The sequence below is a fragment of the Diabrotica undecimpunctata genome, unplaced genomic scaffold (assembly GCF_040954645.1).
Source record: "Diabrotica undecimpunctata isolate CICGRU unplaced genomic scaffold, icDiaUnde3 ctg00000694.1, whole genome shotgun sequence".
Classification (NCBI taxonomy): Eukaryota; Metazoa; Arthropoda; class Insecta; order Coleoptera; family Chrysomelidae; genus Diabrotica; species Diabrotica undecimpunctata.
In genome coordinates this window covers 2,345-74,433 of record NW_027311984.1, presented here as the reverse complement: position 1 = coordinate 74,433, position 72,089 = coordinate 2,345, and positions in this window count along the sequence as shown.

Below are 72,089 nucleotides of genomic sequence, written 5' to 3'. Positions count from 1 at the left end.
ATTAGTCGCCACTTACAACTGGCAGGGTCTTCTTGCCTTGGCCGTATTCTTACCTCTGCAAGCCAGACGGACACACACACATACACACACACTCACACACGCACACACACACGCACACACGCACACTCACACGCACACACTCTTCACCTCTCGACTCCTACCCATTATTCTCCTCTTACGACAGGCAGGGACTTCTTGCCACGGCCGTGTTCTTATCTCTGCAAGCCGAACGGACACACACATACACACACACTCACACACACAAACACGCACATACGCACACACACATACACTCTTCACCTCTCGACTCCTACCCATTATTCTCCTCTTACGACAGGCAGGGACGTCTTGCCACGGCCGTGTTCTTATATCTGCAAGCCGAACGGACACACACACACACGCACACACACACGAACACGCACACTCACACGCACACACTCTTCACCTCTCGACTCCTACCCATTATTCTCCTCTTACGACAGGCAGGGACTTCTTGCCACGGCCGTGTTCTTATCTCTGCAAGCCGAACGGACACACACATACACACACACTCACACACACACGCACACACACACGCACACACGCACACACACATACACTCACACACACAAACACGCACATACGCACACACACATACATTCTTCACCTCTCGACTCCTACCTATTAGTCGTCTCTCACGACAGGCAGGGTCTTCTTGCCTCGGCCGTGTTCTTATCTCTGCAAGCCGAACGGACACACACACACACACACACACACACACACACATACACTCTTAACCTCTCGACTCCTACCCATAAGTCGCCTCTTACGACATTCAGGGCCTTCTTGCCTCGGCCGTATTCTTATCTCTGCAAGCCAAACTGACACACACACACAAATACACACACATACTCACACACGCAAAAACACACGCACACACACAAAGACACATACGCTCTTCACCTCTCGACTCCTATTCATTAGTCGCCTCTTACGACAGGCAGGGACTTCTTGCCACGGCCGTGTTCTTATCTCTGCAAGCCAAACGGACACACAGACACGCACACACACACGCACACGCACACGCACACACTCTTCACCTCTCGACTCCTACCCATTATTCTCCTCTTACGACAGGCAGGGACTTCTTGCCACGGCCGTGTTCTTATCTCTGCAAGCCGAACGGACACACACATACACACACACACTCACACACACACGCACACACACACACTCACACACACACACATACACTCTTAACCTCTCGACTCCTTCCCATTAGTCGCCTCTTACGACATTCAGGGACTTCTTGCCACAAACGTATTCTTATCTCTGCAAGCCGAACGGACACACACACATACTCACACACGCACACACACACGCACACACGTACACACACACATACACTCTTCACCTCTCGACTCCTACCCATTAGTCGCCCTTTACGACAGGCAGGGCCTTCTTGCCACGGCCATGTTCTTATCTCTGAGAGCCGAACGGACATACACACACACTCACACACACACGCACGCTCACACGCACACACACATGCACACACGCACACGCACACGCACACACTCTCCACCTCTCGACTCCTATCCATTAGTCACCTCTTAAGACAGGCAGGGCCTTCTTGCCTCGGCCGTATTCTTATCTCTGCAAGCCGAACGGACACACATACATACACACACGCTCACATACGTACACACACACGCACACACGCACACACACATACACTCTTTACCTCTCGACTCCTACCCATTAGTCGCCTCTTACGACAGGCAGGGCCTTCTTGCTACGGCCATGTTCTTATCTCTGCGAGCCGAACGGACATACACACACACTCAAACACACACGCACGCTCACACGCACACACACACACGCACACACGCACACGCACACGCACACGCACACACTCTCAACCTCTCGACTCCTATCCATTAGTCACCTCTTAAGACAGGCAGGGCCTTCTTGACTCGGCCGTATTCTTATCTCTGCAAGCCGAACGGACACACACACACTCACACACACAAGCACGCACACATGCACACACACGCACACACACAAATACACTTTTCACCTCTCGACTCCTACCCATTAGTCGCCTCTTACTACAGGCATAGCCTTCTTGCCTCGGCCGTATTCTAATCTCTGCGAACCGAATGGACACACACATACATACACACACACATTTACACACGTACAAACACACACACACCCACACACGCACACACACATACACATACACTATTCACCTCTCGACTCCTACCTATTAGCCGCCCCTTACAAGAGGCAGGGCCTTCTTGCCTCGGACGTATTCTTATCTCTGCAAGCCGAACGGACACACACACACTCACACACACACGCACACACACACACACACACACACACACAAATACACTCTTCACCTCTCGACTCCTACCCATTAGTCGCCTCTTACGACAGGCATGGCCTTCTTGCCTTGGCCGTATTCTAATCTCTGCGAGCCGAATGGACACACACATACATACACACACACACTTACACACGCACAAACACACACACACCCACACACGCACACACTCACATACCCTCTTCACCTCTCGACTCCTACCCATTAGTCGCCTCTTACGACAGGCAGGGCCTTCTTGCCACGGCCGTGTTCTCATTTCAGCGAGCCGACCGGACACACACATACACGCACACACAAACACACGCACACAGGCACACACGCACACACGCACACGTACACGCACACGCACACACTCTCCACCTCTCGACTCCTATCCATTAGTCGCCTCTTACGACAGGCAGGGACTTCTTGCCACGGCCGTGTTCTTATCTCTGCAAGCCGAACGGACACACACACACTCACACACACACACACATACACTCACACACGTACGCACACACGCACACACACATACACACTTCACCTCTCGACTCCTACCCATTATTCTCCTCTTACGACAGGCAGGGACTTCTTGCCACGGCCGTGTTCTTATATCTGCAAGCCGAACGGACACACACACACACGCACACACACACGAACACGCACACTCACACGCACACACTCTTCACCTCTCGACTCCTACCCATTATTCTCCTCTTACGACAGGCAGGGACTTCTTGCCACGGCCGTGTTCTTATCTCTGCAAGCCGAACGGACACACACACACACGCACAGACAAACACACGCACACAGGCACACACGCACACACGCACACGTACACGCACACGCACACACTCTCCACCTCTCGACTCCTATCCATTAGTCGCCTCTTACGACAGGCAGGGACTTCTTGCCACGGCCGTGTTCTTATCTCTGCAAGCCGAACGGACACACACACACTCACACACACACACACATACACTCACACACGTACGCACACACGCACACACACATACACACTTCACCTCTCGACTCCTACCCATTATTCTCCTCTTACGACAGGCAGGGACTTCTTGCCACGGCCGTGTTCTTATATCTGCAAGCCGAACGGACACACACACACACGCACACACACACGAACACGCACACTCACACGCACACACTCTTCACCTCTCGACTCCTACCCATTATTCTCCTCTTACGACAGGCAGGGACTTCTTGCCACGGCCGTGTTCTTATCTCTGCAAGCCGAACGGACACACACATACACACACACTCACACACACACGCACACACGCACGCACACACGCACACACACATACACTCACACACACAAACACGCACATACGCACACACACATACATTCTTCACCTCTCGACTCCTACCTATTAGTCGTCTCTCACGACAGGCAGGGTCTTCTTGCCTCGGCCGTGTTCTTATCTCTGCAAGCCGAACGGACACACACACACTCACACACACACACATACACTCTTAACCTCTCGACTCCTACCCATAAGTTGCCTCTTACGACATTCAGGGCCTTCTTGCCTCGGCCGTATTCTTATCTCTGCAAGCCAAACTGACACACACACACAAATACACACACATACTCACACACGCAAAAACACACGCACACACACAAAGACACATACGCTCTTCACCTCTCGACTCCTATTCATTAGTCGCCTCTTACGACAGGCAGGGACTTCTTGCCACGGCCGTGTTCTTATCTCTGCAAGCCAAACGGACACACACACACGCACACACACACACGCACACGCACACGCACACGCACACACTCTTCACCTCTCGACTCCTACCCATTATTCTCCTCTTACGACAGGCAGGGACTTCTTGCCACGGCCGTGTTCTTATCTCTGCAAGCCGAACGGACACACACATACACACACACTCACACACACACGCACACACGCACGCACACACGCACACACACATACACTCACACACACAAACACGCACATACGCACACACACATACATTCTTCACCTCTCGACTCCTACCTATTAGTCGTCTCTCACGACAGGCAGGGTCTTCTTGCCTCGGCCGTATTCTTATCTCTGCAAGCCAAACTGACACACACACACAAATACACACACATACTCACACACGCAAAAACACACGCACACACACAAAGACACATACGCTCTTCACCTCTCGACTCCTATTCATTAGTCGCCTCTTACGACAGGCAGGGACTTCTTGCCACGGCCGTGTTCTTATCTCTGCAAGCCAAACGGACACACACACACGCACACACACACACGCACACGCACACGCACACACTCTTCACCTCTCGACTCCTACCCATTATTCTCCTCTTACGACAGGCAGGGACTTCTTGCCACGGCCGTGTTCTTATCTCTGCAAGCCGAACGGACACACACATACACACACACACACTCACACACACACGCACACACACACACTCACACACACACACATACACTCTTAACCTCTCGACTCCTACCCATTAGTCGCCTCTTACGACATTCAGGGACTTCTTGCCACAAACGTATTCTTATCTCTGCAAGCCGAACGGACACACACACACATACTCACACACGCACACACACACGCACACACGTACACACACACATACACTCTTCACCTCTCGACTCCTACCCATTAGTCGCCCTTTACGACAGGCAGGGCCTTCTTGCCACGGCCATGTTCTTATCTCTGAGAGCCAAACGGACATACACACACACTCACACACACACGCACGCTCACACGCACACACACATGCACACACGCACACGCACACGCACACGCACACGCACACACTCTCCACCTCTCGACTCCTATCCATTAGTCACCTCTTAAGACAGGCAGGGCCTTCTTGCCTCGGCCGTATTCTTATCTCTGCAAGCCGAACGGACACACATACATACACACACGCTCACACACGTACACACACACGCACACACGCACACACACATACACTCTTTACCTCTCGACTCCTACCCATTAGTCGCCTCTTACGACAGGCAGGGCCTTCTTGCTACGGCCATGTTCTTATCTCTGCGAGCCGAACGGACATACACACACACTCAAACACACACGCACGCTCACACGCACACACACACACGCACACACGCACACGCACACGCACACGCACACACTCTCAACCTCTCGACTCCTATCCATTAGTCACCTCTTAAGACAGGCAGGGCCTTTTTGCCTCGGCCGTATTCTTATCTCTGCAAGCCGAACGGACACACACACACTCACACACACAAGCACGCACACATGCACACACACGCACACACACAAATACACTTTTCACCTCTCGACTCCTACCCATTAGTCGCCTCTTACTACAGGCATAGCCTTCTTGCCTCGGCCGTATTCTAATCTCTGCGAACCGAATGGACACACACATACATACACACACACATTTACACACGTACAAACACACACACACCCACACACGCACACACACATACACATACACTATTCACCTCTCGACTCCTACCTATTAGTCGCCCCTTACAAGAGGCAGGGCCTTCTTGCCTCGGACGTATTCTTATCTCTGCAAGCCGAACGGACACACACACACTCACACACACACGCACGCACACACGCACACACACGCACACACACACACAAATACACTCTTCACCTCTCGACTCCTACCCATTAGTCGCCTCTTACGACAGGCATGGCCTTCTTGCCTTGGCCGTATTCTAATCTCTGCGAGCCGAATGGACACACACATACATACACACACACACTTACACACGCACAAACACACACACACTCACACACGCACACACTCACATACCCTCTTCACCTCTCGACTCCTACCCATTAGTCGCCTCTTACGACAGGCAGGGCCTTCTTGCCACGGCCGTGTTCTCATTTCAGCGAGCCGACCGGACACACACATACACGCACACACAAACACACGCACACAGGCACAAACGCACACACGCAAACGCTCACGCACACGCACACACTCTACACCTCTCGACTCCCATCCATTAGTCGCCTCTCAAGACAGGCAGGGCCTTCTTGCCACGAACGCATTCTTATCTCTGCGAGCCGAACGGACACACACACACACTCACACACAAACACACACACGCAAGCACACATACACTATTCACCTCTAGACTTCTACCCATTATTCTCCTCTTACGACAGGCAGGGACTTCTTGCCACGGCCGTGTTCTTATCTCTGCAAGCGAACGGACACACACACACACGCACACACAAAAACACGCACACAGGCACACACGCACACACGCATACACGCACACACGCACACACTCTCCACCTCTCGATTCCTATCCATTAGTCGCCTCTTAAGACAGGCAGGGCCTTCTTGCCACGGACGTATTCTTATCTCTGCGAGTCGAACGGACACACACACACACGCACAGACAAACACACGCACACAGGCACACACGCACACACGCACACGCACACGCACACGCACACACTCTCCACCTCTCGACTCCTATCCATTAGTCGCCTCTTACGACAGGCGTGGCCTTCTTGCCACCGCTTTTTTCTTATCTCTGCGAGCGAAGGGTCACACACACACAAACACACACACACTCACACACACACACGCACACGCACGCACACACGCACACACACATACTCTCACACACACACAAACACGCACCCACGCACACACACATACATTCTTCACCTCTCGACTCCTACCTATTAGTCGTCTCTCACGACAGACAGGGCCTTCTTGATTCGGCCGTGTTCTTATCTCTGCAAGCCGAACTAACACACACACATACTCACACACGCACACACACTCACACACACACACACACGCACACACGCACGCACACACGCACACACACATACTCTCACACACACACAAATACGCACACACGCACACACACATACATTCTTCACCTCTCGACTCCTACCTATTAGTCGTCTCTCACGACAGACAGGACCTTCTTGCCACGGCCGTGTTCTCATCTCTGCGAGCCGACCGGACACACACACACTGACACACACACACATTCACACACACACTCAAAGACGCACGCACACACGCACACACGCACACACACACATACACTCTTCACCTCTCGACTCCTACCCATTATTCTCCTCTTACGACAGGCAGGTACTTCTTGCCACGGCCGTGTTCTTGTCTCTGCAAGCCGAACGGACACACACACACACGCACACACACACGCACACGCACACGCACACGCACACACTCTCCACCTCTCGACTCCTATCCATTAGTCGCCTCTTACGACAGGCATGGCCTTCTTGCCACCGCTTTTTTCTTATCTCTGCGAGCGAAGGGTCACACACACACATACACACACACACTCACACACACACACGCACACACGCACGCACACACGCACACACACATACTCTCACACACACACAAACACGCACACACGCACACACACATACATTCTTCACCTCTCGACTCCTACCTATTAGTCGTCTCTCACGACAGGCAGGGCCTTCTTGCCTCGGCCGTCTTCTTATCTCTGCAAGCCGAACTAACACACACACATACTCACACACACACAAACACGCACACACGCACACACACATACACTTTTCACCTCTCGACTCCTACTTATTAGTCGCCCACTCTTCAACTCTCGACTCCTACCCATTAGTCGCCCCGTACGATTTGCATCGCCTTCTTGCCACGGCTGTTTTCTTATCTCTGCGAGCCGAAGGGACACACACTCATACACACACACACACACACTCACAAACACACACACATACACACACGCACGCACCCACGCACACACACATACATTCTTCACCTCTCGACTCCTACCTATTAGTCGTCTCTCACGACAGACAGGGCCTTCTTGATTCGGCCGTGTTCTTATCTCTGCAAGCCGAACTAACACACACACACATACTCACACACGCACACACACTCACACACACACACACGCACACACGCACGCACACACGCACACACACATACTCTCACACACACACAAATACGCACACACGCACACACACATACATTCTTCACCTCTCGACTCCTACCTATTAGTCGTCTCTCACGACAGACAGGACCTTCTTGCCACGGCCGTGTTCTCATCTCTGCGAGCCGACCGGACACACACACACTGACACACACACACATTCACACACACACTCAAAGACGCACGCACACACGCACACACGCACACACACACATACACTCTTCACCTCTCAACTCCTACCCATTATTCTCCTCTTACGACAGGCAGGTACTTCTTGCCACGGCCGTGTTCTTGTCTCTGCAAGCCGAACGGACACACACACACACGCACACACACACGCACACGCACACGCACACGCACACACTCTCCACCTCTCGACTCCTATCCATTAGTCGCCTCTTACGACAGGCATGGCCTTCTTGCCACCGCTTTTTTCTTATCTCTGCGAGCGAAGGGTCACACACACACATACACACACACACTCACACACACACACGCACACACGCACGCACACACGCACACACACATACTCTCACACACACACAAACACGCACACACGCACACACACATACATTCTTCACCTCTCGACTCCTACCTATTAGTCGTCTCTCACGACAGGCAGGGCCTTCTTGCCTCGGCCGTCTTCTTATCTCTGCAAGCCGAACTAACACACACACATACTCACACACACACAAACACGCACACACGCACACACACATACACTCTTCACCTCTCGACCCCTACTTATTACTTGCCTCTTACGACAGGCATGGCCTTTTTGCCACAGCTGTTTTCTTATCTCTGCGAGCCGACCGCACACACACACACTTACACACACTCACATACACACACACTTAAACACGCACGCACACACGCACACACACACACACATACACTCTTCACCTCTCGACTACTACCCATTATTCTTCTCTTTCGACAGGCAGGGACTTCTTGCCACGGCCGTGTTCTTATCTCTGCAAGCCGAACGGACACACACACACACGCACACACAAACACACGCACACAGGCACACACGCACACACGCACACGCACACGTACACGCACACACTCTCCACCTTTCGACTCCTATCCATTAGTCGTCTCTTACGACAGGCAGGGCTTTCTTGCTACGGACGTGTTCTTATCTCTGAGAGCCAAACGGACACACACACACACTCGCACACACACATACACATACATACACGCTTCACCTCTCGACTCCTACCCATTAGTCGCCTCTTACGACATTCAGCGACTTCTTGCCACGGCCGTGTTCTTATCTCTGCGAGCCGAACGGACACACACACACTCACACACACACGCACGCACACACGCACACACACACGCACCCACGCACACGCACACGCACACGCACACACTCACAAACACACACACACACGCACGCACACACGCACACACACATACATTCTTCACCTCTCGACTCCTACCCATTAGTCGCTCATTACAGCAGGCATGGCCTTCTTGCCACGGCCGTATTCTTATCTCTGCGAGCCGAAGGGACACACACACACACTCATACACACACACACGCACACTCTTTACCTCTCGACTTCTACCCATTAGTCGCCTCTTACGACTGGCATGGCCTTCTTGCCACGGCTGTATTCTTATCTCTGCAAGCCGAACGGACACACATACATACACACACACTCACACACGCACACACACATAAACTCTTCATCTCTCGACTCCTACCTATTAGTCGCCTCTTACGATAAGCATGGCCTTCTTGCCACGGCTGTAATCTTATCTCTGCGAGCCGAAGGACACACACACATACACACATACACGCACACACACACGCACATACATACACTCTCCATCTCGCGACTCCTACTCATTAGTCGCCTCTTACGACAGGCAGGGCCTTCTTGCCACGGCCGTGTTCTTATCTCTGCGAGCCGAAGGGACATACACACACACATACACATACACACACACATACTCTCACACACACACACGCACGCACACACGAACACACACACATACACACACACGCACGCACACACGCACACACACATACACTCACACACACACAAACACGCACACACGCACACACACATACACTCTTCACCTCTCGACCCCTACTTATTACTTGCCTCTTACGACAGGCATGGCCTTTTTGCCACGGCTGTTTTCTTATCTCTGCGAGCCGACCGCACACACACACACTTACACACACTCACATACACACACACTTAAACACGCACGCACACACGCACACACACACACATACACTCTTCACCTCTTGACTCCTACCCATTATTCTCCTCTTTCGACAGGCAGGGACTTCTTGCCACGGCCGTGTTCTTATCTCTGCAAGCCGAACGGACACACACACACACACGCACACACAAACACACGCACACAGGCACACACGCACACACGCACACGCACACGTACACGCACACACTCTCCACCTCTCGACTCCTATCCATTAGTCGTCTCTTACGACAGGCAGGGCTTTCTTGCTACGGACGTGTTCTTATCTCTGAGAGCCAAACGGACACACACACACACGCACACACGCACATACATACACTCTCCATCTCGCGACTCCTACTCATTAGTCGCCTCTTACGACAGGCAGGGCCTTCTTGCCACGGCCGTGTTCTTATCTCTGCGAGCCGAAGGGACATACACACACACATACACATACACACACACATACTCTCACACACACATACACGCACGCACACACGAACACACACACATACACACACACACTCACGCACACACACACGCACACACACACATATAAACTCTTCACCTCTCGACTCCTAATCATTAGTCGCCTCTTACGACAGGCAGGGCCTTCTTACCACGGCCGTATTCTTTTCTCTGCGAGCCGAAGGACACACACACACACACAGTCACACATGCACATACACACACGCACACACACACACATACACTACTTACCTCTTGACTCCTACTCATTAGTCGCCTCTTACGACAGGCAAGGCCTTCTTGCCACGGCCGTGTTCTTATCTCTGCGAGCCGAAGGGACATACACACACACACATACACATACACACACACACACTCACAAACACACACACACACGCACACACGCACGCACACAGGCACACGCACACGCACACACGCACGCACACACGCACACACACATACACACACACACACACACGCACACACGCACACACACATATATTTTTAACCTCTCGACTCCTACCTATTAGTCGCCTCTTACGACAGGCAGGGCCTTTTTGCCTCAACCGTGTTCTTATCTCTGCAAGCCGAACGGACACACACACACACGCACACACACACACGCACACACACACACGCACACACAAATACACGCACACAGGCACACACACATACACTCTTCACCTCTCGACTCCTACCCATTAGTCGCCTCTTACGACAGGCAGGGCCTTCTTGCCACGGCCGTGTTCTCATCTCTGCGAGCCGACCGGACACACACACATACTCACACACGCACACACACACGCACACACGCACACACACACATACACTCTTCACCTCTCGACTCCTACCCATTAGTCGCCTCTTACGACAGGCAGGGCCTTCCTGCCACGGCCATGTTCTTATCTCTGCGAGCCGACCGGACACACACACACTCACATACACAAATACAAGAACCCACGCACGCACACACGCGCACACACACATATACACTCTTAACCTCTCGACTCCTACCCATTATTCGTCTCTTTCGAAAGGCAGGGACTTCTTGCCACGGTCGTGTTCTTATCTCAGCAAGCCGAACGCACACACGCACACGCACACGCACAAGCACACACTCTCCACCTTTCGACTCCTATCCATTAGTCGCCTCTTAAGACAGGCAAGGCCTTCTTGTCACGGACGTATTCTGATCTCTGCGAGCCGAACGGACACACACACACACTCACACACACACACACACACTTACACACGCACACACACACACACACATACACTATTCACCTCTCGACTCCTACCCATTATTCTCCTCTTTAGACAGGTAGGGGCTTCTTGCCACGGCCGTGTTCTTATCTCTGAAAGCCGAACAGACACACACACACGCACACACAAACACACGCACACAGGCACACACGCACACACGCACACGCACACGCACAGGCACACGCACACACTTTCCACCTCTCGACTCCTATCCATTAGTCGCCTCTTAAGACAGGCAGGGCCTTCTTGCCACGGACGTATTCTTATCTCTGCAAGCCGAACGGACACACACATACTCACACACGCACAAACACACGCACACACGCAGACACACACATACACTCTTCACCTCTCGACTCCTACCTATTAGTCGCCACTTACAACTGGCAGGGTCTTCTTGCCTTGGCCGTATTCTTACCTCTGCAAGCCAGACGGACACACACACATACACACACACTCACACACGCACACACACACGCACACACGCACACTCACACGCACACACTCTTCACCTCTCGACTCCTACCCATTATTCTCCTCTTACGACAGGCAGGGACTTCTTGCCACGGCCGTGTTCTTATCTCTGCAAGCCGAACGGACACACACATACACACACACTCACACACACAAACACGCACATACGCACACACACATACACTCTTCACCTCTCGACTCCTACCCATTATTCTCCTCTTACGACAGGCAGGGACGTCTTGCCACGGCCGTGTTCTTATATCTGCAAGCCGAACGGACACACACACACACGCACACACACACGAACACGCACACTCACACGCACACACTCTTCACCTCTCGACTCCTACCCATTATTCTCCTCTTACGACAGGCAGGGACTTCTTGCCACGGCCGTGTTCTTATCTCTGCAAGCCGAACGGACACACACATACACACACACTCACACACACACGCACACACACACGCACACACGCACACACACATACACTCACACACACAAACACGCACATACGCACACACACATACATTCTTCACCTCTCGACTCCTACCTATTAGTCGTCTCTCACGACAGGCAGGGTCTTCTTGCCTCGGCCGTGTTCTTATCTCTGCAAGCCGAACGGACACACACACACACACACACACACACACACACATACACTCTTAACCTCTCGACTCCTACCCATAAGTCGCCTCTTACGACATTCAGGGCCTTCTTGCCTCGGCCGTATTCTTATCTCTGCAAGCCAAACTGACACACACACACAAATACACACACATACTCACACACGCAAAAACACACGCACACACACAAAGACACATACGCTCTTCACCTCTCGACTCCTATTCATTAGTCGCCTCTTACGACAGGCAGGGACTTCTTGCCACGGCCGTGTTCTTATCTCTGCAAGCCAAACGGACACACAGACACGCACACACACACGCACACGCACACGCACACACTCTTCACCTCTCGACTCCTACCCATTATTCTCCTCTTACGACAGGCAGGGACTTCTTGCCACGGCCGTGTTCTTATCTCTGCAAGCCGAACGGACACACACATACACACACACACTCACACACACACGCACACACACACACTCACACACACACACATACACTCTTAACCTCTCGACTCCTACCCATTAGTCGCCTCTTACGACATTCAGGGACTTCTTGCCACAAACGTATTCTTATCTCTGCAAGCCGAACGGACACACACACATACTCACACACGCACACACACACGCACACACGTACACACACACATACACTCTTCACCTCTCGACTCCTACCCATTAGTCGCCCTTTACGACAGGCAGGGCCTTCTTGCCACGGCCATGTTCTTATCTCTGAGAGCCGAACGGACATACACACACACTCACACACACACGCACGCTCACACGCACACACACATGCACACACGCACACGCACACGCACACACTCTCCACCTCTCGACTCCTATCCATTAGTCACCTCTTAAGACAGGCAGGGCCTTCTTGCCTCGGCCGTATTCTTATCTCTGCAAGCCGAACGGACACACATACATACACACACGCTCACATACGTACACACACACGCACACACGCACACACACATACACTCTTTACCTCTCGACTCCTACCCATTAGTCGCCTCTTACGACAGGCAGGGCCTTCTTGCTACGGCCATGTTCTTATCTCTGCGAGCCGAACGGACATACACACACACTCAAACACACACGCACGCTCACACGCACACACACACACGCACACACGCACACGCACACGCACACGCACACACTCTCAACCTCTCGACTCCTATCCATTAGTCACCTCTTAAGACAGGCAGGGCCTTCTTGACTCGGCCGTATTCTTATCTCTGCAAGCCGAACGGACACACACACACTCACACACACAAGCACGCACACATGCACACACACGCACACACACAAATACACTTTTCACCTCTCGACTCCTACCCATTAGTCGCCTCTTACTACAGGCATAGCCTTCTTGCCTCGGCCGTATTCTAATCTCTGCGAACCGAATGGACACACACATACATACACACACACATTTACACACGTACAAACACACACACACCCACACACGCACACACACATACACATACACTATTCACCTCTCGACTCCTACCTATTAGCCGCCCCTTACAAGAGGCAGGGCCTTCTTGCCTCGGACGTATTCTTATCTCTGCAAGCCGAACGGACACACACACACTCACACACACACGCACACACACACACACACACACACACAAATACACTCTTCACCTCTCGACTCCTACCCATTAGTCGCCTCTTACGACAGGCATGGCCTTCTTGCCTTGGCCGTATTCTAATCTCTGCGAGCCGAATGGACACACACATACATACACACACACACTTACACACGCACAAACACACACACACCCACACACGCACACACTCACATACCCTCTTCACCTCTCGACTCCTACCCATTAGTCGCCTCTTACGACAGGCAGGGCCTTCTTGCCACGGCCGTGTTCTCATTTCAGCGAGCCGACCGGACACACACATACACGCACACACAAACACACGCACACAGGCACACACGCACACACGCACACGTACACGCACACGCACACACTCTCCACCTCTCGACTCCTATCCATTAGTCGCCTCTTACGACAGGCAGGGACTTCTTGCCACGGCCGTGTTCTTATCTCTGCAAGCCGAACGGACACACACACACTCACACACACACACACATACACTCACACACGTACGCACACACGCACACACACATACACACTTCACCTCTCGACTCCTACCCATTATTCTCCTCTTACGACAGGCAGGGACTTCTTGCCACGGCCGTGTTCTTATATCTGCAAGCCGAACGGACACACACACACACGCACACACACACGAACACGCACACTCACACGCACACACTCTTCACCTCTCGACTCCTACCCATTATTCTCCTCTTACGACAGGCAGGGACTTCTTGCCACGGCCGTGTTCTTATCTCTGCAAGCCGAACGGACACACACACACACGCACAGACAAACACACGCACACAGGCACACACGCACACACGCACACGTACACGCACACGCACACACTCTCCACCTCTCGACTCCTATCCATTAGTCGCCTCTTACGACAGGCAGGGACTTCTTGCCACGGCCGTGTTCTTATCTCTGCAAGCCGAACGGACACACACACACTCACACACACACACACATACACTCACACACGTACGCACACACGCACACACACATACACACTTCACCTCTCGACTCCTACCCATTATTCTCCTCTTACGACAGGCAGGGACTTCTTGCCACGGCCGTGTTCTTATATCTGCAAGCCGAACGGACACACACACACACGCACACACACACGAACACGCACACTCACACGCACACACTCTTCACCTCTCGACTCCTACCCATTATTCTCCTCTTACGACAGGCAGGGACTTCTTGCCACGGCCGTGTTCTTATCTCTGCAAGCCGAACGGACACACACATACACACACACTCACACACACACGCACACACGCACGCACACACGCACACACACATACACTCACACACACAAACACGCACATACGCACACACACATACATTCTTCACCTCTCGACTCCTACCTATTAGTCGTCTCTCACGACAGGCAGGGTCTTCTTGCCTCGGCCGTGTTCTTATCTCTGCAAGCCGAACGGACACACACACACTCACACACACACACATACACTCTTAACCTCTCGACTCCTACCCATAAGTTGCCTCTTACGACATTCAGGGCCTTCTTGCCTCGGCCGTATTCTTATCTCTGCAAGCCAAACTGACACACACACACAAATACACACACATACTCACACACGCAAAAACACACGCACACACACAAAGACACATACGCTCTTCACCTCTCGACTCCTATTCATTAGTCGCCTCTTACGACAGGCAGGGACTTCTTGCCACGGCCGTGTTCTTATCTCTGCAAGCCAAACGGACACACACACACGCACACACACACACGCACACGCACACGCACACGCACACACTCTTCACCTCTCGACTCCTACCCATTATTCTCCTCTTACGACAGGCAGGGACTTCTTGCCACGGCCGTGTTCTTATCTCTGCAAGCCGAACGGACACACACATACACACACACTCACACACACACGCACACACGCACGCACACACGCACACACACATACACTCACACACACAAACACGCACATACGCACACACACATACATTCTTCACCTCTCGACTCCTACCTATTAGTCGTCTCTCACGACAGGCAGGGTCTTCTTGCCTCGGCCGTATTCTTATCTCTGCAAGCCAAACTGACACACACACACAAATACACACACATACTCACACACGCAAAAACACACGCACACACACAAAGACACATACGCTCTTCACCTCTCGACTCCTATTCATTAGTCGCCTCTTACGACAGGCAGGGACTTCTTGCCACGGCCGTGTTCTTATCTCTGCAAGCCAAACGGACACACACACACGCACACACACACACGCACACGCACACGCACACACTCTTCACCTCTCGACTCCTACCCATTATTCTCCTCTTACGACAGGCAGGGACTTCTTGCCACGGCCGTGTTCTTATCTCTGCAAGCCGAACGGACACACACATACACACACACACACTCACACACACACGCACACACACACACTCACACACACACACATACACTCTTAACCTCTCGACTCCTACCCATTAGTCGCCTCTTACGACATTCAGGGACTTCTTGCCACAAACGTATTCTTATCTCTGCAAGCCGAACGGACACACACACACATACTCACACACGCACACACACACGCACACACGTACACACACACATACACTCTTCACCTCTCGACTCCTACCCATTAGTCGCCCTTTACGACAGGCAGGGCCTTCTTGCCACGGCCATGTTCTTATCTCTGAGAGCCAAACGGACATACACACACACTCACACACACACGCACGCTCACACGCACACACACATGCACACACGCACACGCACACGCACACGCACACGCACACACTCTCCACCTCTCGACTCCTATCCATTAGTCACCTCTTAAGACAGGCAGGGCCTTCTTGCCTCGGCCGTATTCTTATCTCTGCAAGCCGAACGGACACACATACATACACACACGCTCACACACGTACACACACACGCACACACGCACACACACATACACTCTTTACCTCTCGACTCCTACCCATTAGTCGCCTCTTACGACAGGCAGGGCCTTCTTGCTACGGCCATGTTCTTATCTCTGCGAGCCGAACGGACATACACACACACTCAAACACACACGCACGCTCACACGCACACACACACACGCACACACGCACACGCACACGCACACGCACACACTCTCAACCTCTCGACTCCTATCCATTAGTCACCTCTTAAGACAGGCAGGGCCTTTTTGCCTCGGCCGTATTCTTATCTCTGCAAGCCGAACGGACACACACACACTCACACACACAAGCACGCACACATGCACACACACGCACACACACAAATACACTTTTCACCTCTCGACTCCTACCCATTAGTCGCCTCTTACTACAGGCATAGCCTTCTTGCCTCGGCCGTATTCTAATCTCTGCGAACCGAATGGACACACACATACATACACACACACATTTACACACGTACAAACACACACACACCCACACACGCACACACACATACACATACACTATTCACCTCTCGACTCCTACCTATTAGTCGCCCCTTACAAGAGGCAGGGCCTTCTTGCCTCGGACGTATTCTTATCTCTGCAAGCCGAACGGACACACACACACTCACACACACACGCACGCACACACGCACACACACGCACACACACACACAAATACACTCTTCACCTCTCGACTCCTACCCATTAGTCGCCTCTTACGACAGGCATGGCCTTCTTGCCTTGGCCGTATTCTAATCTCTGCGAGCCGAATGGACACACACATACATACACACACACACTTACACACGCACAAACACACACACACTCACACACGCACACACTCACATACCCTCTTCACCTCTCGACTCCTACCCATTAGTCGCCTCTTACGACAGGCAGGGCCTTCTTGCCACGGCCGTGTTCTCATTTCAGCGAGCCGACCGGACACACACATACACGCACACACAAACACACGCACACAGGCACAAACGCACACACGCAAACGCTCACGCACACGCACACACTCTACACCTCTCGACTCCCATCCATTAGTCGCCTCTCAAGACAGGCAGGGCCTTCTTGCCACGAACGCATTCTTATCTCTGCGAGCCGAACGGACACACACACACACTCACACACAAACACACACACGCAAGCACACATACACTATTCACCTCTAGACTTCTACCCATTATTCTCCTCTTACGACAGGCAGGGACTTCTTGCCACGGCCGTGTTCTTATCTCTGCAAGCGAACGGACACACACACACACGCACACACAAAAACACGCACACAGGCACACACGCACACACGCATACACGCACACACGCACACACTCTCCACCTCTCGATTCCTATCCATTAGTCGCCTCTTAAGACAGGCAGGGCCTTCTTGCCACGGACGTATTCTTATCTCTGCGAGTCGAACGGACACACACACACACGCACAGACAAACACACGCACACAGGCACACACGCACACACGCACACGTACACGCACACGCACACACTCTCCACCTCTCGACTCCTATCCATTAGTCGCCTCTTACGACAGGCAGGGACTTCTTGCCACGGCCGTGTTCTTATCTCTGCAAGCCGAACGGACACACACACACTCACACACACACACATACACTCACACACGTACGCACACACGCACACACACACATACACACTTCACCTCTCGACTCCTACCCATTATTCTCCTCTTACGACAGGCAGGGACTTCTTGCCACGGCCGTGTTCTTATATCTGCAAGCCGAACGGACACACACACACACGCACACACACACGAACACGCACACTCACACGCACACACTCTTCACCTCTCGACTCCTACCCATTATTCTCCTCTTACGACAGGCAGGGTCTTCTTGCCTCGGCCGTGTTCTTATCTCTGCAAGCCGAACGGACACACACACACTCACACACACACACACATACACTCTTAACCTCTCGACTCCTACCCATAAGTTGCCTCTTACGACATTCAGGGCCTTCTTGCCTCGGCCGTATTCTTATCTCTGCAAGCCAAACTGACACACACACACAAATACACACACATACTCACACACGCAAAAACACACGCACACACACAAAGACACATACGCTCTTCACCTCTCGACTCCTATTCATTAGTCGCCTCTTACGACAGGCAGGGACTTCTTGCCACGGCCGTGTTCTTATCTCTGCAAGCCAAACGGACACACACACACGCACACACACACAAGCACACGCACACGCACACACTCTTCACCTCTCGAATCCTACCCATTATTCTCCTCTTACGACAGGCAGGAACTTCTTGCCACGGCCGTGTTCTTATCTCTGCAAGCCCAACGGACACACACATACACACACACACTCACACACACACGCACACACGCACGCACACACGCACACACACATACACTCACACACACAAACACGCACATACGCACACACACATACATTCTTCACCTCTCGACTCCTACCTATTAGTCGTCTCTCACGACAAGCAGGGTCTTCTTGCCTCGGCCGTGTTCTTATCTCTGCAAGCCGAACGAACACACACACACTCACACACACACACACATACACTCTTAACCTCTCGACTCCTACCCATTAGTCGCCTCTTACGACATTCAGGGACTTCTTGCCACAAACGTATTCTTATCTCTGCAAGCCGAACGGACACACACACATACTCACACACGCACACACACACACGCACACACGTACACACACACATACACTCTTCACCTCTCGACTCCTACCCATTAGTCGCCCTTTACGACAGGCAGGGCCTTCTTGCCACGGCCATGTTCTTATCTCTGAGAGCCGAACGGACATACACACACACTCATACACACACGCACGCTCACACGCACACACACATGCACACTCGCACACGCACACGCACACACTCTCCACCTCTCGACTCCTATCCATTAGTCACCTCTTAAGACAGGCAGGGCCTTCTTGCCTCGGCCGTATTCTTATCTCTGCAAGCCGAACGGACACACATACATACACACACGCTCACACACGCACACACACACGCACACACGCACACACACATACACTCTTTACCTCTCGACTCCTACCCATTAGTCGCCTCTTACGACAGGCAGGGCCTTCTTGCTACGGCCATGTTCTTATCTCTGCGAGCCGAACAGACATACACACACACTCAAACACACACGCACGCTCACACGCACACACACACGTACACACGCACACGCACACGCACACGCACACACTCTCAACCTCTCGACTCCTATCCATTAGTCACCTCTTAAGACAGGCAGGGCCTTCTTGCCTCGGCCGTATTCTTATCTCTGCAAGCCGAACGGACACACACACACTCACACACACAAGCACGCACACATGCACACACACGCACACACACAAATACACTTTTCACCTCTCGACTCCTACCCATTAGTCGCCTCTTACGACAGGCATAGCCTTCTTGCCTCGGCCGTATTCTAATCTCTGCGAACCGAATGGACACATACATACACACACACATTTACACACGTACAAACACACACACCCACACACGCACACACACATACACATACACTATTCACCTCTCGACTCCTACCTATTAGTCGCCCCTTACAAGAGGCAGGGCCTTCTTGCCTTGGACGTATTCTTATCTCTGCAAGCCGAACGGACACACACACACTCACACACACACGCACGCACACACGCACACACACGCACACACACACACACACACACAAATACACTCTTCACCTCTCGACTCCTACCCATTAGTCGCCTCTTACGACAGGCATGGCCTTCTTGCCTTGGCCGTATTCTAATCTATGCGAGCCGAATGGACACACACATACATACACACACACTTACACACGCACAAACACACACACACCCACACACGCACACACTCACATACCCTCTTCACCTCTCGACTCCTACCCATTAGTCGCCTCTTACGACAGGCAGGGCCTTCTTGCCACGGCCGTGTTCTCATTTCAGCGAGCCGATCGGACACACACATACACGCACACACAAACACACGCACACAGGCACAAACGCACACACGCAAACGCTCACGCACACGCACACACTCTACACCTCTCGACTCCCATCCATTAGTCGCCTCTTAAGACAGGCAGGGCCTTCTTGCCACGAACGCATTCATATCTCTGCGAGCCGAACGGACACACACACACACTCACACACAAACACACACACGCAAGCACACATACACTATTCACCTCTCGACTTCTACCCATTATTCTCCTCTTACGACAGGCAGGGACTTCTTGCCACGGCCGTGTTCTTATCTTTGCAAGCCGAACGGACACACACACACACGCACACACAAAAACACGCACACAGGCACACACGCACACACGCACACACGCACACACTCTCCACCTCTCGATTCCTATCCATTAGTCGCCTCTTAAGACAGGCAGGGCCTTCTTGCCACGGACGTATTCTTATCTCTGCGAGTCGAACGGACACACACACACACACGCACAGACAAACACACGCACACAGGCACACACGCACACACGCACACGTACACGCACACGCACACACTCTCCACCTCTCGACTCCTATCCATTAGTCGCCTCTTAAGACAGGCAGGGCCTTCTTGCCTCGGCCGTATTCTTATCTCTGCAAGCCAAACGGACACACACACACACACATACAGACACACACTCACACACGCACAAACACACGCACACACACAGACACATACACTCTTCACCTCTCGACTCCTATTCATTAGTCGCCTCTTACGACAGGCAGGGACTTCTTGCCACAGCCGTGTTCTTATCTCTGCGAGCCGAACGGACACACACACACTGACACACACACGCACACACACGCACACACGCACACACACACAAATACACTCTTCACCTCTCGACTCCTACCCATTAGTCGCCTCTTACGACAGGCAGTGCCTTCTTGCCACGGCCGTGTTCTCATTTCAGCGAGCCGACCGGACACACACACACACTCACACAGACACGCACGCACACACGCCACACACACGCACACACACATACACTCACACACACACAAACACGCACACACGCACACACACATACATTCTTTACCTCTCGACTCCTACCTATTAGTCGCCTCTTACGATAGGCAGGGCCTTCTTGCCTCAGTCGTGTTCTTATCTCTGCAAGCCGAACTAACACACACACATACTTACACACGCACACACACACGCACATACACTTTTCACCACTCGCCTCCTACTTATTAGTCGCCCACTCTTCACCTCTCGACTCCTACCCATTAGTCGCCCCGTACGATTTGCATCGCCTTCTTGCCACGGCTGTTTACTTATCTCTGCGAGCCGAAGGGACACACACATACACACACACACACTCACAAACACACACACACACACGCACGCACACACGCACACACACATACACTCACACACACACAAACACGCACACACGCACACACACATACATTCTTCACCTCTCGACTCCTACCTATTAGTCGCCTCTTACGACAGGCAGGGCCTTCTTGCCTTGGCCGTGTTCTTATCACTGCTAGCCGAACGGACACACACACCTACTCACACACGCACACACACGCACACACGCGCACACACATACACTCTTCACCTCTCGACTCCTACCTATTAGGCGCCTCTTACGATAGGCAGGGCCTTCTTGCCTCGGTCGTGTTTTTATTTCTGCAAGCCGAACTAACACACACACATACTCACACACGCACACACACACGCACACACGCACACACACACATACACTCTTCACCTCTCGAATCCTACTTATTACTCGCCTCTTACGCCAGGCAGGGCCTTCTTGCCACGGCTGTGTTCTTATCTCTGCGAGCCGACTGCACACACACACACTCACACACAATCACACACTCACATACACACACACTTAAACACGCACGCACACACGCACACACATACACTCTTCACCTCTCGACTCCTACCCATTATTCTCCTCTTTCGACAGGCAGGGACTTCTTGCCACGGGCGTGTTCTTATCTCTGCAAGCCGAACGGACACACACACACACACACACACACACGCACACACAAAAACACGCACACAGGCACACACGCACACACGCACACGCACACGTACACGCACACAGTCTCCACCTCTCGACTCCTATCCATTAGTCGCCTCTTACGACATTCAGGGACTTCTTGCCACGGCCGTGTTCTTATCTCTGCGAGCCGAACGGACACACACACACACTCACACACACGCACACACGCAAGCACACATACAGTATTCACCTCTCGACTTCTACCCATTATTTTCCTCTTACGACAGGCAGGCACTTCTTGCCACGGCCGTGTTCTTATCTCTGCAAGCCGAACGGACACACACACACGCACACACAAACACACGCACACAGGCCCACACGCACATACGCACACACGCACACACTCTCCACCTCTCGATTCCTATCCATTAGTCGCCTCTTAAGAGAGGCAGGGCCTTCTTGCCCCGGCCGTATTCTTATCTCTGGAAGCCGAGCGGACAAACACACACACACACACACGCACGTTCGCACACACGCACACACACACACACTCACACACGCACAAACACACGCACACAAGCACACACACACACATACACTCTTCACCTTTCGACTCCTACCCATTAGTCGCCTCTTACAACAGGCAGGGACTACTTGCCACAGTCGAGTTCTTATCTCTGTGTGCCGAATGGACACACACACTCACACACGCACTCACACACACACGCACGCACACACGCACACACACACACGCACCCACGCACACGCACACGCACACGCACACACTCTCCACCTCTCGACTCCTATCCATTAGTCGCCTCTTAAGACAGGCAGGGCCTTCTTGCCACGGACGTATTCTTATCTCTTCGAGCAGAAGGGACCAACACACACACTTACACATATACACACACACATGCTCACACACACACACACGCACACACAAATACACTCACACACGAACACACGCACACACACACGTTCACTCTTTACCTCTCGACTCCTACCCATTAGTCGCTCCTTACAGCAGGCATGGCCTTCTTGCCACGGCCGTATTCTTATCTCTTCGAGCAGAAGGGACCAACACACACACTTACACATATACACACACACATGCTCACACACACACACACGCACACACGAACACACACACACACAAGCACACATACACTCTTCACCTCTCGACTCCTACCCATTAGTTGCCTCTTACGACAGGCATGGCCTTCTTGCATACTGACACACATACACACTCACACACACACAGACACCTACACTATTCACCTCTCGACTCTTACCTATTACTCGCCCCTTACGACAGGCAGGGCCTTCTTGCCACCGCCGTATTCTTATCTCTGCGAGCCGAACGGACACACACACACACACTCACACACACGGACACACACACACCTACACTCTTCACCTCACGACTCCTACCTATTACTCGCCCCTTACGACAGGCAGGGCCTTCTTGCCTCGCTGTATTCTTATCTCTGCAAGCCGAACATACACACATACATGCACACACACTTACACACACGTTCACTCTTCACCTATCGACTCCTACCCATTAGTCGCTCCTTACAGCAGGCATGGCCTTCTTGCCACGACCGAATTCTTATCTCTGTAAGCCGAAGGGACACACACACACATACACATACACACACACATACTCACACACACACACACACGAACACATACACTCTTCACCTCTCGATTCCTACCCATTAGTCGCCTCTTACGACAGGCATGGCCTTCTTGCCACGACCGAATTCTTATCTCTGTAAGCCGAAGGGACACACACACATACAGACACGCACACACACACGCGCACACACGCACACATGCACATACCTACACTCTCCACCTCTCGACTCCTACCCATTAGTCGCCTCTTACGACAGGCAGGGCCTTCTTGCTACGGCTGTATTCTTATCTCTGCAAGCCGAACGGACACACAGACACATACACTCACACACGCACACACACACACTCACACACAGGTACACTCTTCAACTCGCGGCTCCTACCCATTAGTCGCTCCTTACAGCAGGCATGGCCTTCTTACCACGGCCGTATTCTTATCTCTGCGAGCCGTAGGGATACACACACTCACACACACACGCACGCACGCACACACACACACACACACACTCACAAACATCCACACAGACGCACACGCCCACACGCACGCTCACACGAACACACACATACACTCACACAAACACACGCACACACACATGCACACACGCACACACACACATACACTCTTCACCTCTCGACTTCTACCTATTAGTCGCCTTTTACGATAGGCAGGGCCTTCTTGCCTCCGTCGTGTTCTTATCTCTGCAGGCCGAACTAACACACACACAAACTCACACACGCACACACAAACGCACACACACATACACTCTTCACCTCTCGACTCCTACTTATTAGTCGCTCCTTACAAGCGGCAGGGCCTTTTTGCCTCGGCCGTATTCCTATCTCTGCATGCCAAACGGACACACAAACATACACACGCACGCACACACACACACACACACACACACATACACTTTTCACCTCTCGACTCCTACCCATTATTCTCCTCTTACGACAGACAGGGCCTTCTTGCCACGGACGTATTCTTACCTCTGCGAGCCGAACGGACACACACACACACACTCGCACACACACACACACACATACACGCTTCACCTCTCGACTCCTACCCATTAGTCGCCCGTTACGCATTCAGGGCCTTCTTACCACGGCCGTATTTTTATCTCTGCGAGCCGAGCGGACACACACACAGTCACACACACATACATACACTATTCACCTCTCGACTCCTCCCTTTTGGTCGCCTCTTACGAGAGGCAGGGCCTTCTTGCCCCGGCCGTATTCTTATCTCTGCAAGCCGAACGGATACACACACTCACACACACACGCACGCACACACGCACACACACACACAAATACACTCTTCACCTCTCGACTCCTACCCATTAGTCGCCTTTTACGACTGGCATGTCCTTCTTGCCTCGAGCGTATTCTAATCTCTGCGAGCCGAACGGACACTTACATACACACACACACACTAACAAACGCACAAACACACACACACACGCACACACACATACACTCTTCACCTCTCGACTCCTACCCATTAGTCACCTCTTACGACAGGCATGGCATTCTTGCCACCGCTGCTTTCTTTTCTCTGCGAGCCGAAGGGACACACATACACACACACACTCACAAACACACACACACGCACCCACACACGCACACACACATACACTAACACACACACACACGCACACACGCACACACACATACACTCTTCACCTCTCGATTCCTACCTATTAGTCGCCCCTTACAAGAGGCAGGGCCTTCTTGCCGGCCGTATTCTTATCTCTGCAAGCCTAACGGACACACACACATACACACACACACTCACACACGCAAACACACACGCACACACACACACACAAACACTCTTCACCTCTCGACTCCTACCCATTAGCCGCTAATTACAACAAGCATGGCCTTCTTGTCACGGCCGTATTCTTATGTCTGCAAGCCGAACGGACACACACACCCATACACACACACTCACATACGCACAAACACACACACACGCACACACACATACACTCTTCACCTCTCGACTCCTACCCATTAGTCACCTCTTACGACAGGCATGGCAATCTTGCCTCGGCCGTATTCTTATCTCTGCATGCCAAACGGACACACAAACATACACACGCACGCACACACACACATATACACTCTTCACCTCTCGACTCCTACCTATTAGTCGCCTTTTACGATAGGCAGGGCCTTCTTGCCTCCGTCGTGTTCTTATCTCTGCAGGCCGAACTAACACACACACATACTCACACACGCACACACACACGCACACACACACATACACTCTTCACCTCTCGACTCCTACTTATTAGTCGCTCCTTTCAAGCGACAGGGCCTTTTTGCCTCGGCCGTATTCTAATCTCTGCATGCCAAACGGACACACAAACATACACACGCACGCACACACACACACACATATACACTCTTCACCTCTCGACTCCTACCCATTAGTCGCCTCTTACGACATTCAGGGACTTTTTGCCACGGCCGTGTTCTTATTTCTGCGAGCCGACCGGACACACACACACTGACACACACACACTCACACACACACTCACACACGCACGCACACACGCACACAAACACACACACATACACTCTTTACCTCTCGACTCCTACCCATTATTCTGCTCTTACGACAGGCATGGCCTTCTTGCCACGGACGTATTCTTATCTCTGCGAGCCGAACGGACACACACACACACACTCGCACACACACATACACATACACGCTTCACCTCTCGACTCCTACCCATTAGTCGCCTCTTACGACATTCAGGGACTTTTTGCCACGGCCGTGTTCTTATCTCTGAGAGTCGAACGGACACACACACTCTCACACACACACACGCACACACGCACACGCACACACTTTCCACCTCTCGACTCCTATCCATTAGTCGCCTCTTAAGACAGGCAGGGCCTTCTTGCCACGGCCGTATTTTTATCTCTGCGAGCCGAGCAGACACACGCACAGTCACACACACACACACACATACACTATTCACCTCTCGACTCCTCCCTTTTGGTCGCCTCTTACGAGAGGCAGGGGCTTCTTGCCCCGGCCGTAATCTTATCTCTGCAAGCCGAACGGATACACACACTCACACACACACGCACGCACACACGCACACACACACACACAAATACACTCTTCACCTCTCGACTCCTACCCATTAGTCGCATTTTACGACTGGCATGTCCTTCTCGTCTCGACCGTATTCTAATCTCTGCGAGCCGTTACGGACACTTACATACATACACACACACTAACAAACGCACAAACACAAACACGCACACACACATACACTCTTCACCTCTCGACTCCTACCCATTAGTCACCTCTTACGACAGGCATGGCATTCTTGCCACCGCTGTTTTCTTTTCTCTGCGAGCCGAAGGGACACACATACACACACACACTCACAGACACACACACACACACGCACACACGCACACACACATACACTCTTCACCTCTCGATTCCTACCTATTAGTCGCCCCTTACAAGAGGCAGGGCCTTCTTGCCTTGGCCGTATTCTTATCTCTGCAAGCCTAACGGATACACACACATACACACACACTGACACACGCAAACACACACGCACACACACACACACACATACACTCTTCACCTCTCGACTCCTACCCATTAGCCGCTAATTACAACAAGCATGGCCTTCTTGTCACGGCCGTATTCTTATCTCTGCAAGCCGAACGGACACACACACCCATACACACACACTCACATACGCACAAACACACACACACGCACACACGCATACACTCTTCACCTCTAGACTCCTACCCATTAGTCACCTCTTACGACAGGCATGGCATTCTTGCCACCGCTGTTTTCTTTTCTCTGCGAGCCGAAGGGACACACATACACACACACACTCACAGACACACACACACGCACGCACACACGCACACACACATACACTCACACACACACACGCACAAACGCACACACACATACACTCTTCACCTCTCGATTTCTACCTATTAGTCGCCCCTTACAAGAGGCAGGGCCTTCTTGCCTTGGCCGTATTCTTGTCTCTGCAAGCCTAACGGACACACACACATACACACACACACTCACACACGCAAACACAAACGCACACACACACATACACTCTTCACCTCTCGACTCCTACCTATTAGTCGCCACTTACGACAGGCAGGGCCTTCTTGCCCCGGCCGTATTCTTATCTCTGCAAGCTGAACGGACACACACACTCACACACACAAGCACGCACACACGCACACACACACACACGCACACACACACACACAATTACACTCTTTACCTCTCGACTCCTACCCATTAGTCGCCTCTTACGACAAGCATGGCCTTCTTGCCACCGCTGTTTTCTTATCTCTGCGAGCCGAAGGGACACACACAAACATACACACACACACACTCACACACACACACACACACACACACACACGAACACACACGCACACACACATACACTCACACACACACGCACACACACATACACTCTTCACCTCTCGTCTCCTACCTATTAGTCGCCCCTTACAAAAGGCAGGGTCTTCTTGGCTTGGCCGTATTCTCATCTCTGCAAGCCAAACGGACACACAAACATACACACACAATCACACACGCACACACACGCACACACGCACACACACACATATACACTCTTCACCACTCGTGTAATAAATAATGCTTCAATTTTGGTCTCGTGTGGTATATTTATTTAAAACACTAGATACTCATAGTTTACTTTATTAGAATCAAGTACAATACTAAATAGTACTCAGTTGACGTTGACTAACTTAGACCGTTCACTTGATTCTTCATTCTTAACTATATTGATAATAATACTAATCCCGTGATTTCCAGCTATTTACCTCCCGTGCGCTTGTTGATATATTATTGTTTTTACTTGTTTAGTTTTACACATTATTTAATAAGCTTTTGATTACACTGCAAATTTCACTAGGTCAGAGCGCGTTCCAGTTACACCGATATTTTCAAAACAAATAATATATTTTGGCAAATGTGTGTCACGTTATTAAAAAGATTACTTGAATCTGATGCTTAATTAAATCCCGTTACATCCCTATCCCTCAGAAGAAAAATTTTCTGAGTGCTGTTCGTTTTCAATCAATTACAGGAGCTGGTTTTACTCTTCCCCTCCGAAAGAAGAAAATTTTTCGTGTCATCATCAACTGATTACTGTACATATATACATTAATTACATTCAGTATTTACATATACATATTTATAGAATTATATACAAATTTTTGGTACATATTTCCTTATATCTAAAAAAATTTAGTAACCTAACCTAACCTAACCTCAGCATATTATAAGGTTAACCAAATTGTTCCCTTATGATATGCTATCTGGTATCCTTCATTATGCCTTACTTGTATATTAATTTAATATTTTACGTACGTTTTTCTTACCTTACGTTAAATCATTTAGATTATATTACCTTATATTACCACCTATTATGTGGTTGATTACATATTTTATATCTTACCCCCTATTATGTGCACATAATATTTACAATAACCTTTACATATTTTAAATAATAAATAAAAATTTATAATAATAAAATCTTATATTAATTCTTGTATTAATTCTTGCATTAATTCTTGCATTAATTCTTGGTACCAAGTAATAGTTCTATTTTCACTTTTCATTCACACTATTAATAACTTTGACATCTCACAATAAAGTTTTGTCGTTTTATTCATTTATCCCCATTTCTTTTGTTTAACTACTACTATACAGTCTAACATTTTTCTTTTTGTTATACACATTTTAATTATTATATTGTACGAACTTAAAACTATATTTACACATTATATACATTTAAATATATTTTCATATAATATTTGCATTCAAAAGTACATGTATATATTACGAGTATATTCATTGACTCTAATTGTAGCAAAGTATTGTTTCTTTAATTATTCTAGCTATAAACTCTGTGCCTTGGTCTGCTATTATTTTTCTGGGTACTCCATACCTCAAGATAAATTTTTCTACCAATGATTTGGCTACTGTTTTGGCTTATTTTATTTTCTATTACATATTCTTCTACGTAGTTGCTTAATTCGCATTGTACGTCAATATATCTGTTTCCATTTTCATCCATGTACATTTTCATGGGTTCCTTGTTTATGATTTAGTGCTTATGCCTTTGGCAGTCGTCGCATCTCTTCACATTTTACATATTTCTCAACATTTCTTCGTAATTCGTTCCAGAAATAGTATTAACTTATATTTCTGTATTTAATATATCCTATTTATTTTTCCATATCCTTCCTCTAACATGTGGAAGTCATTAATTATAACTCTTCTTGATCTGCTTATCTTGTACTATATTATGTGTTGATTGTATTATGTTTATCTTGTACTTTACAAGCTTTTATACTTTCCTTAAAAAAAATTATTATTTTTCTCTTCGTATTTCATTAAGAATTGGTTGATTCTTATTTTTCATCTCTTCTTATTCTCATTTCATTATTATTATTTTCTTTATAACCTTCTGCACTCACATTTGTGAGCCAAAATCACAACAAGTCTCCTAATGCTATTCCTGAAGCATAAATCCTTAAAATAAATTTGTTTTTCTTCGATAAATCGGGGAATTCCATAACCGGGGCTTATTAGATTCGAAAACTTATGTCCTAAGATTTCCTCTTTTAGAAAACATGAACATATATCTGTTCATCGATTTTTCTTCTCTGTCAAAAAAATTCCATACTTGTTAGTTCTTCTTGCATCGTGAATAAAATTTTAAACATACGGATCGTAATAATAAAATATTTAACCTGGTCAGTTATATCAAGTTTATGGACATGCTTACTACGTACATTCCAACTGTATCAAATATCATACTATTAACCTAATATCATTATGTAATGTTTTTATGACGAATACTGTGTTTGTTAATAAAATATTAAAGGTATGGTTTTTTTTTATTGTTTGGTTTCTCGTCTTTTACAAACTAACTTTTGCTTGTACATCTGGGTCTTTTCCTAAATAAAACGTCTGCATATTTTGCATTTTTTCTATGGGCCTTTTTCTTCAAATATTAATGATTTTTACTGTGCTTAATGGTTGTTTGATTCTTTTTTACTCTTTGTCTTGTTTCTTCCATATAAAATATATAAAAAATTTTTTTCCTGTTTTTGTATCTTCGGAATAAAACTTCTAATTTATATTTCTTGATTATTTACATTTATGATTCCTATAGGTAACATACCCTTAATTGGTTTATCTATTAATTCTACTGTAAATTCCTTCTCAACTTCTTGTTTCTATATTACTGTAACTGTTTCTTCTATTTTTCAGTTCGATCTCGAAATTAATTTCGTCAAATATGTAATAATACTGAGATTTATTTTTCAAAATAATCTGTTCATCATTTTTCGCCTTTGTGCGTACTTAATTTACTCAACATCTTTTCTTCTCTTGCATATAAATAAAATAATCGTAGGGAATCGTCTTTCATTGTGACAAACTTCCTTTTCAATAATTTTCCATTTACTTTATTAAAAAAAATCATTATTCAAAATTCGTTTCGCAATTTTAATCCATTCTGTAGTTACTGTATTGTCGTGCTGGAGCCGCAGGACTATTAGCGGGTTGGGATTCAAGTACCACCTTAGCTTATCCTCTTAGCAGCCTCCTGCTCGACGTAGGTTTCAACCATTAAGGTCGAACCATATGCAGTTTGCCTACATTTCTGTCAAAAATCTACTCCTCTCACTGTATTCGTATTCGCATGTGGTGCGTAATATGATCTTGCTGTGCCTCTATTTCTGTGGCATCTCACCTGTGTCCATTGACTATTCTTTGTTCTTCGTTGTGATTGCCAATCTGCTCTGTTTCTATTACGATATATCCTCGTATTATGTCTTTCATATTCCCTTATATTTCTATAATTTTTGTTTCTATATTGTTTTCTTTCTTCGAATTTATTTTTATAATATCCATATATTGTATTCTTACTTTCTTTTCTCATATCAAAATCGTATTTGTTCCTGTAATTTAATACTTTTCCTTGTGTGCTATCTTCTGTCTCGTCGATCGATAAAAATTTGTACATTATCTCTTGTGTGGTTGAAAAGTTACAAGCTTCCAAAATGAATTTAGCTTTTTCTGTGTTGACGTTGCGTTTCATTGCAGCTACTACTGCCTCCGTTGTGTATTTTTTTGCTAGTTCCAATGACATTCCTTCCGCTACGTATGCAACTTTTAGCTGTTCCGCTAATTCTTCCACTTCAGATGCATAGACCTCTGCATCTTTATGTCCTTGTCTTTTCTTCGCCAATTTAGCTATTACCGTCTTTGGACTGTCGCCTCTCAGTTCTCTCTTCAGTACCTCTGCTATTCTTGCGATTGTGTCCTCTGTAGCTATAACGTTTCTGGCCTTATTCGTTAATCTTGTCTTTATTGATGTTGTCGCTGTCTCCTCGTGTCCTATCGCTATTTTCTCAAGGAGTTCTAGTGCATCTAAAAATGACTGCAGTTTACCTGCTTTTCCATCAAACTCGCTGGGTAACACCTTGCTTGCGATATTTAAAAATTCGTTTGTTGTAAGAGCCATACTTATTTCTTGCTCTGTGTCGCTATGTTCTTCCTTCTTTATAGGTTGTTGTTTCTTTGTCACAGGTAGAGGAACTGGTTTAAAATCTTTTACATTTTGAGTATATTCTTTATCCGAAATTTCCATAATGTTATTATCATTTAAAACTTTTCTATCTCCAGTGAGTCCTTGTATTTGCAATGATTCGGCCGTTTCAATGAAGGTATTTAAATTTTCTTGTCTAATTTGTACTTCTCCATGGTATATAAATTGTAACAAGTCTCTTAGTGCTTCGTAAGTCACGTTTGTCAAAATTACTATAGGATGTTAACAGGGATTTGACATAAAAATTTCCTTAAAATATGGGCTATAAACTGAAAGAACCATTTTGTGCGCTTTTATGCATTTTCCTTGTGCTGAAAGCGTTACGTCTACAAAATCTTGACTCTTCCATAATGAATTTATTCCTGAACTCATATTTTCGTGGAAATTGTTCCAACATAATGAAAATTTTTCTGACGCCATGGTCAATTGTCTTTAAAAGTTCTTTTAAATTCGTTTTTCTTCCTTATAAATGTAACAATAATTCTAAATATCCTAATTTATTATAGCTAAATAGTTATAGCTAATTATAGCTATTATAGCTAAATATTATAGCTAAATAAAGTCATATCCGATTTCTTCGTATATATTAATTGAAGAATTTGCCATTTAAGCAAATTCATGTCGTAATTTAATATTTTCCGACTTAGTCACAGTATATTTTCATGGTCAAATATAAATATTTTTAAAAATATACCTTTAGTAAATAAAATTATATGGCACATTTCTTTCATTAAAAAATAGAATTTGATATATAAACAGTTATTTGCGATAATTTGAAAATTATTTTCTGTACTTTTAAAATCAATAAAAAATTATGTACTCAACATTCTGAACTTGACTTAGTTAAATTCTTATATTCAAATACTAAGTAATAATTTCTGTTAGACTGCATAATTTATATAAGGGATAAAAAATAAAATTTACTTACATAATATATTTCATATATGGTTTTTGTTATTTCACTTTTGTCCATTTATCCATTTTTTCCATTTATTGTCCATTATTATGAACTGGGCTGCTGTCGCGGGGCTCCTGGCGGGTTTGGACCGGAATTTGGCGGGAATTTTCTTAACTGCTGATGCGTTTTCTATTTTTAAACTGGTACAATGCCTTCCATATATCATCCATTATGGTGATGAATACTTTACTTCATTTTTCCATTTAAATTTCCAGTATGATATTCCTCTCATCTTGAGCTTCTCTGGATGAAGATTTCTGGAAGATTCCTGGTTTCTACCACTTCAGGATCGCCATGTAATAAATAATGCTTCAATTTTGGTCTCGTGTGGTATATTTATTTAAAACACTAGATACTCATAGTTTAGTTTATTAGAATCAAGTACAATACTAAATAGTACTCAGTTGACGTTGACTAACTTAGACCGTTCACTTGATTCTTCATTCTTAACTATATTGATAATAATACTAATCCCGCGATTTCCAGCTATTTACCTCCCGTGCGCTTGTTGATATATTATTGTTTTTACTTGTTTAGTTTGTACACATTATTTAATAAGCTTTTGATTACACTGCAAATTTCACTAGGTCAGAGCGCGTTCCAGTTACACCGATATTTTCAAAACAAATAATATATTTTGGCAAATGTGTGTCACGTTATTAAAAAGATTACTTAAATCTGATGCTTAATTAAATCCCGTTACACTCGACTCCTACCCATTAGTCGCCTCTTACGACAGGCAGGGCCTTCTTGCCACGGCCGTGTTCTTATCTCTGCGAGGCTACTGGACACACACACACTCACACACACAAATACACACACACACACTCACACACACACGCACGCACACACGCACACACACGCACACACACACACAAATACACTCTTCACCTCTCGACTCCTACCCATTAGTCGCCACTTACGACAGGCAGGGCCTTCTTGCCTCGGTTGTGCTCTTATCTCTGCAAGCCGAACTAACACACACACATACTCACACACGCACACACGCATACACACATACACTCTTCACCTCTCGACTCCTACTTATTAGTCGCCCCTTACAAGAGGCAGGACCTTCTTGCCTCGGCCGTATTCTTATCTCTGCAAGCCAAACAGACACACACACACATACACACACACGCACACACACGCACACACGCACACACACACACACATACACTCTTCACCTCTCGACTCCTACCCATTAGTCGCCTCTTAACGACAGGCAGTGCCTTCTTGCCACGGCCGTGTTCTCATCTCTGCGAGCCGACCGGACACACACACACACTGACACACACACATACACACACACTCACACACGCACGCACACACGCACACACATACATACACTCTTCACCTCTCGACTCCTACCCATTATTCTCCTCTTACGACAGGCAGGGACTTCTTGCCACGGCCGTGTTCTTATCTCTGCAAGCCAAACGGACACACACACACGCACACACACACACGCACACGCACCCGCACACGCACACACTCTCCACCTCTCGACTCCTATCCATTAGTCGCCTCTTACGACAGGCATGGCCTTCTTGCCACCGCTTTTTTCTTATCTCTGCGAGCGAAGGGACACACACACACATACACACACACTCACACACACATGCACACACGCACGCACACACGCACACACACATACACTCACACATACACAAACACGCACATACGCACACACATACATTCTTCACCTCTCTAATCCTACCTATTAGTCGCCTCTCACGACAGGCAGGGCCTTCTTGCCTCGGCCGTATTCTTATCTCTGCAAGCCAAACAGACACACACACATACACACACACTTACACACACACATACACACACACACTCACACACACATGCACATACGCACGCACACACGCACACTCACATACACTCACACACACACAAACACGCACATACGCACACACATACATTCTTCACCTCTCTAATCCTACCTATTAGTCGCCTCTCACGACCGGCAGGGCCTTCTTGCCGCGGCCGTATTCTTATCTCTGCAAGCCGAACGGACACACACACACTCACACACACACGCACGCACACACGCACACACACGCACACACACACACACACACATACACTCTTCACCTCTCGACTCCTACCCATTAGCCGCTAATTACAACAAGCATGGCCTTCTTGTCACGGCCGTATTCTTATCTCTGCAAGCCGAACGGACACACACACCCATACACACACACTCACATACGCACAAACACACACACACGCACACACGCATACACTCTTCACCTCTAGACTCCTACCCATTAGTCACCTCTTACGACAGGCATGGCATTCTTGCCACCGCTGTTTTCTTTTCTCTGCGAGCCGAAGGGACACACATACACACACACACTCACAGACACACACACACGCACGCACACACGCACACACACATACACTCACACACACACACGCACAAACGCACACACACATACACTCTTCACCTCTCGATTTCTACCTATTAGTCGCCCCTTACAAGAGGCAGGGCCTTCTTGCCTTGGCCGTATTCTTGTCTCTGCAAGCCTAACGGACACACACACATACACACACACACTCACACACGCAAACACAAACGCACACACACACATACACTCTTCACCTCTCGACTCCTACCTATTAGTCGCCACTTACGACAGGCAGGGCCTTCTTGCCCCGGCCGTATTCTTATCTCTGCAAGCTGAACGGACACACACACTCACACACACAAGCACGCACACACGCACACACACACACACGCACACACACACACACAATTACACTCTTTACCTCTCGACTCCTACCCATTAGTCGCCTCTTACGACAAGCATGGCCTTCTTGCCACCGCTGTTTTCTTATCTCTGCGAGCCGAAGGGACACACACAAACATACACACACACACACTCACACACACACACACACACACACACACACGAACACACACGCACACACACATACACTCACACACACACGCACACACACATACACTCTTCACCTCTCGTCTCCTACCTATTAGTCGCCCCTTACAAAAGGCAGGGTCTTCTTGGCTTGGCCGTATTCTCATCTCTGCAAGCCAAACGGACACACAAACATACACACACAATCACACACGCACACACACGCACACACGCACACACACACATATACACTCTTCACCACTCGTGTAATAAATAATGCTTCAATTTTGGTCTCGTGTGGTATATTTATTTAAAACACTAGATACTCATAGTTTACTTTATTAGAATCAAGTACAATACTAAATAGTACTCAGTTGACGTTGACTAACTTAGACCGTTCACTTGATTCTTCATTCTTAACTATATTGATAATAATACTAATCCCGTGATTTCCAGCTATTTACCTCCCGTGCGCTTGTTGATATATTATTGTTTTTACTTGTTTAGTTTTACACATTATTTAATAAGCTTTTGATTACACTGCAAATTTCACTAGGTCAGAGCGCGTTCCAGTTACACCGATATTTTCAAAACAAATAATATATTTTGGCAAATGTGTGTCACGTTATTAAAAAGATTACTTGAATCTGATGCTTAATTAAATCCCGTTACATCCCTATCCCTCAGAAGAAAAATTTTCTGAGTGCTGTTCGTTTTCAATCAATTACAGGAGCTGGTTTTACTCTTCCCCTCCGAAAGAAGAAAATTTTTCGTGTCATCATCAACTGATTACTGTACATATATACATTAATTACATTCAGTATTTACATATACATATTTATAGAATTATATACAAATTTTTGGTACATATTTCCTTATATCTAAAAAAATTTAGTAACCTAACCTAACCTAACCTCAGCATATTATAAGGTTAACCAAATTGTTCCCTTATGATATGCTATCTGGTATCCTTCATTATGCCTTACTTGTATATTAATTTAATATTTTACGTACGTTTTTCTTACCTTACGTTAAATCATTTAGATTATATTACCTTATATTACCACCTATTATGTGGTTGATTACATATTTTATATCTTACCCCCTATTATGTGCACATAATATTTACAATAACCTTTACATATTTTAAATAATAAATAAAAATTTATAATAATAAAATCTTATATTAATTCTTGTATTAATTCTTGCATTAATTCTTGCATTAATTCTTGGTACCAAGTAATAGTTCTATTTTCACTTTTCATTCACACTATTAATAACTTTGACATCTCACAATAAAGTTTTGTCGTTTTATTCATTTATCCCCATTTCTTTTGTTTAACTACTACTATACAGTCTAACATTTTTCTTTTTGTTATACACATTTTAATTATTATATTGTACGAACTTAAAACTATATTTACACATTATATACATTTAAATATATTTTCATATAATATTTGCATTCAAAAGTACATGTATATATTACGAGTATATTCATTGACTCTAATTGTAGCAAAGTATTGTTTCTTTAATTATTCTAGCTATAAACTCTGTGCCTTGGTCTGCTATTATTTTTCTGGGTACTCCATACCTCAAGATAAATTTTTCTACCAATGATTTGGCTACTGTTTTGGCTTATTTTATTTTCTATTACATATTCTTCTACGTAGTTGCTTAATTCGCATTGTACGTCAATATATCTGTTTCCATTTTCATCCATGTACATTTTCATGGGTTCCTTGTTTATGATTTAGTGCTTATGCCTTTGGCAGTCGTCGCATCTCTTCACATTTTACATATTTCTCAACATTTCTTCGTAATTCGTTCCAGAAATAGTATTAACTTATATTTCTGTATTTAATATATCCTATTTATTTTTCCATATCCTTCCTCTAACATGTGGAAGTCATTAATTATAACTCTTCTTGATCTGCTTATCTTGTACTATATTATGTGTTGATTGTATTATGTTTATCTTGTACTTTACAAGCTTTTATACTTTCCTTAAAAAAAATTATTATTTTTCTCTTCGTATTTCATTAAGAATTGGTTGATTCTTATTTTTCATCTCTTCTTATTCTCATTTCATTATTATTATTTTCTTTATAACCTTCTGCACTCACATTTGTGAGCCAAAATCACAACAAGTCTCCTAATGCTATTCCTGAAGCATAAATCCTTAAAATAAATTTGTTTTTCTTCGATAAATCGGGGAATTCCATAACCGGGGCTTATTAGATTCGAAAACTTATGTCCTAAGATTTCCTCTTTTAGAAAACATGAACATATATCTGTTCATCGATTTTTCTTCTCTGTCAAAAAAATTCCATACTTGTTAGTTCTTCTTGCATCGTGAATAAAATTTTAAACATACGGATCGTAATAATAAAATATTTAACCTGGTCAGTTATATCAAGTTTATGGACATGCTTACTACGTACATTCCAACTGTATCAAATATCATACTATTAACCTAATATCATTATGTAATGTTTTTATGACGAATACTGTGTTTGTTAATAAAATATTAAAGGTATGGTTTTTTTTTATTGTTTGGTTTCTCGTCTTTTACAAACTAACTTTTGCTTGTACATCTGGGTCTTTTCCTAAATAAAACGTCTGCATATTTTGCATTTTTTCTATGGGCCTTTTTCTTCAAATATTAATGATTTTTACTGTGCTTAATGGTTGTTTGATTCTTTTTTACTCTTTGTCTTGTTTCTTCCATATAAAATATATAAAAAATTTTTTTCCTGTTTTTGTATCTTCGGAATAAAACTTCTAATTTATATTTCTTGATTATTTACATTTATGATTCCTATAGGTAACATACCCTTAATTGGTTTATCTATTAATTCTACTGTAAATTCCTTCTCAACTTCTTGTTTCTATATTACTGTAACTGTTTCTTCTATTTTTCAGTTCGATCTCGAAATTAATTTCGTCAAATATGTAATAATACTGAGATTTATTTTTCAAAATAATCTGTTCATCATTTTTCGCCTTTGTGCGTACTTAATTTACTCAACATCTTTTCTTCTCTTGCATATAAATAAAATAATCGTAGGGAATCGTCTTTCATTGTGACAAACTTCCTTTTCAATAATTTTCCATTTACTTTATTAAAAAAAATCATTATTCAAAATTCGTTTCGCAATTTTAATCCATTCTGTAGTTACTGTATTGTCGTGCTGGAGCCGCAGGACTATTAGCGGGTTGGGATTCAAGTACCACCTTAGCTTATCCTCTTAGCAGCCTCCTGCTCGACGTAGGTTTCAACCATTAAGGTCGAACCATATGCAGTTTGCCTACATTTCTGTCAAAAATCTACTCCTCTCACTGTATTCGTATTCGCATGTGGTGCGTAATATGATCTTGCTGTGCCTCTATTTCTGTGGCATCTCACCTGTGTCCATTGACTATTCTTTGTTCTTCGTTGTGATTGCCAATCTGCTCTGTTTCTATTACGATATATCCTCGTATTATGTCTTTCATATTCCCTTATATTTCTATAATTTTTGTTTCTATATTGTTTTCTTTCTTCGAATTTATTTTTATAATATCCATATATTGTATTCTTACTTTCTTTTCTCATATCAAAATCGTATTTGTTCCTGTAATTTAATACTTTTCCTTGTGTGCTATCTTCTGTCTCGTCGATCGATAAAAATTTGTACATTATCTCTTGTGTGGTTGAAAAGTTACAAGCTTCCAAAATGAATTTAGCTTTTTCTGTGTTGACGTTGCGTTTCATTGCAGCTACTACTGCCTCCGTTGTGTATTTTTTTGCTAGTTCCAATGACATTCCTTCCGCTACGTATGCAACTTTTAGCTGTTCCGCTAATTCTTCCACTTCAGATGCATAGACCTCTGCATCTTTATGTCCTTGTCTTTTCTTCGCCAATTTAGCTATTACCGTCTTTGGACTGTCGCCTCTCAGTTCTCTCTTCAGTACCTCTGCTATTCTTGCGATTGTGTCCTCTGTAGCTATAACGTTTCTGGCCTTATTCGTTAATCTTGTCTTTATTGATGTTGTCGCTGTCTCCTCGTGTCCTATCGCTATTTTCTCAAGGAGTTCTAGTGCATCTAAAAATGACTGCAGTTTACCTGCTTTTCCATCAAACTCGCTGGGTAACACCTTGCTTGCGATATTTAAAAATTCGTTTGTTGTAAGAGCCATACTTATTTCTTGCTCTGTGTCGCTATGTTCTTCCTTCTTTATAGGTTGTTGTTTCTTTGTCACAGGTAGAGGAACTGGTTTAAAATCTTTTACATTTTGAGTATATTCTTTATCCGAAATTTCCATAATGTTATTATCATTTAAAACTTTTCTATCTCCAGTGAGTCCTTGTATTTGCAATGATTCGGCCGTTTCAATGAAGGTATTTAAATTTTCTTGTCTAATTTGTACTTCTCCATGGTATATAAATTGTAACAAGTCTCTTAGTGCTTCGTAAGTCACGTTTGTCAAAATTACTATAGGATGTTAACAGGGATTTGACATAAAAATTTCCTTAAAATATGGGCTATAAACTGAAAGAACCATTTTGTGCGCTTTTATGCATTTTCCTTGTGCTGAAAGCGTTACGTCTACAAAATCTTGACTCTTCCATAATGAATTTATTCCTGAACTCATATTTTCGTGGAAATTGTTCCAACATAATGAAAATTTTTCTGACGCCATGGTCAATTGTCTTTAAAAGTTCTTTTAAATTCGTTTTTCTTCCTTATAAATGTAACAATAATTCTAAATATCCTAATTTATTATAGCTAAATAGTTATAGCTAATTATAGCTATTATAGCTAAATATTATAGCTAAATAAAGTCATATCCGATTTCTTCGTATATATTAATTGAAGAATTTGCCATTTAAGCAAATTCATGTCGTAATTTAATATTTTCCGACTTAGTCACAGTATATTTTCATGGTCAAATATAAATATTTTTAAAAATATACCTTTAGTAAATAAAATTATATGGCACATTTCTTTCATTAAAAAATAGAATTTGATATATAAACAGTTATTTGCGATAATTTGAAAATTATTTTCTGTACTTTTAAAATCAATAAAAAATTATGTACTCAACATTCTGAACTTGACTTAGTTAAATTCTTATATTCAAATACTAAGTAATAATTTCTGTTAGACTGCATAATTTATATAAGGGATAAAAAATAAAATTTACTTACATAATATATTTCATATATGGTTTTTGTTATTTCACTTTTGTCCATTTATCCATTTTTTCCATTTATTGTCCATTATTATGAACTGGGCTGCTGTCGCGGGGCTCCTGGCGGGTTTGGACCGGAATTTGGCGGGAATTTTCTTAACTGCTGATGCGTTTTCTATTTTTAAACTGGTACAATGCCTTCCATATATCATCCATTATGGTGATGAATACTTTACTTCATTTTTCCATTTAAATTTCCAGTATGATATTCCTCTCATCTTGAGCTTCTCTGGATGAAGATTTCTGGAAGATTCCTGGTTTCTACCACTTCAGGATCGCCATGTAATAAATAATGCTTCAATTTTGGTCTCGTGTGGTATATTTATTTAAAACACTAGATACTCATAGTTTAGTTTATTAGAATCAAGTACAATACTAAATAGTACTCAGTTGACGTTGACTAACTTAGACCGTTCACTTGATTCTTCATTCTTAACTATATTGATAATAATACTAATCCCGCGATTTCCAGCTATTTACCTCCCGTGCGCTTGTTGATATATTATTGTTTTTACTTGTTTAGTTTGTACACATTATTTAATAAGCTTTTGATTACACTGCAAATTTCACTAGGTCAGAGCGCGTTCCAGTTACACCGATATTTTCAAAACAAATAATATATTTTGGCAAATGTGTGTCACGTTATTAAAAAGATTACTTAAATCTGATGCTTAATTAAATCCCGTTACACTCGACTCCTACCCATTAGTCGCCTCTTACGACAGGCAGGGCCTTCTTGCCACGGCCGTGTTCTTATCTCTGCGAGGCTACTGGACACACACACACTCACACACACAAATACACACACACACACTCACACACACACACGCACGCACACACGCACACACACGCACACACACACACAAATACACTCTTCACCTCTCGACTCCTACCCATTAGTCGCCACTTACGACAGGCAGGGCCTTCTTGCCTCGGTTGTGCTCTTATCTCTGCAAGCCGAACTAACACACACACATACTCACACACGCACACACGCATACACACATACACTCTTCACCTCTCGACTCCTACTTATTAGTCGCCCCTTACAAGAGGCAGGACCTTCTTGCCTCGGCCGTATTCTTATCTCTGCAAGCCAAACAGACACACACACACATACACACACACGCACACACACGCACACACGCACACACACACACACATACACTCTTCACCTCTCGACTCCTACCCATTAGTCGCCTCTTAACGACAGGCAGTGCCTTCTTGCCACGGCCGTGTTCTCATCTCTGCGAGCCGACCGGACACACACACACACTGACACACACACATACACACACACTCACACACGCACGCACACACGCACACACATACATACACTCTTCACCTCTCGACTCCTACCCATTATTCTCCTCTTACGACAGGCAGGGACTTCTTGCCACGGCCGTGTTCTTATCTCTGCAAGCCAAACGGACACACACACACGCACACACACACACGCACACGCACCCGCACACGCACACACTCTCCACCTCTCGACTCCTATCCATTAGTCGCCTCTTACGACAGGCATGGCCTTCTTGCCACCGCTTTTTTCTTATCTCTGCGAGCGAAGGGACACACACACACATACACACACACTCACACACACATGCACACACGCACGCACACACGCACACACACATACACTCACACATACACAAACACGCACATACGCACACACATACATTCTTCACCTCTCTAATCCTACCTATTAGTCGCCTCTCACGACAGGCAGGGCCTTCTTGCCTCGGCCGTATTCTTATCTCTGCAAGCCAAACAGACACACACACATACACACACACTTACACACACACATACACACACACACTCACACACACATGCACATACGCACGCACACACGCACACTCACATACACTCACACACACACAAACACGCACATACGCACACACATACATTCTTCACCTCTCTAATCCTACCTATTAGTCGCCTCTCACGACCGGCAGGGCCTTCTTGCCGCGGCCGTATTCTTATCTCTGCAAGCCGAACGGACACACACACACTCACACACACACGCACGCACACACGCACACACACGCACACACACACACACACAAATACACTCTTTACCTCTCGACTCCTACCCATTAGTCGCCACTTACGACAGGCAGGGCCTTCTTGCCTCGGCCGTATTCTTATCTCTGCAAGCCGAACGGACGCACACACTCACACACACACGCACTCTCACACGCACACACACGCACGCACGCACACACACACATACACTCTTCACCTCTCGACTCCTACCTATTAGTCGCCTCTTACGATAGGCAGGGCCTTCTTGCCTCGGTTGTGCTCTTATCTCTGCAAGCCGAACTAACAAACACACGTACTCACACACGCACACACGCACACACGCATACACACATACACTCTTCACCTCTCGACTCCTACTTATTAGTCGCCCCTTACAAGAGGCAGGGCCTTTTTGCCTCGGCCGTATTCTTATCTCTGCAAGCCAAACAGACACAAACATATACACACACACGCACACACACGCACACACGCACACACACACACATACACTCTTCACCTCTCGACTCCTACCCATTAGTTGCCTCTTAACGACAGGCAGTGCCTTCTTGCCACGGCCGTGTTCTCATCTCTGCGAGCCGACCGGACACACACACACACACTGACACACACACATACACACACACACTCACACACGCACGCACACACGCACACACACATACACTCTTCACCTCTCGACTCCTACCCATTATTCTCCTCTTACGACAGGCAGGGACTTCTTGCCACCGCTTTTTTCTTATCTCTGCGAGCGAAGGGACACACACACACACATACACACACACACTCACACACACATGCACACACGCACGCACACACGCACACACACATACACTCACACACACACAAACACGCACATACGCACACACATACATTCTTCACCTCTCTAATCCTACCTATTAGTCGCCTCTCACGACAGGCATGGCCTTCTTGCCTCGGCCGTATTCTTATCTCTGCAAGCCAAACAGACACACACACATACACATACACTTACACACGCACACACACGCACACACACATACTCTCTTCACCTCTCGACTCCTACCAATTAGTCGCCACTTACGACAGGCAGGGCCTTCTTGCCGCGGCCGTATTCTTATCTCTGCAAGCCGAACGGACACACACACACTCACACACACACGCACGCACACACGCACACACACGCACACACACACACAAATAAACTCTTCACCTCTCGACTCCTACCCATTAGTCGCCACTTACGACAGGCAGGGCCTTCTTGCCTCGGCCGTATTCTTATCTCTGCAAGCCGAACGGACGCACACACTCACACACACACGCACGCACACACGCACACACACGCACACACGCACACACACATATACACTCTTCACCTCTCGACTCCTACCAATTAGTCGCCACTTACGACAGGCAGGGCCTTCTTGCCTCGGCCGTATTCTTATCTCTGCAAGCCGAACGGACACACACACACACTCACACACACACGCACGCTCACACGCACACACACGCACACACACACATACACTCTTCACCTCTCGACTCCTACCTATTAGTCGCCTCTTACGATAGGCAGGGCCTTCTTGCCACGGCCGTGTTTTTATCTCTGCAAGCCAAACGGACACACACACACACGCACACACACACACACGCACACGCACACGCACACGCACACACTCTCCACCTCTCGACTCCTATCCATTAGTCGCCTCTTACGACAGGCATGGCCTTCTTGCCACCGCTTTTTTCTTATCTCTGCGAGCGAAGGGACACACACACACACATACACACACACACTCACACACACACACGCACATACGCACGCACACACGCACACACACATACATTCTTCACCTCTCTAATCCTACCTATGTGTCGCCTCTCACGACAGGCAGGGCCTTCTTGCCACGGCCGTGTTCTTATTTCTGCAAGACGAACGGACACAGACACACACATACTTACACACGCACACACGCACGCACACACGCACACACACATACACTCACACACACACGTACACACGCACACACACATACATTCTTCACCTCTCGACTCCTACCTATTAGTCGCCTCTTAATACAGGCAGGGCCTTCTTGCCTTGGGGGTGTTCTTATCTCTGCAAGCCGAACGGACACACACACATACTCACACACTCACACACACACGCACACACGCACACACACACATACACTCTTCACCTCTCGACTCCTACCTATTAGTCGCCTATTACGATAGGCAGGGCCTGCTTGCCTCGGTCGGGTTCTTATTTCTGCAAGCCGAACTAATACACACACATACTCACACACGCACACACACACGCACACACGCACACACACACACATACACTCTTCACCTCTCGACTCCTACTTATTAGTCGCCCATTACAAGAGGCAGGGCCTTCTTGCCTCTGCCGTATTTTTATCTCTGCAAGCCAAACAGACACACACACATACACACACTTACACACGCACCCACACGCACACGCACACGCACACACTCTCCACCTCTCGACTCCTATCCATTAGTCGCCTCTTAAGACAGGCAGGGCCTTCTTGCCACGGACGTATACCTATCTCTGCGAGCCGAACGGACACACACACACACACACTTGCACACATACACACATACACGCTTCACCTCTCGACTCCTACTCATTAGTCGCTCCTTACAGCAAGCATGGCCTTCTTGCCACGGACGTATTCTTATCTCTGCGAGCCGAAGGGATACACACACACATACACACACACACACGCACACACGCACACACACACATACAAGAACACACACACACGAACGCACACACGCGCACACACACATATACACTCTTCACCTCTCGACTCCTACCCATTATTCTTCTCTTTCGAAAGGCAGGGACTTCTTGCCACGGTCGTGTTCTTATCTCTGCAAGACGAACGCACACAGGCACACGCACACACGCACACACACACATACACTCTTCACCCTCGACTCCTACCCATTAGTCGCCTCTTACGATAGGCAGGGCCTTCCTGCCACGGCCATGTTTTTATCTCTGCGAGCCGACCGGACACACACCCACTCACACACACACATACAAGAACACGCACATACACGCACGCACACACGCGCACACACACATATACACTCTCCACCTTTCGACTCCTATCCATTAGTCGCCTCTTAAGACAGGCATGACCTTCTTGCCTCGGCCGTATTCTAATCTCTGCGAGCCGAATGGACACACACATACATACACACACACACACACTTACACACGCACAAACACACACATACCCACACACGCACACACATACACTATTCACCTTTCGACTCCTACCTATTAGTCGCCCCTTACAAGAGAGAGGGCCTTCTTGCCTCGGCCGTATTCTTATATCTGCAAGCCAAACGGACACACACACAAATACAGACATATACTCACACACGCACAAATACACGCACACACACAAAGACACATACACTCTTCACCTCTCGACTCCTATTCATTAGTCGCCTCTTACGACAGGCAGGGACTTCTTGCCACGGCCGTGTTCTTATCTCTGCGAGCCGAACGGACACACACATACTTACACACACACACGCACCTACGCACACACACACGCACACACGCACACACACACAAATACACTCTTAACCCCTCGACTCCTACCCATTAGTCGCATCTTACGACAGGCATGGACTTATTGCCTCGGCCGTATTCCAATCTCTGCGAGCCGAACGGACACACACACACTGACACACACTCACATTCACACACACACTTACACACGTACGCACACACGCACACACACACATACACTCTTCACCTCTCGACTCCTACCCATTATTCTCCTATTACGACAGGCAGGGACTTCTTGCCACGGCCGTGTTCTTATCTCTACAAGCCGAACGGACACACACACACACGCATACACACACACTCTCCACCTCTCGACTCCTACCCATTAGTCGCCTCTTACGACAGGCAGGCCCTTCTTGCCTGGGCCGTATTCTTATCTCTGCAAGCCAAACGGACACACACACACAAAGAAACACACATACTCACACACGCAAAAACACACGCACACACACAAAGACACATACACTCTTCACCTCTCGACTCCTACCCATTATTCTCCTATTACGAAAGGCAGGGACTTCTTGCCACGGCCGTGTTATTATCTCTGCGAGCCGACCGGACACACACACACTGACACACACACATTCACACACACACACTCACACACGTACGCACACACGCACACACACATACACTCTCCACCTCTCGACTCCTACCCATTAGTCGCCTCTTACGACAGGCAGGCCCTTCTTGCCTGGGCCGTGTTCTTATCTCTGCAAGCCAAACGGACACACACACACAAATAAACACACATACTCACACACGCAAAAACACACGCACACACAAAGACACATACACTCTTCACCTCTCGACTCCTACCCATTATTCTCCTATTACGAAAGGCAGGGACTTCTTGCCACTGCCGTGTTATTATCTCTGCGAGCCGACCGGACACACACACACTGACACACACACACATTCACACTCACACACTCACACACGTACGCACACACGCACACACACATACACTCTTCACCTCTCGACTCCTACCCATTATTCTCCTCTTACGACAGGCAGGGACTTCTTGCCTCGGCCGTATTCTAATCTCTGCGAGCCGAACGGACACACACACACTGACACACACACACATTCACACACACACTCACACACGTACGCACACACGCACACACGCACATACACTCTTCACCTCTCGACTCCTACCCATTATTCTCCTCTTACGACAGGCAGGGACTTCTTGTCACGGCCGTGTTCTTATCTCTGCAAGCCGAACGGACACACACATACACACACACTCACACACACACGCACACACGCACGCACACACGCACACACGCACACACACATACACTCACACACACAAACACGCACATACGCACACACACATACATTCTTCACCTCTCGACTCCTACCTATTAGTCGTCTCTCACGACAGGCAGGGTCTTCTTGCCTTGGCCGTGTTCTTTTCTCTGCAAGCCGAACGGACACACACACACTCACACACACACACACATACACTCTTAACCTCTCCACTTCTACCCATTAGTCGCCTCTTACGACATTCAGGGACTTCTTGCCACGGACGTATTCTTATCTCTGCAAGCCGAACGGACACACACATACACACACACACTCACACACACACGCACACACGCACCCACGCACACACACACGCACACACGCACACACACACAAATACACTCTTCACCTCTCGACTCCTACCCATTAGTCGCATCTTACGACAGGCATGGACCTATTGCCTCGGCCGTATTCTAATCTCTGCGAGCCGAACGGACACACACACACTGACACACACACACATTCACACACACACTCACACACGTACGCACACACGCACACACACACATACACTCTTCACCTCTCGACTCCTACTTATTACTCGCCCCTTACGACAGGCAGGGCCTTCTTGCCACGGCTGTGTTCTTATCTCTGCGAGCCGACCGCACACACACACACTCACACACACTCACACACTTACATACACATACACTTAAACACGCACGCACACGTACACGCACACACTCTCCACCTCTCGACTCCTATCCATTAGTCGCCTCTTACGACAGGCAGGGCCTTCTTGCTACGGACGTCTTCTTATCTCTGCGAGCCAAACGGACACACACACACACACACACTCGCAAACACACATACACACACATACACGCTTCACCTCTCGACTCCTACCCATTATTCTCCTTTTACGACAGGCAGGGACTTCTTGCCACGGCCGTGTTCTTATCTCTGCAAGCCGAACGGACACACACACATACTCACACACGCAGACACACACGCACACACGCACACACACACATACACTCTTCACCTCTCGACTCCTACCTATTAGTCGCCCCTTACAACTGGTAGGGTCTTCTTGCCTTTGCCGTATTCTTACCTCTGCAAGCCAGACGGACACACACACATACACACACACTCACACACGCACACACACACGCACACACGCACACACACACATACACTCTTCACCTCTCGACTCCTACCCATTAGTCGCCCTTTTACGACAAGCAGGGCCTTCCTGCCACGGCCATGTTCTTATCTCTGCGAGCCGACCGGACACACACACACTCACACACACACATACAAGAACACACACACACACACGAACGCACACACGCTCACACACACATATACACTCTTCACCTCTCGACTCCTACCCATTATTCTTCTCTTTCGAAAGGCAGGGACTTCTTGCCACGGTCGTGTTCTTATCTCTGCAAGACGAACGCACACACGCACACACACACACACACACATACACTCTTCACCCTCGACTTCTACCCATTAGTCGCCTCTTACGATAGGCAGGGCCTTCCTGCCACGGCCATGTTTTTATCTCTGCGAGCCGACCGGACACACACCCACTCACACACACACATACAAGAACACGCACACACACGCACGCACACACGCGCACACACACATATACACTCTCCACCTTTCGACTCCTATCCATTAGTCGCCTCTTAAGACAGGCATGACCTTATTGCCTCGGCCGTATTCTAATCTCTGCGAGCCGAATGGACACACACATACATACACACACACACACTTACACACGCACAAACACACACATACCCACACACGCACACACACACACATACACTATTTACCTTTCGACTCCTACCTATTAGTCGCCCCTTACAAGAGAGAGGGCCTTCTTGCCTCGGCCGTATTCTTATCTCTGCAAGCCAAACGGACACACACACAAATACAGACATATACTCACACACGCACAAATACACGCACACACACAAAGACACATACACTCTTCACCTCTCGACTCCTATTCATTAGTCGCCTCTTACGACAGGCAGGTACTTCTTGCCACGGCCGTGTTCTTATCTCTGCGAGCCGAACGGACACACACATACTTACACACACACACGCACCTACGCACACACACACGCACACACACACAAATACACTCTTAACCCCTCGACTCCTACCCATTAGTCGCGTCTTACGACAGGCATGGACTTATTGCCTCGGCCGTATTCTAATCTCTGCGAGCCGAACGGACACACACACACTGACACACACACATTCACACACACACACTCACATACGTACGCACACACGCACACACACACATACACTCTTCACCTCTCGACTCCTACCCATTATTCTCCTATTACGACAGGCAGGGACTTCTTGCCACGGACGTGTTCTTATCTCTGCAAGCCGAACGGACACACACACACACGCATACACACACACTCTCCACCTCTCGACTCCTACCCATTAGTCGCCTCTTACGACAGGCAGGGCCTTCTTGCCTGGGCCGTATTCTTATCTCTGCAAGCCAAACGGACACACACACACACACACAAATAAACACACATACTCACACACGCAAAAACACACGCACACACACAAAGACACATACACTCTTCACCTCTCGACTCCTACCCATTATTCTCCTATTACGACAGGCAGGGACTTCTTGCCACTGCCGTGTTATTATCTCTGCGAGCCGACCGGACACACACACACTGACACACACACACACATTCACACACACACTCACACACGTACGCACACACGCACACACACATACACTCTCCACCTCTCGACTCCTACCCATTAGTCGCCTCTTACGACAGGCAGGCCCTTCTTGCCTGGGCCGTATTCTTATCTCTGCAAGCCAAACGGACACACACACACAAATAAACACACATACTCACACACGCAAAAACACACGCACACACAAAGACACATACACTCTTCACCTCTCGACTCCTACCCATTATTCTCCTATTACGAAAGGCAGGGACTTCTTGCCACTGCCGTGTTATTATCTCTGCGAGCCGACCGGACACACACACACTGACACACACACACATTCACACTCACACACTCACACACGTACGCACACACGCACACACACATACACTCTTCACCTCTCGACTCCTACCCATTATTCTCCTCTTACGACAGGCAGGGACTTCTTGCCTCGGCCGTATTCTAATCTCTGCGAGCCGAACGGACACACACACACTGACACACACACACATTCACACACACACTCACACACGTACGCACACACGCACACACGCACATACACTCTTCACCTCTCGACTCCTACCCATTATTCTCCTCTTACGACAGGCAGGGACTTCTTGTCACGGCCGTGTTCTTATCTCTGCAAGCCGAACGGACACACACATACACACACACTCACACACACACGCACACACGCACGCACACACGCACACACGCACACACACATACACTCACACACACAAACACGCACATACGCACACACACATACATTCTTCACCTCTCGACTCCTACCTATTAGTCGTCTCTCACGACAGGCAGGGTCTTCTTGCCTTGGCCGTGTTCTTATCTCTGCAAGCCGAACGGACACACACACACTCACACACACACACATACACTCTTAACCTCTCCACTTCTACCCATTAGTCGCCTCTTACGACATTCAGGGACTTCTTGCCACGGACGTATTCTTATCTCTGCAAGCCGAACGGACACACACATACACACACACACTCACACACACACGCACACACGCACCCACGCACACACACACGCACACACGCACACACACACAAATACACTCTTCACCTCTCGACTCCTACCCATTAGTCGCATCTTACGACAGGCATGGACCTATTGCCTCGGCCGTATTCTAATCTCTGCGAGCCGAACGGACACACACACACTGACACACACACACATTCACACACACACTCACACACGTACGCACACACGCACACACACACATACACTCTTCACCTCTCGACTCCTACTTATTACTCGCCCCTTACGACAGGCAGGGCCTTCTTGCCACGGCTGTGTTCTTATCTCTGCGAGCCGACCGCACACACACACACTCACACACACTCACACACTTACATACACATACACTTAAACACGCACGCACACGTACACGCACACACTCTCCACCTCTCGACTCCTATCCATTAGTCGCCTCTTACGACAGGCAGGGCCTTCTTGCTACGGACGTCTTCTTATCTCTGCGAGCCAAACGGACACACACACACACACACACTCGCAAACACACATACACACACATACACGCTTCACCTCTCGACTCCTACCCATTATTCTCCTCTTACGACAGGCAGGGACTTCTTGCCACGGCCGTGTTCTTATCTCTGCAAGCCGAACGGACACACACACATACTCACACACGCAGACACACACGCACACACGCACACACACACATACACTCTTCACCTCTCGACTCCTACCTATTAGTCGCCCCTTACAACTGGTAGGGTCTTCTTGCCTTTGCCGTATTCTTACCTCTGCAAGCCAGACGGACACACACACATACACACACACTCACACACGCACACACACACGCACACACGCACACACACACATACACTCTTCACCTCTCGACTCCTACCCATTAGTCGCCCTTTTACGACAAGCAGGGCCTTCCTGCCACGGCCATGTTCTTATCTCTGCGAGCCGACCGGACACACACACACTCACACACACACATACAAGAACACACACACACACAGGAACGCACACACGCGCACACACACATATACACTCTTCACCTCTCGACTCCTACCCATTATTCTTCTCTTTCGAAAGGCAGGGACTTCTTGCCACGGTCGTGTTCTTATCTCTGCAAGACGAACGCACACACGCACACACACACACACACATACACTCTTCACCCTCGACTCCTACCCATTAGTCGCCTCTTACGATAGGCAGGGCCTTCCTGCCACGGCCATGTTTTTATCTCTGCGAGCCGACCGGACACACACCCACTCACACACACACATACAAGAACACGCACACACACGCACGCACACACGCGCACACACACATATACACTCTCCACCTTTCGACTCCTATCCATTAGTCGCCTCTTAAGACAGGCATGACCTTATTGCCTCGGCCGTATTCTAATCTCTGCGAGCCGAATGGACACACACATACATACACACACACACACTTACACACGCACAAACACACACATACCCACACACGCACACACACACACATACACTATTTACCTTTCGACTCCTACCTATTAGTCGCCCCTTACAAGAGAGAGGGCCTTCTTGCCTCGGCCGTATTCTTATCTCTGCAAGCCAAACGGACACACACACAAATACAGACATATACTCACACACGCACAAATACACGCACACACACAAAGACACATACACTCTTCACCTCTCGACTCCTATTCATTAGTCGCCTCTTACGACAGGCAGGTACTTCTTGCCACGGCCGTGTTCTTATCTCTGCGAGCCGAACGGACACACACATACTTACACACACACACGCACCTACGCACACACACACGCACACACACACAAATACACTCTTAACCCCTCGACTCCTACCCATTAGTCGCGTCTTACGACAGGCATGGACTTATTGCCTCGGCCGTATTCTAATCTCTGCGAGCCGAACGGACACACACACACTGACACACACACATTCACACACACACACTCACATACGTACGCACACACGCACACACACACATACACTCTTCACCTCTCGACTCCTACCCATTATTCTCCTATTACGACAGGCAGGGACTTCTTGCCACGGCCGTGTTCTTATCTCTGCAAGCCGAACGGACACACACACACACGCATACACACACACTCTCCACCTCTCGACTCCTACCCATTAGTCGCCTCTTACGACAGGCAGGGCCTTCTTGCCTGGGCCGTATTCTTATCTCTGCAAGCCAAACGGACACACACACACACACAAATAAACACACATACTCACACACGCAAAAACACACGCACACACACAAAGACACATACACTCTTCACCTCTCGACTCCTACCCATTATTCTCCTATTACGACAGGCAGGGACTTCTTGCCACTGCCGTGTTATTATCTCTGCGAGCCGACCGGACACACACACACTGACACACACACACACATTCACACACACACTCACACACGTACGCACACACGCACACACACATACACTCTTCACCTCTCGACTTCTACCCATTATTCTCCTCTTACGACAGGCAGGGACTTCTTGCCACGGCCGTGTTCTTATCTCTGCAAGCCAAACGGACCCACACACACGCACACACACACGCACACGCACACGCACCCACTCTTCACCTCTCGACTCCTACCCATTATTCTCCTCTTACGACAGGCAGGGACTTCTTGCCACGGCCGTGTTCTTATCTCTGCAAGCCGAACGGACACACACATACACACACACTCCCACACACAGGCACACACGCACGCACACACGCACACACGCACACACACATACACTCACACACACAAACACGCACATACGCACACACACATACATTCTTCACCTCTCGACTCCTACCTATTAGTCGTCTCTCACGACAGGCAGGGTCTTCTTGCCTCGGCCGTGTTCTTATCTCTGCAAGCCGAACGGACACACACACACTCACACACACACACACACATACACTCTTAACCTCCCGACTTCTACCCATTAGTCGCCTCTTACGACATTCAGGGACTTCTTGCCACGGACGTATTCTTATCTCTGCAAGCCGAACGGACACACACATACACACACACACTCACACACACACGCACACGCACACGCACACGCACCCACTCTTCACCTCTCGACTCCTACCCATTATTCTCCTCTTACGACAAGCAGGGACTTCTTGCCACGGCCGTGTTCTTATCTCTGCAAGCCGAACGGACACACACACACACGCATACACACACACTCTCCACCTCTCGACTCCTACCCATTAGTCGCCTCTTACGACAGGCAGGGCCTTCTTGCCTGGGCCGTATTCTTATCTCTGCAAGCCAAACGGACACACACACACAAATAAACACACATACTCACACACGCAAAAACACACGCACACACACAAAGACACATACACTCTTCACCTCTCGACTCCTACCCATTACTCTCCTATTACGACAGGCAGGGACTTCTTGCCACTGCCGTGTTATTATCTCTGCGAGCCGACCGGACACACACACACTGACACACACACACACATTCACACACACACTCACACACGTACGCACACACGCACACACACATACACTCTTCACCTCTCGACTCCTACCCATTATTCTCCTCTTACGACAGGCAGGGACTTCTTGCCACGGCCGTGTTCTTATCTCTGCAAGCCGAACGGACCCACACACACGCACACACACACGCACACGCATACGCACACGCACCCACTCTTCACCTCTCGACTCCTACCCATTATTCTCCTCTTACGACAGGCAGGGAATTCTTGCCACGGCCGTGTTCTTATCTCTGCAAGCCGAACGGACACACACATACACACACACTCACACACACACGCACACACGCACGCACACACGCACACACGCACACACACATACACTCACACACACAAACACGCACATACGCACACACACATACATTCTTCACCTCTCGACTCCTACCTATTAGTCGTCTCTCACGACAGGCAGGGTCTTCTTGCCTCGGCCGTGTTCTTATCTCTGCAAGCCGAACGGACACACACACACTCACACACACACACACACACACATACACTCTTAACCTCCCGACTTCTACCCATTAGTCGCCTCTTACGACATTCAGGGACTTCTTGCCACGGACGTATTCTCATCTCTGCAAGCCGAACGGACACACACATACACACACACACTCACACACACACGCACACGCACACGCACACGCACCCACTCTTCACCTCTCGACTCCTACCCATTATTCTCCTCTTACGACAAGCAGGGACTTCTTGCCACGGCCGTGTTCTTATCTCTGCAAGCCGAACGGACACACACATACACACACACTCACACACACACGCACACACGCACGCACATACGCACACACGCACACACACATACACTCACACACACAAACACGCACATACGCACACACACATACATTCTTCACCTCTCGACTCCTACCTATTAGTCGCCTCTTACGACAGGCAGGCCCTTTTTGCCTGGGCCGTATTCTTATCTCTGCAAGCCAAACGGACACACACACACACAAATAAACACACATACTCACACACGCAAAAACACACGCACACACACAAAGACACATACACTCTTCACCTCTCGACTCCTACCCATTATTCTCCTATTACGAAAGGCAGGGACTTCTTGCCACGGCCGTGTTATTATCTCTGCGAGCCGACCGGACACACACACACTGACACACACACACATTCACACACACACACTCACACACGTACGCACACACGCACACACACATACACTCTTCACCTCTCGACTCCTACCCATTATTCTCCTCTTACGACAGGCAGAGACTTCTTGCCTCGGCCGTATTCTAATCTCTGCGAGCCGAACGGACACACACACACTGACACACACACACATTCACACACACACTCACACACGTACGCACACACGCACACACACACACATACACTCTTCACCTCTCGACTACTACCCATTATTCTCCTCTTACGACAGGCAGGGACTTCTTGTCACGGCCGTGTTCTTATCTCTGCAAGCCGAACGGACACACACATACACACACACTCACACACACACGCACACACGCACGCACACACGCACACACGCACACACACATACACTCACACACACAAACACGCACATACGCACACACACATACATTCTTCACCTCTCGACTCCTACCTATTAGTCGTCTCTCACGACAGGCAGGGTCTTCTTGCCTCGGCCGTGTTCTTATCTCTGCAAGCCGAACGGACACACACACACTCACACACACACACACACATACACTCTTAACCTCTCCACTTCTACCCATTAGTCGCCTCTTACGACATTCAGGGACTTCTTGCCACGGACGTATTCTTATCTCTGCAAGCCGAACGGACACACACATACACACACACACTCACACACACACGCACACACGCACCCACGCACACACACACGCACACACGCACACACACACAAATACACTCTTCACCTCTCGACTCCTACCCATTATTCTCCTATTACGACAGGCAGGGTTTTCTTGCCTCGGCCGTGTTCTTATCTCTGCAAGCCGAACGGACACACACATACTCACACACACACACACACATACACTCTTAACCTCTCGACTCCTACCCATTAGTCGCCTCTTACGACATTCAGGGACTTCTTGCCACGGACGTATTCTTATCTCTGCAAGCCGAACGGACACACACACATACTCACACACGCACACACACACGCACACACGTACACACACACATACACTCTTCACCTCTCGACTCCTACCCATTAGTCGCCCTTTACGACAGGCAGGGCCTTCTTACCACGGCCATGTTCTTATCTCTGCGAGCCGAACGGATATACACACACACTCACACACACACGCACGCTCACACGCACACACACGCACACACGCACACACGCACATACACTTTTCACCACTCGCCTCCTACTTATTAGTCGCCCACTCTTCACCTCTCGACTCCTACCCATTAGTCGCCCAGTACGATTTGCATCGCCTTCTTGCCACGGCTGTTAACTTATCTCTGCGAGACGAAGGGACACACACACATACACACACACACTCACAAACACACACACACACACGCACGCACACACGCACACACACATACACTCACACACACACAAACACGCACACACGCACACACACATACATTCTTCACCTCTCGACTCCTACCTATGAGTCGCCTCTTACGACAGGCAGGGCCTTCTTGCCTTGGCCATGTTCTTATCACTGCAAGCCGAACGGACACACACACCTACTCACACACGCACACACACACGCACACACGCACACACACATTCACTCTTCACCTCTCGACTCCTACCTATTAGTCGCATCTTACGATAGGCAGGGCCTTCTTGCCTCGGTCGTGTTCTTATTTCTGCTAGCCGAACTAACACACACACATACTCACACACGCACACATACACGCACACTCGCACACACACACATACACTCTTCACCTCTCGAATCCTACTTATTACTCGCCTCTTACGACAGGCAGGGCCTTCTTGCCACGGCTGTGTTCTTATCTCTGCGAGCCGACCGCACACACACACACTCACACACACTCACCCACTCACATACACACACACTTAAACACGCACGCACACACACACACATACACTCTTCACCTCTCGACTCCTACCCATTATTCTCCTCTTACAACAGGCAGGGACTACTTGCCACAGTCGAGTTCTTATCTCTGTGTGCCGAACGGACACACACACTCACACACACACCCACACACACACGCACGCACACACGCACACACACACACACGCACCCACGCACACGCACACGCACACGCACACACTCTCAACCTCTCGACTCCTATCCATTAGTCGCCTCTTAAGACAGGCAGGGCCTTCTTGCCACGGACGTATTCTTATCTCTGCAAGCCGAACGGACACACATACATACACTCGCACACACACACACATACACGCTTCACCTCTAGAGTCCTACCCATTAGTCGACTCTTACGACATTCAGGGACTTCTTGCCACGGCCGTTTTCTTATCTCTGCGAGCCGAACGGAGACACATCCACACTCACACACACACACACGCAAGCACACATACAGCATTCACCTCTAGACTTCTACCCATTATTCTCCTCTTACGACAGGCAGGGATTTTGCCACGGCCGTGTTCTTATCTCTGCAAGCCGAAAGGACACACACAAATGCACACACAAACACACGCACACAGACACACACCCACACACGCACACACGCACACGCATACGCACACGCACACACTCTCCACCTCTCGATTCCTATCCATTAGTCGCCTCTTAAGACAGGCAGGGCATTCTTGCCACGAACGCATTCTTATCTCTGCGAGCCGAACGGACACACACACACTCACACACACACACACACACGCAAGCACACATACCCTCTTCACCTCTCGACTCCTTCCCCATTAGTCGCCTCTTACGACAGGCAGGGCCTTCTTGCCACGGCCGTGTTCTCATTTCAGCGAGCCGACCGGACACACACACACACGCACACACAAACACACGCACACAGGCACAAACGCACACACGCAAACGCACACGCACACACTCTCCACCTCTCGATTCCTATCCATTAGTCGCCTCTTAAGACAGGCAGGGCCTTCTTGCCACGGCCGTTTTCTTATCTCTGCGAGCCGAACGGACACACATACACACTCACACACACACACACACACGCAAGCACACATACAGTATTCACCTCTCGACTTCTACCCATTATTCTCCTCTTAAGACAGGCAGGGCCTTCTTGACACGGACGTATTCTTATCTCTGCAAGCCGAACTGACACACATACATACACTCGCACACACACACACACACATACACGCTTCACCTCTAGACTCCTACCGATTAGTCGACTCTTACGACATTCAGGGACTTCTTGCCACGGCCGTGTTCTTATCTCTGCAAGCCGAACGGACACACACACACGCACACACAAACACACGCACACAGACACACACGCACACACGCACACACGCACACGCATACGAACACGCACACACTCTCCACCTCTCGATTCCTATCCATTAGTCGCCTCTTAAGACAGGCAGGGCATTCTTGCCACGAACGCATTCTTATCTCTGCGAGCCGAACGGACACACACACACTCACACACACACATGCACACGCACACACTCTCCACCTCTCGATTCCTATCTATTAGTCGCCTCTTAAGACAGGCAGGGCCTTCTTGCCACGGACGTATTCTTATCTCTGTGAGCCGAACGGACACACACACACACACGCACACACAAACACACGCACACAGGCACACACGCACATACAAACACACGCACACAGGCACACACGCACACACGCACACGTACACGAACACGCACACACTCTCCACCTCTCGACTCCTATCCATTAGTCGCCTCTTAAGACAGGCAGGGCCTTCTTGCCTCGGCCGTATTCTTATCTCTGCCAGCCAAACAGACACAAACACACGTACACACACACAGACACATACACTTTTCACCTCTCGACTCCTATTCATTTGTCGCTTCTTACGACAGGCAGGACCTTCTTGCCACGGCCGTGTTCTTATCTCTGCGAGCCGAACGGACACACACACACTCACACACACACACACGCACACACACACGCACACACACACAAATACACTCTTCACCTCTCGACTCCTACCCATTAGTCGCCTCTTACGACAGGCATGAACTTATTGCCTCGGCCGTATTCTAATCTCTGCGAGCCGAACGGACACACACATACATACACACACACACACTCACACACACACACGCACACACGCACGCACACATACACTCTTCACCTCTTGACTCCTACCCATTAGTCGCCCCTTACGAGAGGCATGGCCTTCTTGCCACCGCTGTTTTCTTATCTCCGCGAGCCGAAGGGACACACACACACACACTCACACACACACACACGCACACACGCACGCACACATACACTCTTCTGCTCTCGACTCCTACCCATTAGTCGCCCCGTACGATTTGCATGGCCTTCTTGCCACGGCTGTTTTCTTATCTCTGCGAGCCGAAGGGACCCACACACACATACACACACACACACTCACACGCACACGCACACACGCACACGCACACGCACACACGCACGCACACACGCACACACACATACACTCACACACACACACACACACACACGCACACACACATATATTCTTCACCTCTCGACTCCTACCTATTAGTCGCCTCTTACGACAGGCAGGGCCTTCTTGCCACGGCCGTGTTCTCATCTCTGCGAGCCGACCGGACACACACACACTGACACACACACATTCACACACACACTCAAAGACGCACGCACACACGCACACACGCACACACACACATACACTCTTCACCTCTCGACTCCTACCCATTATTCTCCTCTTACGACAGGCAGGTACTTCTTGCCAAGGCCGTGTTCTTATCTTTGAAAGCCGAACGGACACACACACACGCACACACACACACGCACACGCACACGCACACGCACAGACTCTCCACCTCTCGACTTCTATTCATTAGTCGCCTCTTACGACAGGCGTGGCCTTCTTGCCACCGCTTTTTTCTTATCTCTGCGAGCGAAGGGTCACACACACACATACACACACACACACTCACACGCACACACGCACGCACACACGCACACACACATACTCTCACACACACACAAACACGCACCCACGCACACACACATATATTCTTCACCTCTCGACTCCTACCTATTAGTCGTCTCTCACGACAGACAGGGCCTTCTTGCCTCGGCCGTGTTCTTATCTCTGCAAGAGGAACTAACACACACACATACTCACACACGCACACACACTCACACACACACACACGCACACACGCACGCACACACGCACACACACATACATTCTTCACCTCTCGACTCCTACCCATTAGTCGCCTCTTACGACAGGCATGGACTTATTGCCTCGGCCGTATTCTAATCTCTGCGAGCCGAACGGACACACACATACATACACACACACACTCACACACACACACGCACACACGCACGCACACATACACTCTTCACCTCTTGACTCCTACCCATTAGTCGCCCCTTACGACAGGCATGGCCTTCTTGCCACCGCTGTTTTCTTATCTCCGCGAGCCGAAGGGACACACACACACTCACATACACACACACTCACACACACACACACACGCACACACGCACGCACACATACACTCTTCTGCTCTCGACTCCTATCCATTAGTCGCCCCGTACGATTTGCATGGCCTTCTTGCCACGGCTGTTTTCTTATCTCTGCGAGCGAAGGGTCACACACACACATACACACACTCACACACACACACGCACACAAACACGCACACACGCACACACACATACATTCTTCACCTCTCGACTCCTACCTATTAGTCGTCTCTCACGACAGGCAGGGCCTTCTTGCCTCGGCCGTCTTCTTATCTCTGCAAGCCGAACTAACACACACACATACTCACACACGCACACACACGAACACACGCACACACACATACACTTTTCACCTCTCGACTCCTACTTACTAGTCGCCCACTCTTCAACTCTCGACTCCTACCCATTAGTCGCCCCGTACGATTTGCATCGCCTTCTTGCCACGGCTGTTTTCTTATCTCTGCGAGCCGAAGGGACACACACACATACACACACACATACACTCACAAACAAACACACACACACACGGACGCACACACGCACACACACATACACTCACACACACACAAACACGCACACACGCACACACACACATACACTCTTCACCTCTCGACCCCTACTTATTATTTGCCTCTTACGACAGGCATGGCCTTTTTGCCACGGCTGTTTTCTTATCTCTGCGAGCCGACCGCACACACACACACTTACACACACTCACATACACACACACTTAAACACGCACGCACACACGCACACACACACACATACAATCTTCACCTCTCGACTCCTACCCATTATTCTCCTCTTTCGACAGGCAGGGACTTCTTGCCACGGCCGTGTTCTTATCTCTGCAAGAAGAACGGACACACACACACACACGCACACACAAACACACGCACACAGGCACACACGCACACACGCACACGCACACGTACACGCACACACTCTCTACCTCTCGACTCCTATCCATTAGTCGCCTCTTACGACATTCAGCGACTTCTTGCCACGGCCGTGTTCTTATCTCTGCGAGCCGAACGGACACACACACACTCACACACACACGCACGCACACACGCACACACACACGCACCCACGCACACGCACACGCACACGCACACACTCACAAACACACACAAACACACGCACGCACACACGCACACACACATATATTCTTCACCTCTCGACTCCTACCCATTAGTCGCTCATTACAGCAGGCATGGCCTTCTTGCCACGGCCGTATTCTTATCTCTGCGAGCCGAAGGGACACACACACACACTCATACACACACACACGCACACTCTTTACCTCTCGACTTCTACCCATTAGTCGCCTCTTACGACAGGCATGGCCTTCTTGCCACGGCTGTATTCTTATCTCTGCAAGCCGAAAGGACACACATACATACACACACACTCACACACGCACACACACATAAACTCTTCACCTCTCGACTCCTACCTATTAGTCGCCTCTTACGATAAGCATGGCCTTCTTGCCACGGCTGTAATCTTATCTCTGCGAGCCGAAGGACACACACACATACACACATACACGCACACACACACGCACACACGCACATACATACACTCTCCATCTCGCGACTCCTACTCATTAGTCGCCTCTTACGACAGGCAGGGCCTTCTTGCCACGGCCGTGTTCTTATCTCTGCGAGCCGAAGGGACATACACACACACATACACATACACACACACATACTCTCACACACACACACACGCACGCACACACGAACACACACACATACACACACACACTCACGCACACACACGCACACACACACGCACACACACACATATAAACTCTTCACCTCTCGACTCCTACTCATTAGTCGCCTCTTACGACAGGCAGGGCCTTCTTGCCACGGCCGTATTCTTTTCTCTGCGAGCCGAAGGACACACACACACACAGTCACACACGCACATACACACACGCACACACACACACATACACTACTTACCTCTTGACTCCTAACCATTAGTCGCCTCTTACGACAGGCAGGGCCTTCTTGCCTTGGTTGTGTTCGTATCTCTGCGAGCCGAAGGACACACACACACACATACAAACACACACACACACTCACAAACACACACACACGCACACACGCACGCACACACGCACACGCACACGCACACACGCACGCACACACGCACACACACATACACACACACACACACGCACACACGCACACACACATATATTCTTCACCTCTCGACTCCTACCTATTAGTCGCCTCTTACGACAGGCAGGGCCTTCTTGCCTCAACCGTGTTCTTATCTCTGCAAGCCGAACGGACACACACACACACACGCACACACACACACGCACACACAAATACACGCACATAGGCACACACACATACACTCTTCACCTCTCGACTCCTACCCATTAGTCGCCTCTTACGACAGACAGGGCCTTCTTGCCACGGCCGTGTTCTCATCTCTGCGAGCCGACCGGACACACACACATACTCACACACGCACACACACACGCACACACGCACACACACACATACACTCTTCCCCTCTCGACTCCTACCCATTAGTCGCCTCTTACGACAGGCAGGGCCTTCCTGCCACGGCCATGTTCTTATCTCTGCGAGCCGACCGGACACACACACTCACACACACAAATACAAGAACACACGCACGCACACACGCGCACACACACATATACACTCTTAACCTCTCGACTCCTACCCATTATTCGTCTCTTTCGAAAGGCAGGGACTTCTTGCCACGGTCGTGTTCTTATCTCTGCAAGCCGAACGCACACACGCACACGCACACGCACAAGCACACGCTCTCCACCTTTCGACTCCTATCCATTAGTCGCCTCTTAAGACAGGAAGGCCTTCTTGCCACGGACGTAGTCTGATCTCTGCGAGCCGAACGGACACACACACACACTCACACACACACACACACTTACACACGCACACACACACACACATACACTATTCACCTCTCGACTCCTACCCATTATTCTCCTCTTACGACAGGTAGGGACTTCTTGCCACGGCCGTGTTCTTATCTCTGAAAGCCGAACAGACACACACACACGCACACACAAACACACGCACACAGGCACACGCACACACTTTCCACCTTTCGACTCCTATCCATTAGTCGCCTCTTAAGACAGGCAGTGCCTTCTTGCCACGGACGTATTCTTATCTCTGCAAGCCGAACGGACACACACATACTCACACACGCACAAACACACGCACACACGCAGACACACACATACACTCTTCACCTCTCGACTCCTACCTATTAGTCGCCCCTTACAACTGGCAGGGTCTTCTTGCCTTGGCCGTATTCTTACCTCTGCAAGCCAGACGGACACACACACATACACACACACTCACACACGCACACACACACGCACACACGGACACACATACATACACTCTTCACCTCTCGACTCCTACCCATTAGTCACCTCTTACGACAGGCAGGGCCTTCCTGCCACGGCCATGTTCTTATCTCTGCAAACCGAACGCACACACGCACACACACATATACACTCTTCACCTGTCGACTCCTACCCATTAGTCGCATCTTACGACAGGCAGGGCCTTCCTGCCACGGCCATGTTGTTATCTCTGCGAGCCGACCAGACACACACACATACAAGAACACACACACACACGCACGCACACACGCGCACACACGTATACACTCTCCACCTTTCGACTCCTATCCATTAGTCGCCTCTTAAGACAGGCATGACCTTCTTGCGTCGGCCGTATTCTAATCTCTGCGAGCCGAATGGACACACACATACATACACACACACACACTTACACACGCACAAACACACACATACCCACACACGCACACACACACACACACATACACTATTCACCTTTCGACTCCTACCTATTAGTCGCCCCTTACAAGAGAGAGGGCCTTCTTGCCTCGGCCGTATTCTTATCTCTGCAAGCCAAACGGACACACACACAAATACACACACATACTCACACACTCACAAACACACGCACACACACAAAGACACATACACTCCTCACCTCTCGACTCCTATTCATTAGTCGCCTCTTACGACAGGCAGGGACTTCTTGCCACGGCCGTGTTCTTATCTCTGCGAGCCGAACGGACACACACACACACTTACACACACACACGCACCTACGCACACACACACGCACACACGCACACACACACAAATACACTCTTCACCTCTCGACTCCTACCCATTAGTCGCATCTTACGACAGGCATGGACTTATTGCCTTGGCCGTATTCTAATCTCTGCGAGCCGAACGGACACATACACACTGACACACACACACACATTCACACACACACTCACACACGTACGCACACACGCACACACACATACACTCTTCACCTCTCGACTCCTACCCATTATTCTCCTATTACGACAGGCAGGGAATTCTTGCCACGGCCGTGTTCTTATCTCTGCAAGCCGAACGGACACACACACACACGCATACACACACACTCTCCACCTCTCGACTCCTAACCATTAGTCGCCTCTTACGACAGGCAGGGCCTTCTTGCCTCGGCCGTATTCTTATCTCTGCAAGCCAAAGGGTAACACACACACAAATACACACACATACTTACACACGCAAAAACACACGCACACACACAAAGACACATACACTCTTCACCTCTCGACTCCTATTCATTAGTCGCCTCTTACGACAAGCAGGGACTTCTTGCCACGGCCGTGTTCTTATCTCTGCGAGCCGACCGGACACACACACACTGACACATACACACAATCACACACACACTTACACACGTACGCACACACGCAGATACACACATACACTCTTCACCTCTCGACTCCTACCCATTATTCTCCTCTTACGACAGGCAGGGACTTCTTGCCACGGCCGTGTTCTTATCTCTGCAAGCCGAACGGACACACATACATACACACACACTCACACACGCACACACACATAAACTCTTCACCTCTCGACTCCTACCTATTAGTCGCCTCTTACGATAAGCGTGGCCTTCTTGCCACGGCTGTAATCTTATCTCTGCGAGCCGAAGGACACACACACATACACACATACACGCACACACACACGCACACACGCACATACATACACTCTCCATCTCGCGACTCCTACTCATTAGTCGCCTCTTACGACAGGCAGGGCCTTCTTGCCACGGCGGTGTTCTTATCTCTGCGAGCCGAAGGGACATACACACACACATACTCATACACACACACATACTCTCACACACACACACACACGCACGCACACACGAACACACACACATACACACACACACTCACGCACACACACACGCACACACACACGCACACACACACATATAAACTCTTCACCTCTCGACTCCTACTCATTAGTCGCCTCTTACGACAGGCAGGGCCTTCTTGCCACGGCCGTATTCTTTTCTCTGCGAGCCGAAGGACACACACACACAGTCACACACGCACATACACACACGCACACACACACACATACTCTACTTACCTCTTGACTCATAACCATTAGTCGCCTCTTACGACAGGCAGGGCCTTCTTGCCTTGGTTGTGTTCGTATCTCTGCGAGCCGAAGGACACACACACACATACAAACACACACACACACTCACAAACACACACACACGCACACACGCACGCACACACGCACACGCACACGCACACACGCACGCACACACGCACACACACACACGCACACACACACGCATACACACACACTCTCCACCTCTCGACTCCTACCCATTAGTCGCCTCTTACGACAGGCAGGGCCTTCTTGCCTCGGCTGTATTCTTATCTCTGCAAGCCAAAGGGTAACACACACACAAATACACACACATACTTACACACGCAAAAACACACGCACACACACAAAGACACATACACTCTTCACCTCTCGACTCCTATTCATTAGTCGCCTCTTACGACAAGCAGGGACTTCTTGCCACGGTCGTGTTCTTATCTCTGCGAGCCGACCGGACACACACACACTGACACATACACACAATCACACACACACTCACACACGTACGCACACACGCAGACACACACATACACTCTTCACCTCTCGACTCCTACCCATTATTCTCCTCTTATGACAGGCAGGGACTTCTTGCCACGGCCGTGTTCTTATCTCTGCAAGCCGAACGGACACACATACATACACACACACTCACACACGCACACACACATAAACTCTTCACCTCTCGACTCCTACCTATTAGTCGCCTCTTACGATAAGCATGGCCTTCTTGCCACGGCTGTAATCTTATATCTGCGAGCCGAAGGACACACACACATACACACATACACGCACACACACACGCACACACGCACATACATACACTCTCCATCTCGCGACTCCTACTCATTAGTCGCCTCTTACGACAGGCAGGGCCTTCTTGCCACGGCCGTGTTCTTATCTCTGCGAGCCGAAGGGACATACACACACACATACACATACACACACACATACTCTCACACACACACACACGCACGCACACACGAACACACACACATATAAACTCTTCACCTCTCGACTCCTACTCATTAGTCGCCTCTTACGACAGGCAGGGCCTTCTTGCCACGGCAGTATTCTTTTCTCTGCGAGCCGAAGGACACACACACACAGTCACACACGCACATACACTACTTACCTCTTGACTCCTAACCATTAGTCGCCTCTTACGACAGGCAGGGCCTTCTTGCCTTGGTTGTGTTCGTATCTCTGCGAGCCGAATGACACACACACACACATACAAACACACACACACACACACACACACGCACACACGCACACACACATATATTCTTCACCTCTCGACTCCTACCTATTAGTCGCCTCTTACGACAGGCAGGGCCTTCTTGCCTCAACCGTGTTCTTATCTCTGCAAGCCGAACGGACACACACATACACGCACACACACACACGCACACACAAATACACGCACACAGGCACACACACATACACTCTTCACCTCTCGACTCCTACCCATTAGTCGCCTCTTACGACAGGCAGGGCCTTCTTGCCACGGCCGTGTTCTCATCTCTGCGAGCCGACCGGACACACACACATACTCACACACGCACACACACACGCACACACGCACACACACACACATACACTCTTCCCCTCTCGACTCCTACCCATTAGTCGCCTCTTACGACAGGCAGGGCCTTCCTGCCACGGCCATGTTCTTATCTCTGCGAGCCGACCGGACACACACACACTCACACACACAAATACAAGAACACACGCACGCACACACGCGCACACACACATATACACTCTTAACCTCTCGACTCCTACCCATTATTCTCCTCTTATGACAGGCAGGGACTTCTTGCCACGGCCGTGTTCTTATCTCTGCAAGCCGAACGGACACACATACATACACACACACTCACACACGCACACACACATAAACTCTTCACCTCTCGACTCCTACCTATTAGTCGCCTCTTACGATAAGCATGGCCTTCTTGCCACGGCTGTAATCTTATATCTGCGAGCCGAAGGACACACACACATACACACATACACGCACACACACACGCACACACGCACATACATACACTCTCCATCTCGCGACTCCTACTCATTAGTCGCCTCTTACGACAGGCAGGGCCTTCTTGCCACGGCCGTGTTCTTATCTCTGCGAGCCGAAGGGACATACACACACACATACACATACACACACACATACTCTCACACACACACACACGCACGCACACACGAACACACACACATATAAACTCTTCACCTCTCGACTCCTACTCATTAGTCGCCTCTTACGACAGGCAGGGCCTTCTTGCCACGGCAGTATTCTTTTCTCTGCGAGCCGAAGGACACACACACACAGTCACACACGCACATACACTACTTACCTCTTGACTCCTAA